The 72,089-nt window shown below is 34.4% G+C and overlaps 3 protein-coding genes across 4 annotated transcripts; 1 reads left to right on the forward strand and 2 right to left on the reverse strand.

The window, feature by feature from the left end:
• Positions 1–31,038: 31,038 nt before the first annotated feature.
• On the forward strand, positions 31,039–36,121 carry LOC111903653 (probable ion channel SYM8). Of its 2 annotated transcripts, none has more exons than XM_023899405.3 (12): positions 31,039–31,889; positions 32,152–32,220; positions 32,292–32,921; positions 33,000–33,182; positions 33,295–33,354; positions 33,433–33,636; positions 33,768–34,016; positions 34,668–34,766; positions 34,868–35,062; positions 35,128–35,220; positions 35,292–35,555; positions 35,624–36,121. In XM_023899405.3, exons 1-12 carry the CDS (start codon positions 31,227–31,229, stop codon positions 35,840–35,842), a joined length of 2,928 nt encoding a protein of 975 aa, XP_023755173.1. In that variant the 5' UTR covers positions 31,039–31,226; the 3' UTR covers positions 35,843–36,121. The 2 variants fall into 2 exon arrangements, with proteins under 2 accessions (XP_023755173.1, XP_023755174.1); XM_023899406.3 differs by having other exon boundaries at positions 31,749–31,889; positions 32,079–32,220.
• A 21,500-nt stretch (positions 36,122–57,621) lies between these two features.
• LOC111903663 (glyoxylase I 4) lies at positions 57,622–58,819 on the reverse strand. The gene is made up of 3 exons (XM_023899415.2): positions 58,553–58,819; positions 58,048–58,382; positions 57,622–57,929 (listed from the first exon to the last, which is right to left on the reverse strand). Exons 1-3 carry the CDS (start codon positions 58,765–58,767, stop codon positions 57,838–57,840), a joined length of 642 nt encoding a protein of 213 aa, XP_023755183.1. The 5' UTR covers positions 58,768–58,819; the 3' UTR covers positions 57,622–57,837.
• Positions 58,820–67,687: 8,868 nt separating this feature from the next.
• Positions 67,688–68,925, reverse strand: LOC111903652 (glyoxylase I 4). Its single transcript, XM_023899404.3, has 3 exons — positions 68,638–68,925; positions 68,123–68,457; positions 67,688–67,993 (listed from the first exon to the last, which is right to left on the reverse strand). The coding sequence occupies exons 1-3, from the start codon at positions 68,847–68,849 to the stop codon at positions 67,902–67,904; spliced, it is 639 nt and encodes a 212-aa protein (XP_023755172.1). The 5' UTR covers positions 68,850–68,925; the 3' UTR covers positions 67,688–67,901.
• Positions 68,926–72,089: the final 3,164 nt, after the last annotated feature.

The following is a 72,089-nucleotide window of genomic DNA, read 5'->3' on the forward strand; positions in this document are numbered from 1 at the left end:
CATAACTAGGAGGGTTAAATTCGGGGATAATTCGTGTGTAAAAATCAAGGGAAAAAGTGCTATACTCTTCCAAGGCAAAAGGGGTCAACAAAGGCTAATGACATAGATTTACTACATACTGGATCTCAAGAAAAATATTATTAGCCTCAGACAAGCAACCAAAGCCGGGTGTGATATTCGAATGAAAGACAACTACTTGACCATGCACAATGCTGATAAATGCTTATTAATGAAAGTACAAAGAACTCCAAACTGCCTTTATAAAATAGCATTACAAATTAGAAATCCTATTTTCCTTCATTCGATACTAAGTGAAGATACATGGAGATCGCATACAAGACTTGGGCACATCAATTTCGAGTCAATGAAAAGGATGTACAAGAAAGGTTTAGTCAAAGGGTTACCCAAATTTGATCATGAGAATCAATTGTGTGAGTTTTGCTTGGTGGGCAACCAAACAAGAAAGTCATTCCCGACTGTGACGACATACAAAGCAAAACGACCATTGGAATTGGTTCACGGTGATTTATGTGGTCCGATCACGCCAGCAACCAAGGGTGAAAATCGTATGTCTTCACACTAATTGATGGTTTTTCACGATTTATGTGGATTTATCTCATGAAAGAAAAGAGTGAGGCGTTTATACACTTCAAAAAATTCAAAGCTATGGTGGAGAATGAAATCGGAAAAGTCTTTGAAAGTGTTTAGAAGTGATCAAGAATGTGAGTTTACTTCTCTCGATTTTAATACATTTTGTGATCAAAACAGAGTCAAACGCAACTTTACCACTCCATACTCTCCACAACAAAACAAAATTGTGGAACGAAGGAACCGAACATTAATGGACATGACATGAAGTATAATGAAAGAAATGCATGTTCAAAATTACTTATGGGGAGAAGTGGTAAATCACTCTACAAATCTAATCAATCGTGTTTACACAAGAGTCCTTGGTGAGAGCATTTCTGTCACACCCCGCTAAAGCGGAAACACGAGGCGTGGCAGTATAAAGGGTTTCATAGCAAAAGTTAAAAGACAACACTAACCATAGTATTAAAAATCATTACAAATTTACATTGGGTTTGAACAAATTTTAAAAGAAATTACAATGTAAATTGAAATACAACACATGCGAATGCTCCTAAAAGTGAAGTGTCCCTAAGTGCCACTTACTCGATGATTCCTGAAAAAGCACGTAAAACAAGCGTAAACTATAAAAATATTTGGTTAGTTCACAAGTTAAAAATAATATTGGTTTCATGTGTAAATAAGTTTGTATAAACAAAGTTCATTGTCATCATGAGAAATAAAGTATGTTGCCCAAAAGAGATGCAACGTTCATATCCTCATGGGAAATAAAGTTTGTTACTAAAATGAGTAAACAAGTTTCATTGCTACAAGGAGCAAACAAGTTTGTTACTATAAGAAGCAACCAAGTTTGTTGCTAAAACAAGTAAATAAGTATTTAGTAACAAACGTTCGTTTTTATAATGAGATACAAAGTTTATTACTACAATAAGTAACAAGTTTGTATGTGTATGAGAAAACAATGAGTTCCCAACCAAGCCTATGACTAATGCCCTATCAAGATCTATGCTTATCGTTCCATAGATTATATGGTATCATGCACTCCAACAATTGGGCGAGTGAGGAGTTGTCAATTCCTAATAGCGCTATCCATAATGACCATTGGCTCAAAGAGTTAATGGTTGGAGAAAAGTGTAAGGGAAGGGACTTAAGACGATAAGGCCTCATGTTTCGTGTTGCATAGACATACATAAAGAAATATAACAATAAAATAGCAATCAAGTTTGATACAAATCAATTTAAATACACCGAACAAATAATAGTTTTTCGGACATGCTTTTCCATCCCAAAACATAAAAACTGAAAATAGGGGAGTGTGTGCATACTCACAATATGCAAAATATAGTAATCAAGTTTATACGAGTCAATTAAATACAACGAACATAAGTAGTTTAGGACATGATTTTCCACCCCAAAACATTTAAAAACCGAAAATAGGGGGAGTCATGAATACTCACAATATGTAAAATATAGTAATCAAGTTTATCCGAGTCAACTATATATAACGAACATAAATAGTTTAGGACATGCTTTTCCACCCCAAAACATAAAAACCGACAATAGGGGAGTGCGTGAATACTCACAATGCATTGAGATGATGCAAATGGTGCCTTGAACTATGCTCCACTCGTACCACTATCGATTCCTACAATAATGATATTCACTAGTGAGTCTCTAATCGAAATCTAACACTAGTATACTTACTACCACTATAGAATTATGCCAATATTGTGTCAAAATTTAATATTGATAAGTTACAAACATTTTTCTGAAATGGTGAAATTTTATAACTCATGTGATTACGACAATTTTGGATATTAATTTCTAGATTTTTGTAGTATTAATTGAGGGTATTTCAACACATTTAAATGTGTTTTAAGCTCTTAAAACTCTAAAATATTATCAAACAGTTTCCAAAAATTGTCAAACTTTGCATTTTCATTCTAAATACAGTAGAGGTCATCCATAAATTTTCCTTTGAATTTTTTATATGATTAACTATTTTTCCAAAATTTTAAGCCTTCATAACAATATAAATTCGTAAAAAATAGCATCCAAATGATAAAAATTCCCAAACTTTTTATAATACTACCATTGGACATAATTAAGTTGGGACAAATATAAAATCAGATTCCAGTAGATAAAAACCACCTTTGGTATTTTTCCCAGATTACTTACATTGTAAATGAAGTTTACAAAAATTTTGGTAATTTACTTTAACTATTTAATAATTATTCTTCAATTAATGATTATTTAAGAGGATAAAACAAAGAAAAATAGAAAGACGAATTGAAAAATATCTTTTATATTTTTCACAGCTTCTACATTTATATTAACAGTGTTACAAAAAGTTTGGGCAATTTTGGAAACAAATTTCTATTTATTTTAATTTTTATTAGAATAAATGAACAAAAATCATAAAATCGGGTTAAATAGTTTAGAAATCCATTTTTATATTTTTTCCAGCTTAAGAATGTTTAATAACAATAATACAAAAAGTTTGGAGAATTTTGGAAACTGTTTTCTTATTAGAATAAATGCACAAAAATCATAAAATTGGGTTAAACATGATACAACTCCATATGAAAGGTTGTATAAAAGAAAACCGAATTTAGAAAATGTTTGTATATTTGGGTGTCTAGCACATGCAAATGTTGAACCGATTAATCTAAAGAAGTTGGATGCAAGATCAAGACCACTAGTGCATGTTGGTTCCGAACCGGGTACAAAAGCTTATCGGTTATTAATGTTAGATTAGTGTCTAAGGTTGTAACTATATTTGGTAAGTACTTGACCCGGTTGTGCATGGTCCTTTTGGGTTGCCTTCACCATAGCAACTTGACAAGGTGATTTATATAGAGAGAAGAGATATTATTATTAATGTATTATAAGAATGATATGTTAAAGGAATAATAATATTATTTGATTGATATAAGTCATAAATTAATTAGGAATTAATTTGGTGACTTAAAGAGATTAATTGAATAAAGGGGCATAAACTGTCAAATGTGTGATAGTTGTGTTTAGGGCTATGAACCCTTATAGATATGGGAAGGGACGATTTTAAGGATATGTATATCTTAAAAATTGTCCAAGGCCTTATCGAGAAGGATCTTTGGATTGCTTTGAGGCTAAGTTATCCAATTAGGGTTTATGGTGAAACCCTAGGAGCTCATAGTATAAATAGACCCTTAGGGTTGGAGACATCGGCCAATCTATCTTTGAGGAAACCCTGGAGCCGATTTAACACCTCTCTCTTTCTCTCAAATCATCTTCTTGGTAGTTGGTGTTTGTAAGCCATTAGAGGAGTGACAATTGTGACTCTAAGCTCCAAGAAGAAGAAGTATCAAGCAAGTAATCCAATGTATTGTTCTAAATCCTAATTCATATGATTAGAATCAATTGTTTACATTAGATCCAGTATCGAAAGTCTTGGATACAATGCATGTTCAATTAGAGAAACCTAGATCCAAGCAATTAGGGTTTGCATGTGCACATAGGAAAGTTCTTATGGCTCAAACCCATCAGTGGTATCAGAGCTTTGATTGATTTCTATTGAATTGATGCATTGGTTGATTGCTTGTTGCTTGAAAAATTCGATTTTTGTGTTTCTGCCTGATGAACTCGGCGAGTTCCACTGTGGACTCGGCAAGTAGCTCCAACTCGGCGAGTCCATAGTGGGAACTCGGCGAGTTCAAGCGTCAGAAAGAGGTAGTTTCAGGATTTCTTGTTGTTTACTTGAGGAAACTTGCCTTAGCTGTTTTGGGTCATTAAAATCCGATTTTAAATATATATATATATATATATATATATATATATATATATATATATGAGTATATTCTTGACCAAACAAAAGATAATTACCAATTAGTTGAATAATAATTTCCTTATATAATAATAATTGATTATTTGAAATGAATTAGTAAATTGTCTTGCAAGTAATGTTGAATAAGATCAAATTGGAATAATCTTTTTAGTTGATTTATATTATTTGCTATTTGATCCTTATGTTTTGAAAAGTTTAAAACTTGTCCTCAAGTTTTGAAATTTAAGTTTTGTGATTAAAAGTTTAATTTGAATAATTTAAATTTCAAACCCTAAAATTTTACAAGTTTAAAATTCAACACTATACTAATATATTATTACAAGCTTAATATATATATATATATATATATATATATATATGTGTGTGTGTGTGTGTGTGTGTGTATGATTAAAGATGCTAGTCTTACCGTTAGTAGACCTCATTCACGAAGCCAGTCTATAAGGTGGGTATAAGGTTGCTGCCTATAAAATGGCACTTAATGGGTGTACACTCACACCCACCGCTTGCTTGATTGGTGGAGGGTCGTTAGTCGAACGGGTAGGATAGGGAAAACCTCTTCTCATTAATAAGTATAATAAATCTATTTAAAGTAACTAAACTGTTTTATAAAATTCCCGATCTTAGTTACTTTAGGAAAAGTGAATTGATGCAATCCCATGAAATTACACTTTGCACCCTTGTTTAGATGTTAGTGGAGTGTGTGTGGTTAACCGGCACACTAATTGGTTCTAAGCAAAGGTGGCAAAGGGTGATTCATTGTTTGTCATAGTTCGGTGGAGCGTGTGTGGTTTACCGGCACATCGAATAGGTGATTGTAACAATGAAGGCACCATGTAGATTTGCATGGTTATTCACACCCTCTTTGTGATCCTCAGTATCCCAGTCACAAACTAGAGGGGCATATCGAGATTTAAACATGCCATTGAAAAGTTCAATGAATCTCAAAGAATCTAGGAATTCTCAATGCATTTAAAACTTAAAGCTTATGTTTTTCATGGTGAAGAATTAGTGAATCGTCATTCACTTACCTCCAAATTATTTGCATGTTGGATCACGGTATCCCTTTTCTAATGTGTAAATAATGTTGTTGGGTCCTAGCCCTAAATTTCCATTTTGGGTGTTAATTAGGGACTTAACTCTAATCAACTTTGTTCCTTTCTATTTGTAGATGTCTAACACAAACAACGTTGCTGCTAGCTCATTCACGCTAATGAGCCTTTGTCAAAAAGTGACTTTCGATGGATCGAACTTTAGCGAATGGATAAGATACATTAACACGATCGCACGTTACGAGGACAAGGAGTATGTTCTCGATGAGAAGCTCGAGAAGATCAATCATGAAACTGCTACTCTCGAAGAAATGGCTGTGTTTGAGACACATGAGCGTGATGCAACAAAAGTCCATTGCATCATGATAGCCACAATGAACTCCGAATTCCAAAAGTCCTATGAGGACATGTATCCTTATGAGATGCATCTAGACTTGATGGAGAGATATCACCAAAGCGCGAGGCAAGAGCGCTATGAGATCGTAACTAATATGATCACTGCTAAAATGGGAAGTGGAGAGTCTCTAACCGTGCACTTGCAAAAGATGCAAAGGTATGTCGATCGTCTTTGCAAGTTGAATGTCAACTTTGGGGAAGATTTGGCTATCTACATTGTTCTTCGCTCCTTGCCCTCATGCTACAATCAATTTAGGATGACCTACCACATGAACAAGGAAGAGGTCACCCTAAGCAAACTCCAAGGGCTCCTAAGGACTTCTGAGAGCAACCTAAAGGACAAGTTTGTTGCACCAACTCCCAATCCATCCGTTGCTCCTGTTTTGGCTATTGGGCAGGGAAAGGGAAAGAAGAGGAAGGCTTCTTCAAAGAACCACCACAAGGGAAAGTCCCAAGATGGTTCCTCTTTTAGTGGGACCAAGGTTGATCCTGCTAAGCCCAACCCTAACCCAAAGTAGGCAGAGTGCCATCATTGCCAGAAAATAGGGCATTGGAAGAGAAGCTGCCCGGAATATCTACAAGCCATCAAGGATGGAAAGATCAAGCCATCTTTTGCAGGTATAAACACAATTAAATCTAATGATTCATCTCATGCTATGTCTTTGGTTCTTGACACAGGGTGTGGTTACCACATTTGTTCTCATTTTCAGGGACTAGGAAGAAATAGGGATGTGGAGCTTAGAAGAATAAATCTAATCATGGGGAACAGAAGATCGTCGCCTGTTACCAAGATTGGAGTGTATTCTTTAGTGCTTAGTAATGTATAGAATTTAGATTTAAATAATTGTTGCTACTCGCCAGATATGACAAGAAACATCATTTCTTTTCATGGTTTGTTTAGACAAGGATTTAGATATTCGTTTAATAATGAGAATGGTTCGATTTATGCTTATCCAAATGGTGTTTTATATTTTGAAGCAATGCCTTGTAATGGAATTTATGAAACTGTTATGGTTGTAGATGACCTAGGAAATGATGTGTTGTGTATAGATTCTTCCAATAGTATGGATAGAGCACTTTGTGGCATTGTCGTCTTGGACATGTCAACAAAAAGTGCATAGCCCAACTCCAAAACGATGGAGTGTTGGAGTCATTCGACCTTAGGGAAGATGACACGTGCGAATCTTGTTTACTTGGAAAGATGACCAAGTCACCCTTCAGTGGCACTTGTGAGAGGGGTGAGGGTTTAATGGATCTCATACATACCGACGTGTGTGGGCCCTTTAGATCCACCACAAAGGATGGGAACCGCTTCTACATGACTTTCACCGATGATTATAGTAGATATGGGTATATTTACTTAATCAAGCACAAGTCAGAAACGTTTGAAAAGTTCAAAGAATTCAAACATGAAGTGGAGAATTGACTGGGCAGGAAAATCAAGATGCTTCGATCCGATCGAGGAGGAGAGTACCTAAGTCTTGAATTCCATGACTATCTCAAGGAAAGCGGAATAGTTTCGCAATTGACGCCACCTAGGACACCGCAATTGAATGGTGTGGAAAAAAGGCGTAATCGAACCCTATTAGACATGGTTTGTTCTATGATGAGTCGTGCATCACTACCTATCTCATTCTAGGGGTATGCCTTAGAGACTGCCGCCCATATCCTTAACCGAGTCCCTATAAAGAAGGTTGCCAAAACACCTCACAAGATGTGGACAGGGAAAGCTCCCTCGTTGACACATATCAAGGTTTGGGGTTGTGAGGTTTTCGTAAGACGATAGACTCACGACAAACTCGAACCTCGTAGTGAGCGATGTATTTTCATCGGCTACGTGCAGAAATCCTTTGGATATCTCTTCTATAGACCGAGTGACAATGTTGTCTTCGTTGCGATGAGAGGGGTTTTCCGAGAGCGAGAACTCATAAGCCAAGGGGAAAGTCGGAGGCAAATTGATCTTGAAGAGATTCAAGAGTCGTGCGATGAAGGAACCTCTAACGCTGGCGCTCAACCCGAAGTGGAAACTCCGGTTGAACCGATTGATGTATCCTTACCTCTTAGACGTTCCAAAAGAGTTAGAGTTCAACCCCAGTGTTATGGTTTTCATATTACTACCGAAGGGGACACGTATATTAGTGATGGTACACTAATAAATATAGATGAACCTAATAGCTATAGGGAAGCCATGGCAGGCCCAGAGTCTGTAAAATGGAAAGAGGCGATGGACAGCGAGATTCAGTCCATGTATGACAACCAAGTTTGGAATTTGGTTGACAATGTGCCCGGACGTAAGACGGTTGGTTGCAAATGGATCTTCAAGAAGAAGACCGACATGGATGGGAATGTGCACACGTATAAGGCACGATTGGTGGCGAAGGGCTTTACTCAAACTCCCGGAGTTGACTATAATGAGACCTTTTCACCAGTTGCTAAGATAAAATCTATTAGGGTGATGCTAGCCATTGCTGCATTTCATAATTATGAGATATAGCAGATGGATGTCAAGACCTCTTTCCTTAATGGGAAGTTGGCTGAGGATGTTTACATGGCTCAGCCAGAGGGTTTCGTCGATCCGAAGCATCCCAATAGAGTGTGCAAGCTTGAGAAGTCCATTCATGGACTTAAGCAAGCGTCTCGCAGATGGAATCTTTGCTTCGATGAGAAGGTCAAAGATTTTGGATTTGTACGAAGTGAAGATGAATCATGTGTATATGTCAAGGCCAGTGGGAGTATAGTTAGCTTTCTCGTTTTGTATGTCGATGACATACTGCTCATAGGAAACGACGTTCCGACTTTGCAGGAGGTTAAGTCCTGGCTCGGGAAGTGCTTCGCTATGAAGGACCTCGGAGAGGCTTCCTATATTTTGGGAATAAGGATAGTGAGAGAACGAAGTAAGAGACTAATAGGACTTAGTCAGAATACTTACTTAGATAAAGTACTAAAACATTTTTAATGCACAACTCGAAGAAGGGAGAACTACCGATACAGAGTAATGCCAAATTGAGTAAGAATCAAAGTCCGAGTACAGAAGCCGAGATAGCTGAGATGAGCCGAGTACCCTAAGCTTCTGCAGTTGGCTCAATCATGTATGCTATGACTTGTACTCGCCCTGATGTAGCCTTTTCTTTGAGCATTGTCAGTAGATATCAAGGGAACCCGGGCAAAGCTCATTGGATTGCGGTCAAGAATATACTTAAGTACCTTCGGAGGACCAAGGAATGGTTATTAGTCCTCGGAGGGAGTGATGACTTAAAGGTGCGAGGGTATAGTGACGCCAGCTTCCAGACTGACAGGGACAACTACCGTTCGCAGTCGGGCTGGGTCTTTACCCTGAATGGAGGAGCAGTGACTTGGAAAAGTTCCAAACAAGAAACTGTAGCTGATTCAACGTGCGAATCAGAGTACATTGCGGCGAGCGAAGCGTCAAAGGAGGCGATGTGGTTGAAGAACTTCATTGGTGATCTTGGAGTTGTGCCTACCATAAAGGAGCCTATGGAAATTTTCTATGATAATGAAGGAGCGGTTGCCTTAACCAAGGAACCGAGGGATCATGGTAGATCTCGGCATATCGTCAAAAAATATCACTTTATTAGACATTGAGTAGAAGAAGGACACATCATAGTAAAGAGGGTATCGTCAGAGGATAACCCAGCAGATTCGCTTACAAAGGGACTGAGCAGGGTTAAGCATTTGCAGCACGTTAGGAGCATTGGGCTGAAAGACGATATTAGTTTAGATTAGATAGTTTTGGAAACATGTAATAGATAAATGTAATTGACATTTGAAGATTAAATAAAGGAGTATTTTTATAAGTAAAGCTACCGTCTTATGTTAATTGTTTAACTATTGTTTCACTTTGCATGTTTTGACTTCCTGAATAATTGAGTTATTAAGAATAATTGAATTATTCGAATGGTCCACAATCATTCATATGTTGGAAGTAGGTATGAATGAAGATTGTCATGAATTGGTATGCAGATTGTCTAAAAGGTATTAGACATAGCAAAGGTTTGTTGCAACGTTCATGAGTGCTTATGAACAAGTTTTGAGCATTGGAATAAATCCGTGCTTGCTGGAATCACTTTTTGGAATGAGACACAAGTGATCACAAGACGATAATATCATATGATCTTAAAACCAAGATATATGGTTTATTGTTTATTAATTGGTTGTGCATTGATAATGCGAAACTGCATCAGTAAATTGATGTCATAAAACGTATTGTTGTGTATGATTGATTAGTAAATAGTAAATGCATATAAGTCGAAGTTTATCTGTTACTTTTATCCTAAGAGGGTAAAAGCGATATCAGGGCCCCTCGATGATTTGATTTGACTTATGTGTCGGGCCCGGTCAGGATTGAATTGATGTGTTCAATTAAGTTCTATGTCAAATGAATCTGAGATCGAGAAACAAATTGTTGTACAATAAGTTCCATAAGATTGTCCGCATAATATCTAAACAGAGGACTGTATGATCCCTTATCTAAAGGACAGGATACTGATAAGATCAGAGTTTGACAGTGTCTTTTAGAGCTACGATTGCTAATCGGATTGTGTTTGCATATATAGTTACTAGACTTATCCAAGTGGGAGACTGTTGGATTAGTGTCTAAGGCTGTAACTATATTTGGTAAGTACTTGACCCGGTTGTGCATGGTCCTTTTGGGTTGCCTTCACCATAGCAACTTGACAAGGTGATTTATATACAGAGAAGAGATATTATTATTAATGTATTATAAGAATGATATGTTAAAGGAATAATAATATTATTTGATTGATATAAGTCATAAATTAATTAGGAATTAATTTGGTGACTAAAAGAGATTAATTGAATAAAGGGGCATAAACTGTCAAATGTGTGATAGTTGTGTTTAGGGCTATGAATCCTTATGGATATGGGAAGGGACGATTTTAAGGATATGGATATCTTAAAAATCATCCAAGGCCTTATCTAGAAGGATCTTTGGATTGCTTTGAGGCTAAGTTATCCAATTAGGGTTTAAGGTGAAACGCTAGGAGCTCATAGTATAAATAGACCCTTAGGGTTGGAGAAATCGGCCAATATATCTTTGAGGAAACCCTAGAGCCGATTTCTCACCTCTCTCTTTCTCTCAAATCATCTTCTTGCTAGTTGGTGTTTGTAAGCATTTAGAGGAGTGACAATTGTGACTCTAAGCTCCAAGAAGAAGAAGTATCAAGCAAGTAATCCTATGTATGGTTCTAGATCCTAATTCATATGATTAGAATCAATTGTTTACATTAGATCTAGTATTGAAAGTCTTGGATACAATGCATGTTCAATTAGAGAAACCTAGATCCAAGCAATTAGGGTTTGCATGTGCACATAGGAAAGTTCTTATGGATCAAACCCATCAATTTAACCCGGTGTGTAACATCCCGACTCTCACATATAGGATTTATGGCTTAAAAGACAAATTCTCCTTTGGAACTCATTGAGTTGATGGCCTCAGACTCGACGTGTTGAAAGCTCTCAACTCGACGAGTTGTTGAGTAAAACTCGAGGAGTTGACGGCTGCTTATGAAACCCTAATTTTTAGGGTTTTGCACCCTATTTAAAGACCTTATGACTCATTGTTGGCCTCCCTTGTCGTCCCCTCAGTCCATAGAAACCCTAATTCATGTCGCATCTGTCATTTTGAGTGTGTGTGTGTGAGCTTGGAGTGTGATTTTTGGTCCTCTTTTGGAAGGAACTTGAAGCTTGAAGAGGATTGATTCAGAGGAAGGCTTTAGATCTGTGATTTTCATTGTTGTTGCAGCCATTTTAAGGTATAAAGTCGATATATTAATCATCCCTTTACTAGATCTCTTCATTTGAAAGTTTATGGCCATTATTAGCCTATTTTGAGACCATTCTTGGATTTGAGCATGTTATGAAGCTATGACTTCAGATCTGGACATCTCATGGCCTCCATGGACTTAAAGTCGCCAAATTTATCAAGTATTGGCCCTCCTTCATGCTCTAAGTCCCTTAATAAGCATTGTTTGAGTGTTTTAGCCACTTGATGCCATGCATGGACGTAAAGTTATCAACCTCATGTGGTGTTTCAGTTCTAAGGGACCACATCTATGATTTGTGGCATTAGATTCACTTGGAATTGGATGGATGCTTTAAGACTAGGAGAACTCGACGAGATTCCTAGCCAACTCAGCGAGTTGAATCGGGTTTTCCTGTTTTCTGGATACTGTAGAAACTCAACGAGTTGTTCTAACAACTTGGTGAGTTGGTTCGGGTTTTTCTCGTTTTTCCAAGTACTAAAGGAACTCGACGAGTCGATAGATGCACTTGATGAGTTGGGTCAACATGGATTGTTGACCTTGGCTATTGACCTTGACTGTTGACTTTGACTTTGACCCTGGTTGACCAAGTTTGACCGTGAGGGTATTTTGGGTATTTCAGGATTTTGATGGAGTTAGTCACATGGTGGTTGTAGGCAGTTGAGTTCGGAGTTGTAGTTTGAGAGTTGAATCTTTTCAATTCAGCACTACTTGTGAGGTGAGACTTCCTCACTATACTTTTGGGTCGAAGGCACCAAGGCCAGCCCATTTGTTTGATAACCTGATATCGTTGATATGTTGAGTATGTTATAGTTAAGCATGCTAGTCTGGTAGATTTGTAGGACTACCTGTGAATTGCTTGTTTATCTGTTTACGGTACTACCTGTTATATGTCGACATGTTGTGTGGGTTGGGTTGAGGTTGTACTGCTTCGTGCTGTAGCCAACAAACCCTGAAATATGCCATATATGAGCTGAGGGCCAGGGAGGGCATGCCGGACTCATACTGAGAACTTATAAGCATTCCAGATACAAGCTGAGGATCAGACATGGCATGCCAGACTAGTACTGAGGGCTAATCATTTATATTCCAGTCTGAGGACTAAGGGAGCAAGACAGACATTAGTTGTGGGCCCGAAGGCAAGGAAGACTTATGTTTTGGGCTCGAGAGCAAGCCAGATATGTGCTGAGGGCCACGAAGGGCATGCCAGACTTATATTGTGGGCTCAGGAGTAATCCAGTCTGTAGAGTTGTGGACCCATTACATGCTGTTATTATGTGTATTATTTGTATGTATCGGTATTTTGGGGGAAACTCACTAAGCTTCGAGCTTACAGTTGTGGATTTTGTTTCAGGTACTTCGGATGATTGCAGGAAGGCAAAGGCTTGATTGTGCACCTCCTCATATTTTATGTCATGATTTATGGGATTACTCTGATGATAAACTATTTTGAAAATAATTTGTAATAAATAGTGTTTTTTGGATGTTTGAAAAAGTTTAAATTTTTATGGATTTTATGGGTGTCACACGGTTAAACAAAAAATAATCGTGAGTCGAGATGTTATTTTGGATGAAACCAAAGGGTGGGATTGGATTAAAGAAGCAGGAACCAACAATGAAGAACCAGACTCATTCATAATACGATGGGACTACCCAGAAGACGAGACGAGTAACAATCAAGGAAACGAGGTAAACAATGACCCAATGGAACCGATTGAATAGGATCATGAGGTTGGAGACGTAGCGGAAGAACAAGATAATGAACAACCCAGTCCATTCAATAATAATGTTCAACAAGAAGGTGCAAACCAAAGGCCCTCGAGAGTAAGAGTACCTCCAAGACGATTTCAAGATTATGAGCTTGATCTTGATAATCTCGAAGAACTTCTCCTAACAAAAAATGATGAGCCAGTATTGGTTGAAGAAGCGAAGAGTGAACCAAAGTGGGTCAATTCCACGGATGCGGAAATCAATTCGATAAACAAAAATAATACTTGGACTCTCGTGAACAAGCCTATGGGGGTGAAGCCAATTGGACTCAAGTCAGTGTTCAAATTGAAGAAAAATGCATACGACACCATTAATAAATACAATGCAAGGTTGGTTGCTAAAGGTTACGTGCAACAACCCGATATTGACTTTCAAGAAGTATTTGCTCCGGTAGCTCGAATCGAAACCATCCGGTTTCTTATAGCTTTAGCTGCTACAAATGGGTGGGAGCTTCATCACTTAGATGTTAAAACGGTGTTCTTACATGGAGAATTGAAGGAAACCATTTACGTATCACAACTGGAAGGCTATATAAAGAAAGACAACGAGCATAAAGTATATCGTCTTACGAAAGCACTATATGGTCTAAGACAAGCACCTCGAGCATGGAACACGAAGCTTGACGGGATTTTGAAGAGTATGAAATTTCAAAAGTGCATGAAAGAACCATCGGTGTACCGGAAAAAGTGAAGGATCTAACTTGCTAATTTTAGCAATTTATGTTGATGATTTATTTGTCACACGTACAAATTTGAGCATGATCAAGAGGTTCAAACTGACTATTTTCTTGTTTTTGGATAGCTTTCGGCCAGCGTGTTATATATAATACCATTAAAAAAAATTATGAGATTTTATGTTAAAAAAAATGATGATATGCATTTATTTTTTATCATAAGACCATCTGTTATATCCACCACTAACCACTAAAGGGGTGAGTGTCACATCATCACCACACTCCTTACCACTAACACGAATACCTACCATTAAACAGACTACTCCACCTTATTTTTTTAATTAAATATAAATAAAAAAATACATAAAAACCATATAAGTTTTTTAAATACTAGTTTGTCATTCAATTAAATAACCAAATTAAATTAAATAAAAACTACATTAATTAAAATAAAAAAAATAAAAATAACATTAAAAATAAAAATTGCATTAACTGAAATAAAAAAATAACATTAAAAATAAAAAAACCTAAAAATACTGTGAAAACCAGAAATTTCTATCTTGTACAACCATTCAACTCAGTCAAAGTCAGACTTGTTTCGGCTAACTTTTAGCACTGTTTAGAGTCTGTTTGAACATTCTAAGCCTAGTACATCTAAGGAATGAGTGTTAGGATGTGTCAACTAAAGTTCAAAACCAAAAATCAAGCCATAAACCCCCATAATAAGGAGTTTACGGCCAAGCCACATGAGTTTACGGTCGTAAACTCATGGCTGGCAGTAAACTCTTGGCTATATATATGTTTCTTGGCCACTTGTCAACCCTTTTACCACTTCCAAGCCAAGAACTCGGTTTTGCTCTCATCTATCATTAAGTATTCTTCACTTTTCTTCAAAATGCAAGTGATTCCTTCCATCTATGTGTTAATACATCTCTTATTCTTGAATCACCTTTGAATTCATCCATGAATTTCAACTTTTGAGTCTAGATCTTCAAGATCCTCAAGAACATCAAGAACACTCTTGTTCTTTGGGCCGAAAATTACCCTTTCTAGCTTCTACATTGTAAGTATCCTCTTATATACTTAATACCTTGTAAAGACCCTTGAATTACTCCTTGAAATCAAGCATTTCCCAAGAACATGAGGTGTTTAAGGCCAAGAGCATCTCCCTTGGCCGTAAACCCTAGTTAATGGTGCATTTGGACCATAACTTCTTCCTAAGGCTTGGATAGGAGACTAGAACACTTCCTTATGATTGTAAGACCTTTAATCCACTCTTTGGCACTAAAATTTATGAATTTATGGCCGTAAACTCATAGGGCCATAAACCCTATGGCCGTAAACTCACAAGAAGCATACCACTTGGCCGTAAACACTAATGTGTGACCATACACCCCTTAGATGCAACCCTTGGTACTTCTAGCACTTGAATCTTAGTGTTTTATATGTCCTAGGGTGTCTTTCCTTGCATGATTAGTTGTTTAAACACTAATTGTTTACGTATATGTGTCATTATATGCTAAATAGGATCCGTGTGTGTGCTCAAGTCTTCACTTGACACCTAGCATCCTATACCATTCTTTCATCCAAACCACTTATTGCAGGTGAGTTCATACCCCTTAATCTACCTTTTAAATGATTTTAAATGCTTTTATGGGGGGGGGGGGGGAATACAAGTTGAAACATTATAGTTATTATTGATGAGATTTGAGCAATACATCATTCCTATCGTGTATATGCAAACCCTAATAGCTTTTGGATCTAGTTTGTCTAATGAACATGTAATTGAGTATCCAAAGCTATAAATCTTAGATCTAACATATTATAAACTAAATTAGGGTTTAGAGAAATACCTTTGATTGTTATGTAGTAATAACAATCAATTCCTTGCTTTGATTGGCTTCAGAAAGCTTAGTGCCTCAAGTGTTGCACCTCTAATGGAGTCACAAACACTATAAAGCAATAAGGATGAAGAGGGAGGAGAGACGAGGCACCAAAACGGCTGGAAACCCTAAAGGAAGCATTCACCACGTTTTTGGGGCCATAAGGGTTCCTTATATATGTTGGCTATTAGGGTTTACAGGTAGGAAACCCTAATCTGACTGCTTAAGCCCTAAGCATCCCATGGACCCCTTTAGAATATCCCTTGGACGAATTCCTAATGGGCTTCCCATAAAATTCGTCCAACATATTGTTCTTAGGCGATACATTGCCCAATTGCAATTATCTTATAAATACAATTCCAGTCCCCTTAAGTTTAATTAACCTCTTTTAGCCACAAAATTAATTCTTAATTAATTATTGACTAATATTAATTAAACAATATGATTTCTCCTTTAATATATTATTCTCATAATATATTATTAAATCATAATTAATCATTTCTCTCCATAATTCATCCTATCAAGTTGCTTAGGTGAAGGCAACCCAAAAGGACCATGCACCATCGGGTCAAGTACATACCAAAATAGTTATGGACTTAGACACTAATCCAACAGTCCCCCACTTGGATAAGTCTAATAACTATTCTGCGTATGACTTCAGATCCTGATCCGCAATCGTAGCTTTCAAAAGCCACTGTCAACTCTGATCTTATCAGAAGCGTGACCTTTAGATAAGGGATCATATATTCCTCCATTCTAGATATCATATAGACATGAGACATGGATTGAAATCATTCTCTCAGTCTATGTGTTGTTTCCCGATTTCTGATTTATGATGACTGACAATAGACTACAATTGAACACATCAAATTAGTCTCGGCTTGGACAAGCGCTTAGGTGTCATCACTAAAGCATCGAGGGGCCCACAAATATCACTTTTATCCCACTTTAGGTAAAAGGAACGGATAAATTTTGACTCAATGCTTGCTTGCACTCACTCACTGAATCACACACAACAATACATTTTATAACACCAAGTTACTGGTGCGTTTACATATTATCAATGTGTAACCGACTCGCAAGATACAACTCACACATCTCGGTTTCAAGAATATAAGATATTATCGTCTCACCAATCACTCATGATAAAACCCATGAAGTGATCCAAATGGGCGTGGGTTTAATCCAATGCTCAAATCATATTCATAAGCACTCATGAACGTTGCAGCAAACATTTGCTTATGTCTAATACACTTTAGACAATCTACACACCAATTCAAGATAGTCTTCATTCATACCTACTTCCAACATATGAATGACTGTGGATCGTTCGAATAATTTGATTATTCTGAAATAATTTAATTATTCAAGAAGTCAAAACATGCAAAGTGAAACACAAGAATAATACTAATCCCATATGGCCCCAAACTTTGGGTATAAATAAAACATTTTATTTAATCACCATATTGATTACTCATTATTTGTTGTTTCGGGTAATCAACTTCTCACTTGAATTATAACAACAGTTGTCCCATGCTCTTAGCATGCACACTATGTTTACCTATGGTCCTTACTTTGTGAAATAGTATACTTGAATAACATTTTCAATCACACTCATTTCATAATTCCTAATCTATTAGTGTAAGAATACAAAATTCTCGCCACTACTAGAATATGTTAGATTCTAACATTTTATGCAACAGTCCTTTCGTAATGTCATGGCACAAAAGTCACCAAGACTCGGCCAACGAAATTACAAAATACTCTATTGAAGATTGTTACAAGACAATTTCATAGATATGAAGTCTCACATTCAAAATACATTCCTTTAAACATCCTTCTTGCATAGAAGTTTCTAATCTAGACATAAGTTTTTAACGTCCAACTCCCAACATGGAAACATTTTCATATTTTCATATGACAACTCATTTTAAATAGAATCTTATCTATTCATAATAATGTCAATATGGTCCATCCATGACTATACTTCCAACTGTCCACAAGCGACCAATCATTGGCAAACCTTAGATTGTCCTTGGCAGTTGTTTAATTATTATAGTCAAAACGGGTTCTATTTCCTTTTTCCCTCTAAATGTCGTAGGCATTTGGAAAATTTAAGAACGGTCGAATATTTTAGCATATGCAATAGATCCTATACCCGAAGCGTATGGGATGCAATTCATAATAAAAACATGATACTTTACCAGTTTCTTACTACAATATCATCATAATATTTCTCTTTGCCCTGTTCTCAAGATTCGAACTATGAAGAGGGATGTCGTAACCATAATCGAATTTGAGAATGCAATTTACATAATCGCTATCTCCTTAAAATCTCTCTTAGTGAAAGCGTTTCCTCACAATCATTTTCATGAAGGAGAGAAACCTTATGACACTTGGATTTTATGGTGTATGTGTTCCTATCCATGTGAATTTCCATTACCATAATCGAAAGATAATGTTTGTGACAAATTCAAACTCTTATGGATAGACTTGTTCATTCTTAATTTCTTGCCATCAAGGGTCCCACCACTGCTTCCAAGTTATCTAGCAGTTCACCTATGTCAGTCAATGTACTTTCATTGAATAAGGTGTTTGCCCTTATGCAACCTATTGAGAACTCGTAGAACTCATATGCATAATCACTCAACTGGATTGGCATAGAAATAAAATTTGTCAACGCGATAGGTTACAAATCCCAAGTCGTGTGCTAGTGTTTAATAATAGGTTTACTCTTGATTAGTTCTTGAAACTTTTCAAGATCATTTAGACTCCCATTGACCTCTTGACATATAAGATTCTCTTATTAAGAAACATTTATTCACAAAACAAATATACAAGAGTTAGTGTGTGTCTATATCAAAACATTACACACATTTGGTTTTAGTTGGTTTTTGTCTTCTCCAAGACATCACAACTTACCAATTTCAAACGTGCAAGAGTATGAAAAACAATTTTCTACTTCACATTTGATGAGTGTGTGTCACTCAATTCATAATCTTGGAGTACGATTCTAAGACTTGATTTTGGAACGGAGTATGACTCATCCTTTTGATTTAACCATTTCAACAATTTCTGATTCCTCTTCTTAGCCATACCCTTGCACTAAGATGTCGTTAGAGGATCAATTGTGATATGGTTCTTAATCATTAAGACGATCATAAAAACCGATACAAAAGTACTCTCCCTTCTTCTTAGATTGGAGAAACTTTTATTGTTCTGCCTAATGGATTCTTCTTATTCGTTCTGCCATTCATTGAAACTTTTTCAATGATTCAGAATTCTACTTAATCTTGTAAGCATAACCACATTTACTAGACTTTTAGTAATTTATGACGAATAGTTTTATTGTTATTTGTGGTGGAATTCACTAGTGCACAACATTGTATTCTATTCCTTTAGTCCTTTACTTGAATCACATACTTGTGTGATCAAGGAATTAGTCTTAATTTCCTAAGTATCAAGATTTCCATACATCATACAATACAAGTTGTATGATTCCAAGTTTCTGTCCAATTGAAACATGGGCGATGGGAATCTTTCCTTACTTAGAAAATTACGACACTACCATAAATAACATAACTATGAATCACATCCACTCAATATTGCTTATAATAGAAACATACAAACATCAATTTTTACAATTGCCATTGCAAGGAAATATAAATAAGACAAAATCAAAATTTATTTTATTGCGGAAAAATATATCCTTACAATGCAAATGAAAAATATGTTGTTACATATTCATAAGCAATCTATCATAACTCTAAGCAGCAGCTCAAAGTCCGATTATCGAATCCATGCGATCGTAATCCATTTCTTCGCGATCAGACTCAACTTGCTTCTTCCTTTAAGCTTCCTCTCTTTTCTTTGATCCTTCAAAACACCAAATGTAATCTTATCACATTATGTTATTTAGAGTCAATGAATAGGAACTTAATGGAGTTAGATAGTGGATTTTACCTAAAGTAGAGCCATACTTCTTGACTCTCCCATCTCTTAGATCTCTTAGGTAGTCAGGGCAGCTTCCTAACCAGTGCCCCTTCTTTTGGCAGTACATATGGATTCTTTTGGAATGGTACGCGAGTCTATCTCAGACTCATCCTTTCTCTTGCATACAAAGAACTTTTATGGACTTCCAATGTTGCCATTCCCCATAGAAGGTTGGGATATTGATTTATCAGACAACTTTGCTCGACCAATGTGCCAAATCATTTCTGATTTAGCAGCAATAAGCAAATAAGTCAAATCAATGAGGGTTACGTCGTGGTCCATCATATAGTACTCTCTAACGAACTTACTATATGATTTGGGAAATGATTGAAGAACCAAGTCAACAACCAACTTCCTTGAGACATCGACACCCAACATCCTTAATCGGTCAATGTGTGACTTCATCTTTAAGATGTGTGCACACACAGACTTTCCATCTTTGTGTCTTATTGCCAATAGGGCTTTGAGTGACCTTGAACTTTTCAAGTCTTCGAACTTGTGGGTTAGGGAGAACAGTAGGAGGAGGTGGAGGAAGTGAAGCATGATCTTGTGTTCCTCGATCGAATTGTGGAATATCATATTCATGTGGAAAGCTTGTTCCACGGGATTTCGAAAGACCATAGTTGTCATACTTTGACATCTACAAAACGGGAGAAACATTCAAGTTAGTTGATTGATTGAGTCCTTAATAAATCACCCAAATGAGATATTAAGGCTAGGACCCAACACAATATTCTACAATTTTGGAGAGGAATGTTGTAACCCAAATTGCAGAACATTTGAAGGTAAGTGAATGATGATTCACTAATTTTCCACCATGAAAAACGAAAAAGGAGATTAAGTTTTAAATGTATTGAAAACTCCTAGATCCTTTGAGATTCATTGAAATTTTCAATGGCATGTTTAAATCTCGATATGCCCCTTGATTTGTGACTGGGATGCTGAGGATCACAAAACAGGGTGTGAATAACCATGCAAACTTACATGGTGCCCCCAATGTTACAGTCACCTATTCAATGTGCCCGTTAACCACACACGCTCCACCGAACTATGACAAACATCGAGTCACCCTTTGCAACCTTTGCTTAGAACCATTTAGTGTGCCGGTTAACCACACATGCTCCACTAACGTCTTTGCAAGGGTTCAAAGTGTAATTTCATGGGATTGCATCAAATTCACTTTTTCCTAAAGTAACTAAGATTGGGAATTTTGTAAAAACATTTAGTTACTTTATACTTCATTATACTTTTAATGGAAAGGGTTTGCCCTATCCTACCCATTCGGCTAATGACCCTCCACCAATCAAGGAAGCGGTGGGTGAGAGTGGACACTCATTAAACGGCCATTTTATAGGCCATAACCTTATACCCCCTTATAGATTGACTTCGTGAATGAGGCCTACTAACGGTAAGACTAGCAGTTTAAGTTATACATATATAATATTAGACTTTTAATGTTATATATAGTATAAGGGTGTATTTTACACATTTAAAATACTAGGTGGTCTAATTTAATAAATTATACTTTTAATTTAATTAAATGTAAACCATATCACTATGGATTTATTAACTCTCTTTTAATTATACACTTAATTAATTTAATAAAACCATAAGGGTGCAATTTAAACTTTTGAAAATTAGGGTTTTAGAATTTAATATTTTAGAATTAAACTTTTAATAAAAATTTAAACTCCAAAACTTGAGGACAAGTTTTGAAACTTTTCAAAACATTAGGGTTTAGAATTTAAATACTTCAAAATTAAACTTTTAATCAAAATTTAAATTTCAAAACTTGAGGGCAAGTATTGAAACCTTTCAAAACTATATAAAGAACATTCTAGATCAAAAATTCAAATAAGGCAATTAACAATTAATTGGTGATTATCTAATTTTGACCTAGTCCAATTATTTGCAAGATAATACATCAAATAATTCAAATAATCAAATTTTATCATATAAGGAAGTAATTATTCAATTAATATGAAATTATCTTTTATTTTGGCAAGGATATTCACCAAATATCATAAAATCCAATTTTTATCAATAAAAAACGTTTTGGTAATCATCCCACAACAAAACAAGCACGAAATCTCGAAATCTTCTCCTTCAGACTCTCTAACTCGTAGAGTCAGGCTTGGACTCGTCGAGTTCACTATGGACTCGGCGAGTCAAGTCGAAAAACCTCAAAATTTTCGATTTTTAGCTAAAATTCGATCAAATAAACATCAAATTCACTAACAAACAACCCTAGGCTTTGATACCACTGATGGGATTTGAGCAATACATCATTCCTATGGTATACATGCAAACCCTAATAGCTTTTGGATCTAGTTTGTCTAACGAACATGTAATTGAGTATCCAAAGCTATAAACCCTAGATCTAACATATTATAAACTAAATTAGGGTTTAGAGAAATACCTTTGATTGTTATGTAGTAATAACAATCAATTCCTTGCTTTGATTGGCTTCAGAAAGCTTAGTGCCTCAAGTGTTGCACCTCTAATGGAGTCACAAACACTATAAAGCAATAAGGATGAAGAGGGAGGAGAGAGGAGGCACCAAAACGGCTGGAAACCCTAAAGGAAGCATTCACCACGTTTTTGGGGCTATAAGGGTTCCTTATATATGCTGGCTATTAGGGTTTACAGCTAGGAAACCCTAATCTGACTACTTAAGCCCTAAGCATCCCATGGACCCCTTTAGAATATCCCTTGGATGAATTCCTAATGGGCTTCCCATAGAATTCGTCCAACATATTATTCTTAGGCGATCCATAGCCCAATTGTAATTATCTTATAATTACAATTTCAGTCCCCTTAAGTTTAATTAACCTCTTTTAGCCACAAAATTAATTCTTAATTAATTATTGACTAATATTAATTAAACAATATGATTTATCCTTTAATATATTATCCTCATAATATATTAATAAATCATAATTAATCCTTTCTCTCCATAATTCATCCTATCAAGTTGCTTAGGTGAAGGCAACCTAAAAGGACCATGCACCATCGGGTCAAGTACATATCAAAATAGTTATGGACTTAGACACTAATCCAACAATTATATCAATCACATGTGATTAATAACTATCAAACAAACGGATTTACTGTACTTTTAACTTTTTTATCAAACAAACTACTTCAAAATGTTTATCAAACTCTTTTACATGCTAAACTCTTTATCAAACTTGTTCTTATATGCGAAACCTTTTATTTTAACTCTTTTAGACTTATATATTGTCAAAACCATGTCTAATGCATATATAGTTATATAAGTAAGGTTGGAAGGACTTAGGACTGATAACTCACTTTATTTCATGTTCCTTGTTTGGTTGTGGACTTAGAGTACCCTGTTGTTTGTCCGAGTGTCGTTTGATCCTTAGTTATATATTATGTATATATGTATAGACATAAAAACTTTTATCTCAGTTCAACACACTCAGTCATACAAACAACTCTACTAGTAAACTATAGTAGGTATAGTTTAGGAAGTCACTACTCACTATTTCTAGTACAACGAAACATACAAGAGTCAGTTCATTCATGAGTCAATACAAACTTACTATGATGAGAAACTAAGAGAACTTACTCTGATGAGAAACTAAGAGAACTTACTATTATGAGAAACGGAACAAATATACTATAATGAGAAACTAAGAGAACATACAATACACTACAATATACCAGAGAACCTACTATGATGAGAAACAAAGAGAACATACTACATACTAGACAGAGAGAACATACACTACACTAGTACATACAATACATATACAAGAATATTATAACATAAATGTGAGTCACTACTTCGGGGCATGGCATCACTGCCATAGCTCGTTTTGTAACCAGAATCTCCTGGAAGGAGAGCGTGAATTTGTGTATAGATCTGTACAGGACCGATCGTCCTACACCTTGCTGCTAGCTACAGTGGGACTTGCAGGTCTACGGGTGACGAATGTCATACCATTTCGACGTCTTCGAGCGTCGTGTTTTACTAGTCGATCAAGTATGGTTACAGTTATATCACATTATACCTTAATTAACAATCAGTTTAAGGTAGTTAGTACAACAGTAGTTACTATATACAACACTACAATACTTTATTATTTTCCCATTTGCATTCACATTGTGATCTTCTCACATAAACGGTAATGTAAAAACTATATTTTGTTAATGATAGTCACACTTGGGAAAAATATGCACTTTTACAAGAAACAAACGTACAGAACATTTGATGCTTTGGTAGAAGGCTACGTTTAGTAGAAAATATAGGATTTTCTAGGAGATACAAACATTTACTACAAACTTATACATCAAACCCTTACAAAAATTTTCATACAAACAATGACACTAAAATGCTTATGAACTCACCAGCTTTAAAGCTGATAAACTCTTTCAAAATAACTTGTATTCTCAGGTCATCAGTAGACAGATACCGAGGCCAGGCTTTGAGAAGACGGAGCATTCAAGACTCATCTCTTATTTTGATTCATATTTTTGGTGTCTTATAACTATACAGAACACACTTGTATTAAATTATATTATTAATGCAATGGATGATGTTGTTGCTTGTTTACTATTATGCTTTGTTGTGATACTATACATGAAGTCCTCCGCCCCGGAACGTTTCCGTCGTTCAGGTTTTGGGGTGTGACAAATACCAAGCATAACTAAAATAAACTATCCAATTCCTATGTCGGACTCGAACCGACTCTTTCATTGTGAGGAAAAGCTCCAAATCTTTTTAATCAAGGTCGTTCGCTTTCATTTTCAAGATTTCTATCGGTTTTTGTTTGAAGCGTCTCTTGTACCTCTTGAAATGACGTTTGTGCTTCAATCAATTTTTGTTCCATCTAAGTTATCATCTCCGCCTTTGTCTCTTGAACTTGCACATATCAATCAAATTTCTCTCCAAAATAATCCATAACACTAAAGCCCAAAGCCATTGAAGCCGTTTTTTTGCTTTATTTCTTCCAACGGGCCGATGAAGAGGTTGGTCGTATTCAATATCGAGTGGATCATCGTTGATGTTGATGTGTGTTCGCCCGTCCGATTGTTGGGAAGCTGTATCGGGGTTTCTTGAACGCTTTGAACCGGAAGATTGCAGATTCCTTCCGTTTTCTCTATCCATTTTGGAGGATCTTTCAACTTTAGCCACAGTTTCACATACAAAAAACTTTGCGGGTTGACATTATTTTTTCAAATTGGTCCAAAGCCACCATGAAGACATCGAAATCGTTTGACATGCTTTTTCGTATGTTTAGGAGGTAGTTGTAAATTCCTCAAAATTCGGTGCATTTTAGTCGAATATCACACCACTTCGAGCTAATTTGATTGGGATTTCGTTTTTCACTTCCCGTTATGTAACGCCCGTAGATCCAGGCTAGTCAATTTAGAGACGATAGGCGTCAAAAATGAATTTTTGATGAAAGATTATTTAGCATGAATAATCTTAACTAAGTTATAGTATATGTTACAAGGTTTCCGTGCATATAAAGAACGCCAAAATCCGAGTTATAACGAAGAAGTTATGACCTGTCGAAGTTTCGCGACAAAACCGGCACGACGCTGAATGACGTAAAAAGTGAATTTATGTTAGAGTGATATTTAGCCTTAGCGATCTAAACGAAAGTCGTAGAGTTCGTTAAACCATGAGCGTGCATAAAAAGAACGCCCAAATCTGACTTCGTATGAGGAAGTTATGATTTTTCGAAGTTTCGACTTAGCGGTATGCAGCCCGAATACTCGATTTGAGACCGAGCGGTTTTTAGCCGAAACAATCTAAATGAGAATCGAAGATCTCATTAATTGTAGTAAAACAATAAAAAGATAGGCGAAAACGGACGTCGGATGAAGAAGTTATGATTTTATAACGGAGTTTTCTTGTCCCGGCCTACTAAAAATAAAGTCAAAATTAGCCGACAGAGTCTAAACGAAAGTTGTAGAGCGTAGTCTCACCTACGTGGGGATATAAATAACGTCGAAAACGGAGTTTGTGTGAGGAAGATACGAATTTTTGAAATTTATTAAATATTTTCGATATTTAATTTTAATATAAATTCGATATTATCCGGAAGGGGCGGGGGGGGGGGGGGGGGGAGTCAGCGTTCTTATCCCCATTACGCCCAGCGTAATTCGAACTTCCAGCCCCTATAAAAGGAAGTCGAGGCTACCGAGTTTCTTTGCTCATTTCTTCCCTTCCTCTCGCGTTTTTGCATCGTTTTTCATGCAAGAATTATCCCGAAGCCCCGGTATCATTCCCAAGCCCCGAAGCAAGTCCCGAGGCCCCGAAGATCCCAAGAAGTGCGATTCCCGAGCCGAAGCTCTGCCCGCGAGGAGCCCGGTTTTTGTGAAGATCTTCCAGATCTACCGAAGAATACTACTTCTACAAGTCGTAGTGTTGTCCGATCATCTTCTGATCAAGTGAGTGTATAGTTACTTTCTTCTAACACATAAATATTAAGTATTTGCTATGAAATACGTGTTATGTATTTATATATAAAGTTGTTTATATGTGTGGGTGTATAGTCCCTTTCATAAACACGATAATAATACAAGTGTTGTTTGAATATATTAAGTATATTGTTGTTTATATGTGTGAGTGTGTGGTAACTTTCTTCTACCACATAGATATGGAGTATTTGCTATGAAATACGTGCTATGTGTTTATATGTTGTTGATTTACTTGAGATGGTGGTTGAATGATTGTTTTATACAAGTTTTTAAATGATCTAAACTGTATATGTATGTTATATCTACAAATATGTTGGGTAGAACATGGGTAGACGAATTAGTTGGTGTGTGATGACGGATGAGTTTGAGGATGAGACGAAAGACAAACCTTGGTAGCTATGGATTTAGTACCATATGGACAAACCTTGGAAGCTATGGATTTAGTACCATATAGACAAACCTTGGTAGCTATGGATTTAGTACCGTATAGATAAATCTTGGTAGCTATGGATTTAGTACCGTAGAGATGAACGCTGGTAGCTATGGATTTAGTACCCGATGAATGAACCATAGCAGCTATGAAATTAGTGCTTTACGAGGGAACCTTGGCAGTTATTGTCTTAGTGCCTAATATGGAGTAAACGAATAGATAACTCTTAGGGTAAACCCTTAAGAGTAAGGAAGATAATGGGGATGAGAAATTGAGTTGATTGTTTGATAATTAATTATAATTATTACATTATTGTGGGTTGAAAACCCTATATGCTCACCAGGCTCCCAAGCCTGACCCACTCAGTTTTCTTTGCATTACAGGTAATGACACAAGAGTATAAGTTGGTGGACTTGACGAGAGATTTCGGATTATAGATCAATAGTTATAAATAACTGTTGTAAGGTCTATTTTGTTCTGTTTATGCTTTTGGTCTGTATTAAACATGACATCCCGAGATTTTGTTATATAATGAAAATACATTTCTTTAAAGAAATGCTTTGATAATTTTTATCATATTTTGTTTTGGGAACAAATTCCGCAACTGCTTTCTTTAAAAGATAACTCTGATTTTAAAACAAAGCATAAACAAATCGGTCTTTTCTGGCCGTGAAATTGGGGATGTCACACGTTAAATCATAGAACATGGATCGAACTTTCTCCCAAAAACAACCGAAGGTTTGACTATCTCCTTCAATTGGGTCTTGGGAAGCAGAAATCCATGCCTCTGCTAGCTTTTCTTCTTCATCTTTTGTCCACGGGACCCTTTCTTGAGTGGTGGTGAGTTGGACCGATTTTTTTCTTTTTTGGTTGAGGTGGTGGTGGTGAAGGTTGAGTTTCCGAAACAAAATTCGGCTAATGATGGGTTTGTGATGGCTGTGATTGTTGGAGTTGTTGTTGTTGGAATTGTTGTTATTGGAAGGTTGGGAAAGGTTGATATGCTCATCACGAGCCATCTCATGGTATACGTGGACCACGACCACGACCGTGCACACCATCCCGGCCAGGCGTTGTGTGTTCCACGGAATCAAACGGAAAATCTATTAGTTAATGTTGGCAACGGTTAGTTTCTTTTGCAACGGATTTTTTTGTTTTTACCTTTCAAACATATTAAACTTCTTCTATAAATACTTATATTAAACATACTCACACAATTTCTTCTTTCTTTTCTCACAAAATCACACACTTCTTTTGCATTCTTCCAAAACCAATGGCTCCTAAAAGGTTGAATTGGTCAGAAAATGAAGAAGGGAACTTAGCACGAGCATGGGTAGCGGCTTTAGAAGACCCAGTAACGCCTCCTAATCTTTGGATAAAAGTTGGAAACGTTTTTAATGATTTAATTGGTTGCCAAAATCGTAGTGTTGATGAAATATGTTCGAAGTATCGCGATATGAGAGTTAAATGCCTTGAATTCAATGGTATTTATAACTTTGTTATAAACAACGTACACGAAGGCGACCCGTTTGCTGTGGCCATGAACCAATATGAATACACAAAACACACACCGTTTAAACACATCAAAGCTTGGCGAAAATTAAGAGAGTGCCTAAAATTTAGTGAGTAAAAATAAGGTTTAAAAAGTAGTTTTAAGTTGTTTATGGTTGCATTTTTAAGGTTTTTTATGTTTTTTTTGTTTTTTTTTTTTTTTTTTTTTTTTTTTAATGTTGTTTGTTTTAAATTAATATAATCTTGTTTCATTGAATAAAAAACTAGTTTAATAAAAAAAATATGTTTTATTGTGTTTCTGAATTAAATTTAATTAAAAAAATGTGTTATTGTGTTTTAATGTATTTTTGAATTAAATTTAAATAAAAAATGAAGTGGAGCGGTAAGTTAATGGTAGGTATCCCATGTTAGTGATAGCAGAATGTGGTGCTGATGTGACACCCACCACATATGTGGTATGTGGTGTGTATAACGGATGACCTAAAACCATCCGTTATACCCACCACATATGTGGTATGTGGTGAGTGCCATATCAACACCACATTCCTTACCACTAACCAACGGATACCTACCACTAAACACACCACTCCACCTTATCTCTTTATTTAAATTTAATTCAAAAATACATTAAAATCATTTTTTAATGCTAGTTTTCCATTAAATTAAAAGACCAAATTACATTAAATAAAAACTACATTAATTGAAATAAAAAAAATAAAAATAACAATAAAAATAAAAATTACATTACTTAAAATAAATAAAATAAAAAAAACTAAAAATTCCAACCATAAAAAATATAAACTACACCATACGCCTACGTCGGGCTCGAACCGACTCTTTCACCGCGAGGAAAAGTTCCAAGTCTTTGCCCTCGAGGTCGTTCGCTTTCATTTTTAAGATTTCCATATTGGTTTTTGTTTGGATCGTCACTTGTGCCTCTTGAAATGATGTTTATGCTTCAATCATTTTTTGCTCCATCCGAGCCATCACCCTGGCCTTCGTTTCTTGAAGTTGCACATATTGATCAAATTTATCGCCAAACATATCAATAACACTAGAATTCGAAAATGTTGAAGCTGTTTTTTTTTTTTTTTTTTTTTGCTTTATTCTTCCAACGCGCCGACGAAGAGGTTGGTCGTTTTCAAGATCTAGCGGATCGTCATTGATGTCGATGTGTGTTCGGCCGTCCGATTGTTGGGAAGTTGTATCGGGGTTTTTCGAACGCTTTGAACTGGAAGATTGCGAAGTTCCTTCCGTTTGCTCTTTCCATTTTGGGGCGTCTTTCAATTTTAGCCATGGTTTCATATACGGAAAAGTTTTGCGTGTTGGCTTTGTTTTTTCAAATTGCTCCATTGCCGCCTTGAAAACATCAAAATCGTTCGAGCCGCTTTTGCGTATGTTTAGGAGGTTGTTGTAGATTCCTCCAAACTCGGTGCATTTTAGTCGAATATCTCGCCATTTCAACGTAATTTGATCGGCTTTTCGAGTTTCACTTTCCATTAACTCGTAGAAAATGGCTCGGACTTTCTCCCAAAAACTTCCGTAAGGCTGACTATCTCCTACAATTGGATCTTCGGAAGCCGCCGCCCATGCCTCCGCTAACTTTTCTTCTTCTTTTGTCCATGAGACCCTTTCTTGGGCGGTAGTGGGTCGGGCCAATTTTTTTTCCTTTTTTCTTTTTTGGTTGAGGTGGTGGTGAAGATTGCGTTTCCGCAACAAAATCTGACGAAAGTGGTGGTTGTGAAATTGGTGGTGGTTGTTGTTGTGACGATTGTTGTTGAAGTTGTTGGAATTGTTGGTATTGTTGTGAAATTTGTTGTTGTTGGAAAGTCGAAAATGTTTATATTGTTGTTGGAACAGTGAGGTTTGTTGGATAGGAAAACCGGTTTGATGTAGATTGATAAAACCGCCTTGAGGTGACTCCAGTTTTTTTTCCTTTTTTCTTTTTTGGTTGAGGTGGTGGTGAAGGTTGCGTTTCCGCAACAAAATCTGACGAAAGTGGTGGTTGTTGTTGTGACGATTGTTGTTGAAGTTGTAAGAATTGTTGGTATTGTTGTGAAATTTGTTGTTGTTGGAAAGTCGAAAAAGGTTTATATTGTTGTTGGAACAGTGATGTTTGTTGGATAGGAGAACCGGTTTGAAGTAGATTGATAAAACCGCCTTGAGGTGATTCCATAGTCGGGAATTAACGATGTGTTGTATCTAACGCAAAAGTGTTATCGGGTTTGCGATTTCTGTAGTTTGGAGGGGTATTTTGGTTGGGATCCATGATTTTTGGTTGTGAAGTGTGTAGTTTGTGTATAGAGAAAGAAAAGAATGGTGTAAAAAATAAGGAGTAAAAATGTTGTATTTATAGGTAAATAAATTGTTTAATTTTTTTTTAAGAAACTAGCCGTTCAACAACTATAGAAATGTTCAAATGGAATGCTTCAAGTTGATTGGTCGTGCATTTCCGTTGTGCCGAGCATGAGAGACAACGACCACAAGCTACCACGAAACAACGGTGTAGTGTGCACACCCGTTGTTCGTGACCAGCTCAATCACAAACGTCATTGTGCTCGGTATACCACTTGGCGTAATGGCTAATGTGCACAGCACGAGATGGCTAGTGGTATACATAAAGGAAGGTCTAAAGATGCTCTAACACCATATATTGATGCATATATAACTTACTAAAGTTGTAAAGCCAGCGGAATCTTAGAAACACGGCGGCACGTGCGTACCTTTCGCAACGGTGAAAAACAAACTGTAACACACCACTGGACAATTGGCCGGTCGATAAAACCTCGCTACCACCGTGTGTGTCAGAAAAAAAGAGAGCCAATAGATTCCGGTGAAGATCCGGAAAAATTATGTCTAACATCAATGGAGATTCAATGGATTCCAAACGGAACCCCAACATTCCGCTACCAGAACGACGTCCTCTCCTGAAGAAATCAAGGACGATCGCTGATTCCAGCACTGCTCACTTCCCCGGTCCACTCTTCCCAGCCGTCCGCCGGCCCTCCTCCGATGAGTCAACTCCTCCTCTTCCACCATCTTCCTCCTCCTCCACCTGGTCCCCCCGACGATCATTCGACTCATCCGACAGCTCCAGCACTACCACCAGCGACACTTTCCCCGGTCAAACCTTCGGGTTTGCTGATCGTGATTACGTTTATCCATCATTTCTTGGACCTAACACGACTCGAAACCGGGTGACAGTTGTTAAATCTTCTGCGTCTAAGTCACTGAGGAAACAACCGCCTGTTTCGTCTCCTTCTCCTTCTCCGGTTCGAAGCGCTTCGATGCCTAAGAGTTTGACTACCACAGGGGGAAGCGAAATGCAATCAGCTTCTGCGAGTGCGAGTACGTCACATTCACCGGCGCCGGGGTCAGATTCTAAATCGGAGAGAATTGTTCCGCCAGTGCTTGCTCAAGTTCCAGTTTCTAATTTGACTTCTTCGTCTTCCCTGACTTCATCTTCTCCTGCTCGCAAAAACGCCACGATCAGGAGTTCGTTGATACGTAACCTGGTGAATTATTCCTCTCTACTAGAATTTATATGTATACAGTCATAATCTGAGCGGGTATATAAAAACTAAACTGTGTTCCATTTCCTAATTTTCCATTGAAAATCAAATTTGTCTGTGTGAGTTAAAAGTACTGAACTTATCACTTGAATCCTGTTTATAAGTCTGTAATGTCATGTTGTTATTCTGCAGGGAGCCCTCAGAGCATCTATCCCGCATTTTAATCTTTAGTGTCTGATGATGCCACGTTTATTTCTTAATGCAGCTTGCACTTTTATGTGTAGTGTTTGCATCTTATGCAATAACATTAAGGAATGAAGTCAAGAAGCTTCAGGTATCAAGTTCTTTGACTCTGTACTCTTGCAAACAGATGATTTTGTTAAAGCCTGTTTATTCTCCATACAGGAAGAGAATTATGATCTTCATAGAACTTGTTTGAATAAAGACATTCCTCATGATGAAAGCACAGACATTTTCAAACATGAAAGTGACAATTCATTTGTGTATATTGGCAACACTGACACCCGAAACATTGCTCTCTACACTGTTCTGTTTACTCTTGTGACACCTTTTGTATTATTCAAATATCTTGATGATCTTCCCAAACTCAAGAACCTCTCAAAACGTTCAAAGAACAACAAAGAAGAGGTTCCATTAAAGAAAAGAATCGCATACATGGTGGATGTGTGCTTCTCTATCTACCCTTACGCAAAACTACTTGCCCTTCTCTTTGCAACTATCTTTCTCATTGCATTTGGTGGTTTAGCACTTTATGCTGTAAGTGATGGTAGTCTTGCAGAAGCCCTTTGGCTTTCTTGGACATTTGTAGCAGATTCAGGGAATCATGCAGATAGAGTTGGCACTGGATCAAGAATTGTTTCAGTCTCTATAAGTTCAGGAGGGATGCTGATATTTGCAATGATGCTAGGGCTTGTTTCAGATGCTATCTCAGAGAAAGTAGATTCATTACGAAAAGGGAAAAGTGAAGTCATTGAAAGCAACCACATACTTGTTCTTGGATGGAGTGACAAATTGGTAATAACTAATAAGTCTTGGTATTTAATTACTTTATGCACAAAGGTCAAAAGACGATAATGTTTTGGTCAACTACAGGGTTCACTTTTGAAGCAACTGGCAATAGCAAACAAGAGCATTGGTGGTGGTGTGGTGGTTGTCCTGGCGGAAAGAGACAAGGAGGAGATGGAGATGGATATAGCAAAACTTGAGTTCAGCTTCATGGGCACTTCAGTTATTTGCAGAAGTGGTAGTCCTCTTATACTTGCTGACTTGAAAAAGGTAGTAGTATTTCTTGAAAATTGAAATCTTTTTTCTTTTATGATGTCAGATGTAAATGGGGCCCACAACATTCTTCAAATCTTTCTTGTTAACTTGTTTTGAATATGCTTAGGTTTCGGTTTCAAAAGCACGTGCTATAATAGTACTTGCAGCAGATGAAAATGCAGATCAAGTATGTCTCACTTCTTAAACATTTAACCATTTGACCATTTTACCCTTATTCAATTAACAAGATTCTTTATTTTTTTAGAGTGATGCACGAGCATTGAGGGTTGTGCTTAGTCTTACTGGAGTAAAAGAGGGGCTAAGAGGTCATGTGGTTGTAGAAATGAGTGATCTTGACAATGAACCCTTGGTGAAGCTTGTTGGAGGTGAACTCATTGAGACAGTTGTTGCACATGATGTGATTGGAAGGTTAATGATTCAATGTGCTCTTCAACCTGGTCTTGCACAGGTAGTTTAAACTTTAAATTAAATAAAATGAGTTTTCACTTTTCACTTTTCACAATCAGAATTATAAATTTATAATCTGTTTATAATGTTTTATATATGGTTGAATTAAGTGTGAAATTGTTTTTGTTGCAGATATGGGAAGATATATTGGGGTTTGAAAATGCAGAATTTTATATCAAAAGGTGGCCACAGTTAGATGGTTTAAGGTTTGAAGATGTACTTATTTCGTTTCCAGATGCGATCCCTTGTGGAGTAAAGGTTGCTTCAGAAAGAGGGAAGATAATAATAAATCCAAAAGATGAGTATATATTAAAAGAAGGTGATGAGATACTTGTGATAGCTGAAGATGATGACACATATACCCCTGGCCCTTTACCAGAGGTCAGACTTTCAATTATTATGTTTACAGCTTTCTTTTAAAGGGTATAATCACAAAAATGATCAAAATGGGTAAAACTCATTTAACAAATTCATCTTTGGGGAAGACTTTTTTAGTCTTTATATATTTTTCTTATTCAACTAAGTTCCAAAAAACCGACAATTGTATTCATTTTAACCCTTTTACCCGTTCGACAAATCATCCCACTTTCAAAAATTACACTTTTGGCCCAGATTTTAAATTTTATTACAAATTTGCCCAATATTTACACTTTTGGCCTAAATTTAGTTTTTTTTACATCTTCTTTTTCAAAATTTTGTTTCGAATATGTTTTTTTTTGCTTTATAAAATCATATTTATACAAAAAAAACATAATTTAAAATAAAAACCTTCTTTTTTTCTATGTAAAAGCTTTTTCTTTAAACATTTTATATACAAAATACTTGTATATGAGGCCAAAATATAAGGACTTTTAAAAAATGACCATCAATTTCGCATCAATATGATTGCGAACTTTCTTTATAAGTGGCCCCCACCACAATAGAACTTTTTAAAATTTAAAAATCGAAAAAAAAAAAAAATCTTTTTTGCAGCCTTTTTTCATTAAAAGTAATTTCACAATTGACCCATTATGTTTTTTTTTTCTGTTACAGGTACGAAGGGGTCTCTTTCCAAAAAAAGTCGACCCTCCAAAATTCCCAGAAAAGATATTATTTTGTGGTTGGCGACGTGATATTGATGATATGATTATGGTAATTGTAATTCACAGCTATTTATTAATCTCTAGATTTCAAGAATAATATAATAGTTAGTAAATAATAAATTCTATTTTTTTTTTTTTGAAATCTACCAGGTTCTAGAAGCATTCTTGGCTCCAGGGTCAGAGTTATGGATGTTTAACGAGGTATTGGAGAAAGAAAGAGAGAGAAAATTAGTGGATGGTGGACTTGATATTTCAGGACTTGTTAACATTAAACTCGTCCACCGTGTTGGAAACGCAGTTATTAAAAAACATCTAGAAACTCTCCCTTTAGAAACCTTTGATTCTGTAAGTCTCCTCAATCATATATACATACAAAAATCCATGATTAATTACTAACTCCAATACAACAGATTCTAATTCTTGCAGATGAATCTGTAGAAGACTCAATTGTCCATTCAGACTCACGTTCTCTAGCCACCCTCCTTCTCATCCGAGACATTCAGGTCAAATTTTAACGTTAAACAAAAATTAATTTATTATTATTATTATTTTATTATTGACTTAATGGATACAGTCAAAGCGGCTTCCATATAAAGAAGAAACTCACACAAGCTCAACAACCGCTTTCTCTCATAGTTCTTGGATACGTGAGATGCAACAAGCTTCTAATAAATCAATAATAATAAGTGAGATTTTGGATTCAAGAACTAGAAACCTTGTTTCTGTCACAAAAATTAGTGATTATGTTCTTTCAAATGAGCTTGTGAGCATGGCTTTAGCAATGGTGGCTGAAGATAAACAGATCAATCGTGTCCTTGAAGAACTTTTTGCAGAAGAGGTACTACCCAAACACTACTACTTACTTCCCAATTCAAACTTCCAAAACTAAAGTTAAAATTTTAACAGGGAAATGAGATGTGCATTAAACCAGGGGAATTCTATCTTTATGATCAAGAAGAACTCTGTTTTTACGACATCATGATAAGGGGTCGCGAAAGGCATGAAATTGTAATTGGCTATCGTTTAGCGACAGCTGAACGTGCAGTAATAAATCCTGTGGATAAAAATAAGCTTGTTAAGTGGTCGCTAGATGACGTTTTTGTTGTCGTTGCATTAGGCGAATGAGATTCACTTCACATAGTGTCGTAAATAACCCTTGATAAGTGTTGGAAAAGGCAAATAGATTAATGGCTCACTTTTAGTGCTGTATATTACTAAAGTGTCGCGAAAAAGTCTTTTACCTTAAGTTTATTGTTTGTATAGGTGACGAAGACGTCCCATTTAAACAAATTTTTTTTTTTTTTTTTTTTTGTTTATTTAAGGTCATGTGATTGTTTGAAGAGACAAATGTCGTATAAAATGCGCTACAAATTAATTCTTGAATAGTATCTGTGATTTTTGATATGGTTTGTGGGGTTCTATGTATTTGAATATACTTTCAGCTGCTTTTGATTTGTACCTTACATAGTTTAATTTACTTTTTACCGGTTTGAAGATGGATATATTTGATAAAAATAGCTCATGTCGAAAGCTAGAATTTTCATTTTTATTTGTGTTGAAATGTTTAATAGAAGTTTTGAAATTTAAATGTGTATAAAACTAAAACCTAAAAGCACATAAAGGTGGTTGTGAAAAAAACTATTTGAAGTAACTTTTAATTATAAAATAATAAAAGTTTTAGGTTGTAATTTCAAGTTAAACATTTTCTTAAATTCAAGAGTATTTTTAAAACTAAAAGTAGGGATGGGCAAAGGCCTAGACCCGGTTTGAATCGGACCACAAACCGGACTGTCATAGATTAAACCACTATGCCAAATTTCGGTTCCAAAACCGGGTTTTTACCCAAAATGATCTTCAAGCGGTCTGTTCTTTTTATTTATTTATTTATTTTTATTATTTTTATTTTTAATTTAACTAATTTATTTATTTTTCGTTTTTAACTATCTTTTGTTACCGTCTCATTATTTTTTTATTCTCGATTGACGAGATTTGTCCAGTTTGCCGTAAGGTATGTTTGGACATTTTTAGGGGATATGCGGTTAATTGTAGAGAGCTCCCTGGTTTCAAATACTGACATGATGTGGTTAGGGATGTTTTCTTTGATGCTTGTCAGCATGCTGATATTTCCGTGAAGAAAGAAACACCAGTGAATTTTCACTCAGACGAGCTGACATTTTGGTCTTTAGATAAGTATGAGGGAAACATGCTTGTGTGGATCTTATTGGGGTCTCTCATCTTGTCGGTTTAAGGAGCCGGGGTTTCACAACAGGACATGCAGTTTTGAAATCCGTTGCGTACAAAGTGGCAAAACATGAGAATGCATGCATAAAAAATAAATACGTGTTTATACCTTTTGCATTTGATACATTTGGTTTTTTTGCACCATAAGCGATGGAGCTCCTCAATAGAGTTTAACAGGTCATGCATTCAAATGTTATATCTCCTAGATCCATAAATGTTGTTTTTAAAATAATTAGTTTTGCCATCTAGAAAGAGCTAGCAACGCAACTTGTTGCCCGTTTGCGGTTTGCATTCCGTTGATATGTATTGACTTTTTTATCATCAATATTGATAAATAAATACCAATAGTTTCATATTAAAAAAAATCAATTACTGATTTTTAAATAAAAAATAAAATAGACACTTACATATTTCAAATGACAATGATCTCATGTTCACTGAAGTTTTCTTTGATTTTATATGATTTTTAGAATACAACAACTACCAATTTCAACAACAATGACATTTTCCAACCTTCTATCCAAACATATTTTTAACTATTTTATATTAAAAACTAGTTTCTGAATTTTAAATAAGAAATAAAGTAGACAATTAGGTGTTTAAAATACACCAACCTCATATTTATTTGGATTTTCTATGCATTTATACGATTTTTACGATACAATAGATACTGCATTTCAACAACAATAACATTTTTCAGCCTTTAATTCAAGTGATTTATTAACCATTTTACATTCAAAATTAGTTTCTAACCTCTAAATAAGAAATAAAGTAGTCTCTTATATCCTTCAAATAACACCGACATAATGTTTACTGGATTTTTCAATGATTTTATAGGATTTCTACAACACAACATATTACACAGTTTTATGTCCAATTCTAAACCCGATCAAGTGTTGTTTTTTCGGTGGAATTGATGAAACTAGAACCGGTGGAACTGGGAACTGGAAAACCCAAAATCTAGGAACCTTGAACCATCTTAGTTGCTGAAAAATCAATTCAAGTCCAAACGGTCAAAATACTGATACCAAGATAAAAGCTTTTAAAAGGTCTTAGGGAGGAGGGAGTCGTTCCCATTGAACCCACCGAACCTACTGAACCCACTGCCACATCAGCTTTTCTCTTTGATTTTTCTTCATTTTTCCGAACTCACAACACACAGAAATCCTATATTTCTCAACCCACTCAACCCACTCAATTAAAAAAAATATACAAAATAATCAAGGTAAAATCTTAATTAGCAATAGAGTTACCACCGGTACTACTCCCTCTTCGGTGGGTTGTTTAATTGGTTTCACGAACCCACTTCATCCTCTCTCTCTACTTTGTCTCTCGTATTTTCTCTTGTACCATATGTTTTAAGACTTGTACCTTAGTTGTTTAGTATTTTTTTTTTTAATTGAGTGGGTTGAGTGGGTTGAAAAAGATAGAATTTCCGTGTGTTGTGGGTTCGGAAAGATGAAGAAAAATCAAAGAGAAAAACTGATGTTGCAGTGGGTTCGGTGGGTTCAATGGGAACGACTCCCTCCTCCCTTATAAGTTTGTTGTCAAACACCCAAGTATAATTTAAATGGACCATGATGGTAAAAATAAAAAAAAAATCAATCCCTGATAAGATACATGTTTGAATAACACACATCTAAGTGTATAGTTTGGCCAATAGGTTTGCCATAGTAAATCAGGTTTTATCTATGAAATCATAATATTTATTGATGAGTTGATCACTTTATTAAGAATTAATGGACTTTTTTTAAAGAACCGAAATGTAATCCGAATTATTTATATTGGTTGCAAAATTGTCATGTATTTTGTATTTTGTAATGGTAGCTAAATAAACCACATAAAACGAAACCGTGAGGATGTCAGTCAACATTGGAACTAAAACTCTCATATCAGAACAATTGTGTAATTTTCCAGGGCAATTTAGTCTTTTTGGATTATATCGTAAGGATTAAGATGGAATTTACACAACCACATTTTTTTTATTAACAATTTTTCTCCATGATAGAACCTTCATCAAAGCCGCAAATAGTGAGACATGATGATCATTTTTCAACACTTCTTGTACCCATCGATTTTGACTTGGGCTATCAGACTCTTTCTTCAAAGATCCATAATTTTCCAAAACTAAATAAACAATATATTCCAAATAATAATCATTTAACCAATTTTAGGATTTAGAAGATCTAATATATATATATATATATATATATATATATATATATATATATATATATATATATATATATATATATATATATATATATATATATATATATATATATATATATATATATATATAAAGGATATAGATCCGGTAAAAAAATTTTTTTTTTAGGAAGGTAAGAAGTTTCTTTTGTACATATTTTTTTGACGAACAAAATAAATGAATCACTAGATGATTCATTTGTAAGATAATTCACAAGAAAAAAATTTCAAAAAAACATTTTCATGATTCATATTTAAGTAACTTAAGAAAATATTCATTTTTATGATAATTTTAGTGAATAACAACAAAATCATTGTATAAATGAATCATCAACATGTTTTTTTGAGAATTTTTTTCTTATTAATCATCTTACAAATGAATCATGTGATGATTCATTTTGTTTGTTTGTTAAAAAATATGTAGAAAAAAAACTTCTTATCTTCCTACCAAAATTTTCCTTCTTATTTGATCTTGACTCTATATATATATATATATATATATATATATATATATATATATATATATATATATATATATATATATATATATATATATATATATATATATATATATATAGGGTTAGGTTATTTTGTTTTGACTATCTATTGTGTGCATGTATGATTGATTCTTGACCAATCATTTTAGTTATTTTAAGAAAGTAATTAATGCATATTACATGTTGAAGATATAATGGGTATTAATTACATCTTCAGCATTTAATATGCATTAATTACTTTCTTAAAATAACTAAAATGATTGGTCCAGATTTAATCATACATGCACACGATAGATAGTGAAAACATTTGAACCTAAGTCTCTCTCTCTCTCTCTCTCTCTCTCTCTATATATATATATATATATATATATATATATATATATATATATATATATATATTATTGAGTTTTATTTCAAAAATAGGTTCATAAACTAGAGAAATTGGCAAACAGAATACTTGATTTTCGAAAATAACATAAACTAATTTATACCCACCAAGGATCATCTTGCATGTTGTAGAGAGATTTAAACACCAACGAAAGAAGAGATGAAGAAATGATAACCTTTGTAGTTCTTTGGGTTCTCGTGGGAGGTTTGAAAGTTGATGAAAAATGATGAACTTTAGAGGCACCAATAATGACTTAACTTGATATAGAATGCTAGTTCTTTTGTATAAAACTCTTAAGACTCTTAAGCTTTATGTTCTTATCAAAATAAGCACTTAAAGAGAGTATCAAGAAGCAAGTAAACTCTTCATAAGATTAAGAAATGAAGTCATTATCTTGATCATCCTTTTATTAGATCTCTTCTCTTTAAAGTTTATGGCCATTATTAGCTTATTTTGGGGGTTAATCTTGGATTTGAGCATGTCATGAAGCTAAGACTTCAGATCTGGACATCTCATGGCCTCCATAGACTTAAAGTTGCCAACTTTATCAAGTCTTGGCCCTCCTTCATGCCCTAGGTTCCTTGATAAGCCTTATTTGAGTGTTTTATCCCCTTTGATGCCATGAATGGACATTAAGTTAGCAAATTTACATGGTATCTTACCTCTAGGGGACCAGATCTGTAGTTTGGAGCATTTATAGCCGCTTGGAAGCGTCTGAATACATAAAAGCTAGGAAGAACCCGACGAGTTACTCTTCCAACTCGACGGGTTGGATCGAGTTTTCTCATCTTCTGGATGCTGAACGAACTCAACGAGTTGATGAAATAACTAGTCGAGTTGGCTAGGGTTTCTCCCAGTTTTTTGAACACTGAAGGAACTCAACGAGTTTCTAGATGCACTCGACGAGTTGGGTCAACATGGACTGTTGACCTTGACTGTTGACTGTTGACTTTGACCATGGTTGACCAAGTTTGACTTAAAGGCGGTATTTTAGGTGTTTCGGGATTTTTATGAAGTAGTTATTGGTGATTGTAGGTTGTTGAGTTCGGAGCTGTGATTCGAGAGTTGGATCTTGTCAGTCAGTGCTTATTGTGAGGTGAGTTTTCCTCACTATACTCAAGGGTCGAAGGCACCAAGGCCGACCCTTTGGATTGTTATCCTGCTTTATTACTGTTGTGATCTTTTAGATCGGTATCCTGGTAGATAGCATGTTTCTATGTGGATATGATCTGTTAGATCGGTATCCTGGTAGATAAGATGTTGCTATGCTTAGTGGTTTGTAGATCGGTTTGATTGTCTGTGGACTGTTATGTGATTATCTGATATATATATATGCATATGTTTGATTGGTGGTTGAGGTTTTTCTGCTTTGTGCATGAGCCAACAGATCGGGGCATTCCAACCCGATGGTCGTGGGCCGAGAGTATTGCATCCCAAGGATGATTGGACTCATAGTATGTCGGAATTTCAACTCGATGGTTGTGGGCCGAGAGTATTCCATCCTAAGGACGATTGGACTCATAATATATGGGCATTCTAACCATATGCTTGTGGGCCGAGGGTATACCATCCCGAGGATGATTGGACCCGTAGTATGTTGGTATTCCAACCCAATGGTTGAGGGCCTGGGGCATTCCAACCCGATGGTTGATTGGGCCCATAGTATGCTATTATTATGTGTGTGTTATTGTCGTGTGAGTATTTTGGGGGAACTCACTAAGCTTCGCGCTTACAGTTTCGGTTTATGGTTTCAAGTACTTTAGATGATCGCAGGAAGGCGAAGGCTTGATCGTGCACCTCCTCACATTTTATGTTATTATTTCTGGGATTCTCTGATGTGATACTATTTTGAAAACAATTTGTAAACAATGAATGGTTTTTGTGATGTGTAAAAAGTTTAATTTTTTTAATGAATTTTATGGATGTTACAGGATCTACAACCTTCCTCTCAATCAAACCTCATCAAACTCAAAGCTCCTTCAAAAGATCACCAAAAACTCACTCCTCAAGCTTACACACACACACACACAAAGGGAGTGAATGCACGAATTAGGGTTTCTTTGGACAGAGGGGCGAAAAAAGAGGCCATCCAAAGGCGATAAGGTCTTTAAATAGGGTGAAACACCCTAAAAATTAGGTTTCATAAACACCCGCCAACTCGTTGTGTTTTCCTTAACAACTCGTCGAGTTGGTCCAAAAACAAGTGCATCCCAAGAGCTTTCAACACGTAGAGTTGAGACTATCAAATCGACGAGTTCAAAAGGACAAGTTGTCATTTAAGCCATAAATCTCATACCTGAGAGTCGGGATGTTACATAAATGCTGAAAATTATGCTTGTTTGGAGTAAAATAGTGCAAAAATGTGGTGAAAAACTAAAAATGGTCTTGGCTTGGTGATGGATTGTTATGATCCAAAGTCAATTTGTTTCTTATTGAGACGTGAGTTAAAATCATAGAATTTTGGCTTAGTTATTTTATTACTTCATCAATTTTTTATCAGTTCTATGAACTTGATTTATGTATTCAGCTGTTAGTTAGACATTTTGAATAGTGTTGTATTTGACAATCGAAATATTTATTTTTTCTTTTTAAAAACATCAATAAGCCCCATTTTTATTTGACAAAAAATCATGTTGTTTAAAACTTAAAGAGTTATTAAGAATGTTCGCATTTTGATTAGAAGAACTAACCTTAACCATTTTCAACACACCATTAGAGATTTTCTCTCTAACAAACTGAAGATCTATTTCAAAATGTTTAGTGTGTTCATGAAAAATTGGATTAAGAACCAATTTAATCATTGAATCATTGTCACAGAAAACAACAGATACAAGAGTAAGATTGTTTTTACCCAATTCAAACAAAATTTTAGAATCTAAATTATTTCACAAATAACGGAACCAAGGGTTCTATACAATGATTCAGTAGAAGAATTAGAAACATTAGACTATTTCTTACTCTTCCATGAAACCAATAGATTACTAAGGTAAATCATATAACCAATTATTGACCTCCTTGGGGGTAAACACTTAGTCCAATCTACAACCTCAAAACCTTTTAACTTAAACCCATCAGACATAGACAAAGCAATCTCTTTTCCTAAACTGTTTTTCAAATGTCTTAACAGTCTGAAAACAATTTTCAAATTTGACTTTCTAGGTTTGTGCATATATTGACTAAGAACCTTAATAGCATAAGAAATATCGGGTCTAGTAATAGTGAGATATATTAACTTTCCAGTAAGTTTTTGAAATTCACTTTTATTTATCAATAACTCATCATTTTTAACAAAATCACAAGAAATAAGAACTAGATTAGTTTCTAAAGGTGTGATAACATGTCTGCACCCTAGAATACCATACTCATGAAGAAGCTCAAGACAATATTTCCTATGATTTAAACACAACCGATTATCGAAACTAACAACCTTAATTCCTAAAAAAAATATTTAAGAATACCAAGTCTTTTTCTCAAAAATTGAGCTTTCATAAAATCTTTGACCTTTTGTAAGTTAGTCTCATGGCTTCCAGTCAGTATTATATTATCCACATATACTAATAAATTAGTAATAGAATCTTCAAAATTTCTAATAAACAAAGAATAATCACTAACACTTTGTTGGAAACAAAACATGAACAAAGAAGCATATAATTTTTCATTCCATTTCCTAGGAGATTTTTTAAAACATCCATAGGTTTGACAAGTTTACAAACCCTAGAGTCATTATTAGAATAATATCCGCGTGGAAGAGTCATATATACATCTTTTGAAAGGTCTCCATAAAGAAATGCATTATTTATATCCAATTGATATAAAGACCATGAATTATGAATAGACAAGGAAATAACAATGTGAATAATAATAATTTTTGCTACTAGAGAAAAGTTTCTTCAAAATCGTACATTTCCTCTGATTATACCTTTTAGCAAATAAACGTTCCCTATACCTTTCTACTTCACCATTTGACTTATACTTAATTTTGTACACCCATTTACATCTAATGGATTTTCTATTCTTAGTTAAGCTTGTTATACCCAAGTGTGATTTCGAAGAAGAGCTTCCATCTCTTCATTCAACGCCATGATCCAATTGGGATCAGAAGAATCCTCATTATAATCTTTAGGTTCAACAATCTTATTAAGATTGGAGACAAAACATCTAGTTTCAGTATTAAGACATGAATAGTTAATACTTCTCTCTATACTATACTTATATTTTCCCTTTACTACATATGACATTCATATGTGACTCATGTCTAGATCTAGAGGACCCAATAAACTGATAAATTGAAGGATAAGTATGCAACCGACTACATTCCTTAGAGACAATTGAGGAAGAAGGAAAAAAATCCACTAGTATGAGGCACAATTGCCTTGCCACTTTGGTTGCTAGCCTCACTAGTGCTGGCCTCATCCAGGTTGGTGGCTGCATCAACACCATCCCACAGAGGTTCTACTCTCAGCTCATCAAGATTAATAGAATCATTAGAATATTCATTAGTGTCAAAAACATCATAGGAAAAAGGATCATAAGGGTCATTTTTATTGGAAAATTGATCAACATAAGTTGACCTTAACTTGTATGGAAAGACGGATTCGTAAAATTTAACATCCCTAGATACAAAAGATAAATTAGTGGCAAGACTAAGAAGTTTATAAGCCTTTTTATCAGATGAATAACCAAGTAAAATACATTTCTCAGCTCGTTCAGAAAAATTATAAAATATATTTTGTTTAACGGCAAAACATAAGCAACCAAAAACTCTTTAATGATCGAAACTTGGAGTTCTTTTAAAAACAAGTTCAGAGGGAGATAATCCATTTTAAACAGAAGTTAGCATTCTACTGATTCAAAAAAAAGTCAAAACAACATCTCCCCAATATTTAATAGGAACTCCTGATTGGAAAAGAAGAGAACATGCTACATTGAGAATATGTTTGTGCTTCATTTCCACAACTCCATTCTGTTGTGGAGTGTAAGCACAATATGTTTGATGAACAGCACCATTTTCAAAACAAAAATAATGCATCTGATTATGAATAAATTTAATTCCATTATCCGAATGAACCACTTTAATTTTAACACTAAATTGTTTTTTAAAGAATATTGACAAAAGACCTATAACAATCAAAAGGTTCACTTTTAGATTTTAAAAGAAAAACCCAAGTGGCCCTTGTAAAATTATCAACAATATTCAAAAAAAGCTTAAAACCTTCAGTTCAAGCAACCCTACAACGTCGCCAAACATCTAGGTGAATTAGCCCGCCTAATTCAGTTGTGTTATGTTGACTTTAAGGAAAAGACTCCCTAGTTTGTTTTGTCTTATGGCAAACATCTCATGGAGGTAGGGACTCTTACCAAATTTTAGGTTTCCTTTTAAAGAACTCAAACCTTGGTCAGCAGGATGACCAAGTCTACTATCCCACTTAAGTTTAGAGACACAATATTTAGAACTAGTCATATTAGCATGAATACCTAAGGAGAAACAATCAAGATAATACATCCCCCCAGATTCTCTACCGTTCTCCACCATCTCCTTTGACAGTAAGTCCTAGATTTTACAAGTATGTTCAAAAAATGCAACTTCACAACCACTATCTTTACAAAGCTTAAGTACATACAAATGATTAACATTGAAGTCTGGAACATCAAAACATCAAATAAGGTGAGCTGTGAAGACAACTGAAGATTTCGAATCTTATTTATTTGAGTAGAGGAACCATTTGGATGTTTGACAAGAAGATTAAGTCTAGATACATCCATTTTATCACTAATTTGGGACTCAGGAGCAAATCAAACTAATTTGGGACTCAGAAGCTATGATATGTTGATTTGCTCCTGAGTCAACAATCCACTCTCTGAGCGGACTTAGAACTAATAACAGAAGTACAACACCGAAACAAAGAAGTACCTACCATATTAGCAGTAGTAGTCACATCCTCATTAACAAATTTCTCATTAATGAGATGAAGAAACTTATTGTATTGTTCACTTATGAGATAGTAAGCATCCCTTCCATTAACAGACTTAGAAGTAATAGACAAGCTGTTGCCAAAATTAATAGAAGAATAATTCACAAAAAAGGATTTACTTTAACTATTTTGATTATTAAACTCATTCCTGGGTTTAAAATCTTTGGGATAGCCAATCGACTTATAACACTTTTCTATTAGATGACGTTTAAGACCATAATGTTTGTATTGTAGTCTTGATTCCTAAACCTATTTTGATTTTTCCCCATTTAAAATCATTAACTTTACTATTAAATGACGAGGCCTGGGTCTTAGAAGTACCAATAGAAAATGGAGAACCATTCTTTAGACGTGACTCTTCTCTAGAAAGATAGAGAAAGAACTTTTAACATTGGGTAAGCTAGGGTTCTAACAAAATAATATGAATTTTAACTTGATTATAGACATCATCAATACCACTAAGAAACTGCATTAGTTTCATTAGTTTAGAATGATCATTAAGCTTAGTAGCAGCATCACAAACATACTTAGTTAAACTAGCTATGTTTCCACAAGGAATCAAGTTTCACTACTAGAAAACAACCCTTTAATGATACGCAAATAATGACATGCATGGATTACGATACACATTTTTTGCGTGTCCTAAAAATAATGTCAGCTTTCTAAAATTTGAGGGATAGAGGACACGCATTTGTGTATGCCCTAAAATTAGTGTCTCGCCACAAAAAAGCACAGAGGCTGCTTATCTTAAACGCGTGTCCTCTACAAATGTCGTTTTATAATTACTCAAACTTGCATAGGATCTTATAAAAAATTGCAAGGACCATTAATTCTAGGGATTTTTTTTGAAGAGCATTCAAAACACTCATGCTCTCTACAATCCGTTTGGCGACCTTGCCCACCTCTCACTGTCGGCAACCTCAACCTCACTTCTCCTCCGTCGACCTCAGGCTCATTTCTCTTTATCGAGGACCTTGAGACACCTGGCCTCATTGGAGTGGTGACGACTACTCAAATTTACAACCTCTAGGTCTGATTAAGGCATGTTTTGTTTCTTCTCTTTTCCCAATGTGCGTAACTTCAGGTTTTTTCCTCTATCCGTCAATTTTGAGCAATCAAAAATTCAAGAAAATCTCACATAGCTCTAAAGTGAAATTAAATTAGCTACAAAATTTTCCTATATCACTTTTAATCTAAGTCTTGTGCATATTCTTGTTGATGTTATTCTTGAGGTAAAGTAGTCATCATAGACTTAGTTTACAAGATTACTATTGGTTTCATTCTCTTACACTTCTACCTGGGAACCATAGCCCTCGTAAGTCAAAAGTGGTTCCAAATTTAACCCTAATTTCATATTTAATAGAACTCATTTGCATCTTTCTTTTACCAATTTATCCAAATTTAACCCCAATTTAGCCATTTGAAATAGAAGATTCAAATGTAGAGAACAAGCATGGTTTCTTCTTCTTCTTCTCTGCGTGATACCTGTATTGCAGTTGGAGGTGGGTAAGCATAATAGTTTATTATTATTATTATTATTATTATTATTATTATTATTATTATTATTATCATCATCAACCAGAGAAGAAAAACGTTGCATGAATGGGGTTGAATATGCATAACTATTAGCAGAATTAAAGAAAACTTTTTCTTTAATTTTTCCATTGAATAGCCTCCTAGAAATTTTAGCAATCTTTGGAATTATTTCAGACACTTCAGCAACTGAAAACCAAAAACACTAGTATTTAGATTGAATTAAACATAGTTTGACCAAAAATATATCAAACACACCAATTCAAGACACCCAAACATTATTCGACTTGGTTAACTATTTTAAACACAAAAGTCATTTAAAAACTAAAATTAAGGGCTAAAATAGGTATTTAAGAAAATTTAGAAATAAAGGGACCAACTATTATTTCTTGTCTTTGATACAATGCATAAAAACATTTTTGTTGTTGTTCCAACTTACTCCCATTAATGTATTGTATCAACCCTTCTATCTTTGCTTACATTATATTGAAACTACTTGTAATATTTACTTAAATTCTAATGTTCAAAGTATGTTTAGTCTATTCATGTTGCTGATGTTGGTTTTTAGCATACAAGCTTCATAGTCAATGAGAGATTTGACGTGCTTGACCGTCCTTTGGTTTCACGTGAAGATGTTTAGTGAATAATTAAGGAATACAATGATGAATGATGATACCACCGTTCTTATTAGACTAATTTAACATCTTAGCACAGGTTGCTAGTTGGGGTGCTTATGTGATGATGAGAAATGTTTTAGCCATGCTATTTGCACCATGGACAATCATGAAGCACAAGTTTAATTTGCTTTAGATCATGGTAAATTTGTGAATCAATGCCTCGAGTATGTAATAGTTTACCATTTATAGCATTATAATTTCTAATTGTTTATTAACATTAATTATGTCTTTGACAATACATGCATATAGTGTCTGATGTGAATGAAAACCTATATCTTAAATTTAAGCTTCTTTTGTTAAAATGCAAGAAATGACAATATACTTTAATTGATTTGACTTGAAAAAAATATAATTTACTCTTTTTACTACATAATTCATTTTATGTCCCCTCGTGCAGGAAACTTGTTGAAAAAGAGTCAACACTGGTTGAGTTGATGCATATTCAAGTGGTGAAGTTGTAAGGCTTAAAGCTGCCATTGAGACTATCAATGGAGAACTTACTCACGAGTTCATTTTAATGTTGTGCTTTGTTTTTCTATAATAAATATTATGCAATATTAGAAATTCATTACCTTTTGTTACCATTAACGATTATTTGTAGTTGACATATTATATTTTGTGTAATGAATTATATTTCTTGTGTATGGTATTTTATTTTTTATTATGAGACTTTAAATGTAACATCCTAAGATTTGGTAGGTATTCCCAAACCCTCTTTTATCTTTACCTTGTCATTTATAGTCCTTAGGGTTGGAAGTGAAGAGCCAAGATAATTTTAAGGGCCAAGTTTGCAAACTTGGGCCAAGAGGGAGTATGTTGCACGTACATAAGAGTACGCTAAGTGTACTAATGTCCGCCTTAATACACTGCGCGTACACTTATGTACACTGGGCGTACTAACGTCAGGGTGAAAACCCTAATATTTAAGGTTTGGGGCCTATATAAGCAACATGTTGTGCATCAAGCCTCCCTTACCTCAGCCTCCACATATTACATTCGTCCTCCCCAAACCCTAGCCTTTCCTTTGTGTGTTTAAGCTTATTTGGTGTGTTCTTGAGTGCTTTAAGAGGAAGGTATTGCATCAAAGTGTTGGAGAAGAAGATCAAGCTTGTAGATCTGAAGTTAACTTGTGCTCAAGAAGCTCCAAAAGGTATAAAGTTCCAAACTTTATGCATATATGCATAGATCTCATCATTTTACTTTATTAGAAGCATTTCTAGTCCCAAAAGCCATAAGGTGGTGCATGTTGTGTTTTGGACGAAAAGGGATGTCCTTCTAGACTCTTAGAGGGACCTTGAGTGATAAAATGTGGTCCCATTTGTTGTATGTGTCCCATTCATGAAGAAATAAGGTCTTAATGGATTAATACAAAGCATTAAGAACTTTATGGACATCCAAAGTGATAAAGTTCACGACTTTATGGATCCTAGTCATGTTAGGTCTCTGGATTTGAAGTTTGGGCTTAGGTGCTTAAGCCATTAAGCACTTAATAAGGTTTTGGCAAACCGTTGAGTACACCCAGCGTAAATCCAGTACGCCCAGCGTACTGGGTCAACCACCCCAACGGTGGTCAACATCTGGTCGAGTACGCCCCGCGTACCAGAGGAGTACTCCTTGCGTACATCCTATGTTGGGCCTTTGTCAAGTGGGCTTCGGATGTTGGGTTGTTTATGGACTAAATGGAATTGGGCCTTTGCTGGACTTTGTAAATAAGATATTTTGGTCCCGGTAGTGATAGTGGATCATGGGGTGAGGCCCAATTAGGAAGTTGGGCCTAATTTCGTAAATTAGGCCAATAATGGGCTTTTATGTGGACTTTCAAGTCAAGGACTGAGTATTTAGGCCTTGGCCCAATAAAGGGAATGGACTTAATGAATGGTGTGGACATTTAGTCAAGAAGTTTATTTTGGGTATGTTTTTTGTGTTTATTGTGTAATAGTTTGGGATCCCCGGCGAGACAACAGTCAAAGATTTACAATATTTCAGCACTACTAGTTAGGGGTGTTCGTTTGGATGGATCGGTTTGATCCGATCCAATCAAGTGAATCCAAATTGATTTCGGTTTTCAAATCATGAATCCGAATAGTCCAAACTAAATTTAAATCCAATCCGATCCGACCCGATTACAATTCGGTTGGATTGATTTTTATAATTCGGTTTTCAAAAATCGAAACATTTTAAAACGACAAATAATTATAATATTATTAAAAGTTACACAAGAAGCAAAAAAAATTACTTAGTTGTGATTTAAAATTTATAAACAACTAATAAAAAGATATATTATAGTTAAATGTTTTATAGATAGAAAACTTTTGATTGAAAATGCATATTAATGTTTTTTTATCGGGTGAAACGTTCCTATTTGACAAAATAAATTACAAAATTAATAAAAAACTATATATATATATATATATATATATATATATATATATATATATATATATATATTATAAATAGATAAATAATAAATGTTTATTCGATTTTTTTGGACTATTTGGTTCTTATTTTATAAACGAAAACCAATCCGAAATTGAAAATAATAATTCGGTTTTGTTGAAAACCAATCCAAAAATCCGAATATCCGAACTAAATAGTCCAATCCAAATTGTCCAATTGGATAATTCAGTTTTATCCGAATAGTGAACAGTTCTACTACTAGTGACATGAGTTATCCTCACTATATCAACAGGGCCTAAGGCACCAAGGCCGACCCTTAATGAATTGTATCTGGTTATGGCATGATATGTTTATTGGTTTGCATCCTGGTAGTTAGGATAAGGTTATGTTTATGCTTAGTGACCTGGTTAGGTCAGTGTCCTGGTTATAGAGTGGTATTATGTGATATGTTAGATTGGTATCCTGATAGATAGGATTGTATTATGTGTTATGTGGTATGACCTGTTTTGATCAGTTCTTTTTCTAAAGACTGTTATGTGATTATCTGTTATATGTGCACATGTTTGTTTGGTGGTTGAGGCTTATCTGCTTTGTGCGAAAGCCAATAGACTTGGGCATTCCAACCTGTTGGTTGTGGGTCGTGAGTATTCCATCCCAAGGATGATTGGACTCATAATATGTGGGCATTCCAACCTGTTGGTTGTGGGCCTGGGGGTATTCCATCTCGAGGATGATTGGACCCATAGTATGTTGGCATTCCAAACGATTGGTTTAGGGCCTGGGGTATTCCAACCCGATGGTTGACTGGGCCTATAGTATGCTCTTTATGATTATATGTGTATTGTCGTGGGTATGAGTATTTTGGGGGAACTCACTAAGCTTTCGAGATTACAGTTTCAATTTGTTGTTTCAGGTACTTCTGGAGATCGCTGGAAGGCGAAGGCATGGTTGTACTGCTCCTCCTGTTGTTATGATTTTATGATTTGATACTGGGATACTCTGATATTTATTATTTTGAAAACAAACTATTTAATGTTAAATTGTTTTATGTGTTTTGAAAAAGTTAAATTTGATATGATTTTATGGGTGTTACATTAAATGTGTTATTTAATTTTAAAATTAGTAAATCTATCAATATATATATATATATATATATATATATATATATATATATATATATATATATATATATATATAGGGGATAGTTCAAATAAAAACAGTTAATAGTGTGAGAACGTTAAAACACTTTTTTATGTTAGTATTCTGCAATGAATTTTGTATCGACGCCTTTATGTCATTATTCAGTAAAGAATAAATGAATAGTTAAAGGTTAAAATTAAAATTAGAATTTACTAAAAAAATGTGCATACATAAGTTTATAATAGAATAATAACATTATAATGAATATATGACTTGTCTAAAGTTAATATTTATATTAAAATTACTACAACAATACACATATACAAAATTCATTACAGAATAATAACATAAAAATAATATTTTTATGTTCTCACGCTATTTACTGTTTTTATTTTAACTTACTTCTATATATATATATATATATATATATATATATATATATATATATATATATATATATATATATATATATATATATATATATATATATATAAAACATTTAAAATTATGACACAGAAAAATGTGTGCCGTGTTTCTTTATGACATGGGCTTTAATGATACATATTGTGTGTTGTAAATGCATGTCGTAAGCTTACCACATACAAATGCATGTTGTCTTCCTTTGTCACAGGGGCTTGCTTGACACGCATTTACGTGTCATCTGACCCTTTTATGACACGCAATGCGTGTCATTAAAGGGTGTTATTGAAATATTCAGAAAGGAAGGTGCCATTTTGTTTTAAATTATTAATTTGTTGATGAATATTGAAAATAACTTACCCATCAGCCTTATTATATGTTTTAAACAACTCATTCCAAATATCCTCATTTATCAGAATACATAAGAATAGAATATATAGACTCAGAAATTGACCCTAAGATCCAAGTACACACAACAACATTAGCACGTTCCCATTTAGAGGTTTTAGATGATTCAGTTTTATCAAGAGTAAGAGTACAATCTACAAACCCTTGCTTATTTTGAGCTTTAAGACATCTTAACATAGCACTACGTCATAATCAATAATTTTTATTTCCAGATAACTTTTAGTGATAATATAAGTTATAGCATTATCAGATAGATGAATATACAGGGAATCATCAAAATCTATATGATTATCTTTACCACCACCACTACGAGTTTCACTAGTCATGATGAAAGAAAGCACACAACAGACACAACAAACAAATACACCGAGAAAACAGACAATTATGATAACTTAACGTCTAGATGGTTACTACGGTATGTTAGGGCCCAAGATAATCAACACAGAGTCAAGAAAACAATGTAAACAATAATTGGTGTACTCGACAACCAGGATCTCCCACATCTACAACTAAAGAAAAAGAGAAGTGAACAAGAAAACCCTTGTGGTGTAATTTTTATTTCCAGATAAATTTTAGTGATAATAGAAGTTATAGCATTATAAGATAGATGAATATACAGAGAATCATCAAAATCTATAGGATTATCTTTACCACTACCACTACGAGTTTCACTAGTTATGAAGAAAGAAAGCACACAACAGACACAACAAACAAATACACCGAGAAAACAGATAATTATGATAACTTAACGTCAAGATGGTTACTACGGTATGTTAGGGCCCAAGATAATCAACACAAAGTCGAGAAAACAATGTAAACAATAACCGGTGTACTCGACAACCAGGATCTCCCACATCTACAACTAAAGAAAAAGATAAGTGAACAAGAAAACCCTCGTGGTGTAAATATGCAGAGACAACCAATAATCGACTCCTTGTATCCATTCTCCACAAGATTTTATTGGTGACGAAATCCAACCTGTAGAGAGTTATTTCAAATTTTAGGGATTAATCGATTGAGTTTAGAAAGAAGAAAATGTTACAGATGGCGATACACCACCACAGGTTACGAGTCAGTAGATCTGCAAGATCAAATAAACTACTCGCGGTACTAGAATCTTAAACAATAAAGCGATGTCGTTTCGATTTAGGAAAATAAAGCGAAAACCATAGATCAAAAAACGAAGAACCCTAGATTTTCACATATTAAGTCACAGATGTAGGGATTATAACTTAAATTTAGTTTGGACATAAAACTGTGAAGATCTACAAGGATCTATGAAAGAGCGAACGATACCTTTCAAAAACGATGAAACATCGAAAGAGACATGTTGGAACACCGTCGGTCATCAGAAACAAGAATCGGAGAGCCATAATGCTCTGATACCATGTTAAAAAATGATAAACCAAAATTTCCCAATATCAACATTTTTATATCATTTGAGGATTAAGAAACAGAAGGTTTTCAAGTTACTTACAAGTGAAACCTCACTACAAAACCCTAATCTACTCTCAAAAGGAAACACTCAACCTACACTACAATGATCAAGAAAAAAATGATGATCAAAATTTCAAAATATTACAAATGTGAAACCGTAACGAGAGAGAGAGAGAGCTTTGAATATTGGGAGCAAAAAATGATCTGAATTATGACAAAACCCTTCATCTCTCAACAATATATACTTCGGGTCATGGATACTATCCATGGATCAATAGCTTTTTTTTGGAATCGGCAAATAATTATATAAAAGAAAGCAACAACTCCATCAAGGTGCTAGGAGGGAGAGAGTACAATGCATGAAAGAAAAATAAATTACATAATGGTAAAAGGACTAACACACTAATCTATCCAACTAATGTTGCATCGGTCTCTCCTATACTTAATCCATGTAAACACGATGAATTTCACCGAATCTACTAGTCTGGGTGGCGATGTTCTTTGTTTTTTTAAAGATCCAATCACACCTAGCTTTCCAAATACTCCATGCAGTCCCATAACATATGCTAGTTAGGGTTTTTCTTTTCTTTGAACATGTACCCCATTGTGGTACATATTTCACGATTTCCTCAGCATTATGAAATTGGAGATGAGGAATGTTGCACCATTGACCTACATATTCCCATACCTTTGAGGTCAATGGACACCGGAATAGCGCATGTGCTGTATCCTCCTCTTCCAACTCACAGTATGGACATAAGGTGGACATGAGATGGATTCCCCTGGTAGTTAGCGCACGTGCCGTTGGGAGTCGATCAAGCTTTGCCCTCCATATGAAACAGTTGACCTTCAAAAGGACTTCATGAGCCCACTTTATCGATACTTCCCCTGGCATCATGTTTCTCCAGTCAATCTGTGTTCTAAGAATATTAACGTGGAATACTCTGTCACTCGACAGATTACACACCCATCTATCACTTTGAGCCACTGACTGAAACATATTGACTCCATTAGTGAGCATATGATACTCACAAAGTTGCTCCATAGTTGTTGGTGTTTCTTTCCAATTCCAATTACATCGCCCGTCATTTAACCGATCACTAATCTTGCAATGTTTATGACGTTCCAGTTTATACATCTCAGGGAAGGATGTTTTTAAGGTGTTGTCTCCAGTCCATCGATCAAGCCAGAACATAGTATCATCACCGGATCCAATCTTCTTCGATATTACGTCATTTAAATCAATTCCAATTTTTTCCAGCTCTCCTCTTACTCCAGCGATATTGCTCCATACTCCAGGTATGGTTTTTTTTGGAAATATGGTATGCAGGTTTATTATATAGATTATGTATTCCTTTTATGACCTTGCTCCATAGACTTGAGCCATCCGTTTTCAATCTCCATAGCCATTTTACAATTAGTGATAAATTGAGTGCCTTTAAAGAACCCAAACCAAGACCATCTGCTTCTCTAGGCGCTGTCACCTTTTCCCACGATACCCAATTGATTTTTTTTTCTATCAATCGATCCCCCCATAGAAATCTCCTTCTTGTTCTTTCCAGCTTCTTAATGACACCTACAGGGGCAACAAATAATGAAAAATAAAAGGTGGGGAGGCTGCCAAGGACAACCTTTGTTAGCGTTAATCTTCCCCCAAAGGAAAGAGTTTTCGACTTCCATATGTTTAGTCTTGATTGGAATTTTTCAATAACAGGAGTCCAGTGGCATTTTAGTTTCATATTTGCCCCTACCGGGACACCAAGATAGGAAAACGGCAGTCGGGAGGGTTCACAGCCAAGTGGCTCAGCCAAAGATATCACTTCTTGATGTTCAACACCGATTCCAAGTACTCTCGACTTTTTGAAATTTACTCTTAAGCCTGATGCTACATGAAAGCATCGAAGAATTCTTGCGAGATTTTTTATGTTTTCCTCACTCTATTCCCCCACGAAGAGTGTGTCATCTGCATAAAACAGATGAGAGACATACAAATCATTGTTTGGGAATTTTTTCCTTTAAAGATACCTTTATCGCAAGCCTCCTTCATCGCGATGTTCAACCCCTCCATCGCGATTATGAACAAAAGTGGCGATAAGGGATCACCTTGTCTTAATCCCCGCCTCATTTCAAACTCACTTGTTGGAGACCCATTACAAGGACTGATAACGTCGAGGATTTCAAACAAGTTTTTATCCAGCCCCTCCATCGTTCCCCAAAGCCTAGCTGCATTTGGATATGATCTAGATATTCCCAATTCACCGTGTCGAAAGCTTTGTTGAAATCTACTTTAAAGAGTAACATCTTGTCCTTTGTCTTCTTGACCTAAGAGCACATTTCATTGATTATTAGAGGCCCCTCCAAGATATTTCTCCCCTCGATGAAGGCTGCTTGAACTTCACCTATGCATTCCCCAATGACCTTTTTTAATCTGATGGACATCACCTTTGCAATTACCTTGTACATACAACCAATAAGACTTATTGGTCGGTAATCACTGATAGTAAGCGAGTCTTTTATCTTGGGAATAAGAGTGATAAAGGATGCATTACAACCTCTACCAATGTTCCCAGAGTTTTCAAAGTGTTTCAAAGCATTCATGATGTCATTTTTTATGATATCCCAGTATCTTTTAATAAATTTGAATGAAAAACCATCGGGACCAGGGCTTTTTTCGTTTCCACAGGACCAGATGGTGTTTTTGACCTCTTCCAATGTGAACGGGGCTTCAAGACTTGCGCTTGTTTCGGTGTCAAGGGGTGAGAACTACATGCTGGAGAATTTTGGTCTACATGGCCACTTTTCTTGGAATTTCTTCCTATAGAAGTTGAGTATCTCGTCTTTTATGGGTTCTGGTTTGATGCCATGGATCAGTAGCTATCAGGAATAACCCCTTATAACAAATTTATTTCATTGATAAGAGAAACCAAAAATTATAATATTAACACAAAACACCCAGGCTCTATAATTAATAAATATAAGATTGAATATTGAAAACACTTGTTATTTTCAACATCAACATCAACGACGATTGTATTATATAGAAACAATAATCTCTCAAACCTAACAATTAATATTGTAATTAAATAGTAACCAAAACAAATAATTTTTGGATGAGGGACTACATGACCAACGAATATCCTCCATAATAAATGAAAATAATTTTATCAGATGTCACTCTTTCATTAAATTGGACACATGTCATTTTTTGGTATTTTTGAATAAATGTTTTTTTTTTCCATTTGTCAATTTCTTATGTTTTTATTTTTTCTTAATTAACACGTTATATTTATATCTCAATTAATAATTGTCTTAATTGAAAATAGACATTAAATTACAATATTACTACTCATATAGTATTTGATATGTTTCCTTTTAAATTCAAATTTTAAATTTTAAATTTTAAATTTAAATAAATTTTCGTTTAAATCTTGATATTTATTTTTTTGTTTTATCCAACCCATATAACATACGAGTTTCACAATATATACTTCACCAAAAAAAAAGGTTGACATAGCATATCCAAATCAATGATTTAAATAGCCGATGAAAAAAAAAGCTCACAAATTGTGAATCATAATTTCAGCTGTATAAAAAATCGATAATTACATCAACATTTACTTACGTATTGGATTCGAAGAAACAAATGCAATTTTTACATATGATTTTTCTTTCTTCTTCCACTAGTATTACACAATTACGTACACAAAGATTAATAACTCTCTAAAGAAACATTTAGCAAACGATACAAAAAATCATGCTCAATCCAGCTCACTCTATTTAATTTTCTTTTCTTTGATCTTAATTAAAAGGAGATATCCATCATGTCAATTAAAAAACTGTCCATCATCAACACTTCATCTTCTCCACAATAGTAATTCTTGGAGCTCATTTTCTCTGCATTATCAACAATATGCCCAATTCCAATTAGATATATACAAACTATGATTTTCGTATAAACAAATTGTATATCAAATCATAAAAGAAGTGTTTATGGTGAGCTTTTTGAACCTACCGTACAAGGAGGATTCGCCATTGTTGATATTTAAAGCTGCTGGGAGCTTTTTCAGGGAGCATGAGGTGATCGGAAGCACAGGAAGAACATGACAATTGCAGATCTCAATCATATAACCATCTGGATCATGGAAGAATAACTGGTTCACCTCCATGCCACCTTCTTTCACCATCGCTGTCACATACTTGATACCCAATCCCTCAAGTTTCTTGATTATGAGATCCATATCTGTACACTGAAACGAAATGTGGTTGTCTTTTGGATTGATAGCTCTTGTTTTTGTAGGAGTCGTGTCCACTTCTAGCAAATGTATGCCAATCCCATCGTTGAACAACCTTTATCAAATCATCAACATTATTTCAGCATTCAAACTACGAATTATCATTTGATTTGATCTAATTGTCCACTTAAATGTATCAGAAACTTATACCATTATTGGAAAAATGCATTATGCATGAAATGAACTAAAAACACGAATCATATTCAGGGAAGAGATCACACTCACCAAGCACCTTCGAAGTCGAAGGAGGTGGGACGTCTAATAAGAACGAATCCCAGGACGTCACTGTAAAACTTGACGGATCTACTAACGGATTTGCAGATGAAGGAGACGTGATTTAGAGATAAGAGAGGCATATTTTGCAATGAAGATGATGAAGTGATTAATGCATTCTCCTCCTCAATGATCTCTTTTCCGCCATTAACAATATGTTTCGTCATTAATGTCGACACTGAACCGAAAAGCAAAATGGTTTTGATTTTGGGAGTGGCAGTGTAGTTATTGTAGTTTGGGTTTGTTGAAAAAGCTCAGTGATTTATAGAAGGAGCTAGAGAGAGGAGAGCTGTCCACTATAGATAGAGATCAGATGTGTACGTTCAGATCCTACGTGTCACACGTCATCCGTTTATATGATTTTTTTGTTGTAATTACAAACCCACGTTGATTTCATGTTCGAGACCCGAAAATATTTTAGGTCGCGGAAAATGAGGATGAGTTTGGTATGATTAGTAAACCATCTTCTCAATTTTTATTTTATTATTGTTCATACGTTTCCACGTTTCATTTCTTATAAGACTAGGTGTAAGACCCTGTATTACACGGGTTTATTAAAAATAAAATTTTAATATTAATATATAAATATAAAATATTTTATAATGTAATACTTTACATAAAATGATGTAATTTTCTGAAAATTTGCAAAAGAATCTAAATCGTTTGAGGTATTTATAAGAATTTATTACCAAATTAATAGGATGATTTTATTTCCTTATAGAATCTATCACAATTTTATGGAATTTTATTTTATAAAAATGAAAATCCCTAAAAATGACAAGTGGAAAATAATATTTGTAAAATTCTCACAAAATGACAAGTGTCACAATTAAGGAGAAGATGACATGTGGCAAAAAAAAACCTTCATTTATTAAAGAGGATTAAACATGATATCGTCTATTTGATATATTACTAGGTATAAGACCCGTGTATTACATGGGTTTATTAAAAATAAAATTTTAATATTAATATATAAATATAAAATATTTTATAATGTAATCTCCCTACCTAATAAAAAAGTAGCACATTTGCCATATGTCAATCAATTAGAGCTTCACATTAATTATTTGCCACTTGTCATTCTAAGGTTTTTCCTCATTAATTAAATTTCCACTAATTCACTTCTCCATTTTACACATATCAAACACGTCAACAAAAAAATTATTTATAATATCTATTGCCTAATTTTTTTTTGTTTTTATCATAGCTCAATAATTACATTATAGTTTAATTAAAATTATTTTTACCTTTCTAATCCGTGGTGCCCACGGGTTATAAACTAGTACTTTACATAAAGTGATGTAATCTTCTGAAAATTTGCAAAAGAATCTAAATCGTTTGAGTTATTTATGAGAATTTATTACCAAATTAATATGATGATTTTATTTCCTTATATAATCCATCACAATATTATGGAATTTTATTTTATAAAAATGAAAATCCCTAAAAATGACAAGTGGAAAATAATATTTGTAAAATTCTCACAAAATGACAAGTGTCACAATTAAGGAGAAAATGACATGTGACAAAAAAACCTTCATTTATTAAAGAGGATATGAATTATTGGATTTATCTCATTTCTTATAACTTATAAGATATGAATTATTGGATTTATCTATCTAATACATTTTAGGTAGGATGATCTTAATTACATATCATATCATGAACTTCATGATTTTTATAACTTATGATGTTCAATGTTTCCTTGGTCTATTATGTTAGAAAACCAGGGTATATAATTGTTTGGATCAATAAGATTAGTGAAACATTTTTAGATTAAAGTATTTCGAGATACACTCGAAAACCTTTAATTGGATAAAACTCACTGTTTGCAAGAAAAGAGAATGTAGAAGATGTTATGAAAAATCTACACCCAAATGATTTCGAAATTGATCATATAACTGGAAACATATTTCCTGTTTTAAAACTGTCATATGGTAGTTGTAGGCAACGCAACTTTCTGTCCAAAAAACTATCACATAACCTGTCATAAACCAACTTAAAAACAGGTATAGAACCAGGATCCCAAAACCGTTTATTCCGAAAAAGCGGATTTTTAACGCATTTTTTTATATAACAACTTAACACGGCCAGAGGCTCTGCCCCTTGGACCCCGCGAAGGTAAGCTCGACCTCAGCTAGAGGCTCTGTCCCTTCGACCTCTCCAGGGGTTGCTGCCCCTTCGATCCTGCTCCAAAGAGCGTTGTCCCGGGACCCCATTCAGTTCAAAGGTTTTGCCTCTAAATAGCAGTATACTTTCAACACAGAAAAAAATTAAATAAATATACACTCCTCATCATCCTAATTTGTTCAATAATTATCAAAGAGATATTGATCATCAAATTAAATTTCATTACATTTAAATAATATTAATGATATAAATATCACCAACATATTTAATTTACTCAAAAGGTGTCATTTCAGCTCCTTAAGAATATATTTGAAATGTTTGTCCAGATTTTATTGCGTTTGTCTATACAACATGGGTTTTTAGGTCATGTGTTGTAGTTGAAGCTTAACTATTTTTTTTTTTTTTTTTGTTTTTGTTTCTGTGAATTTCATCTCTTGTGAGAGAAAGAATGTGTCACTACTATAATTTGAGGTATTTGTGACGAAATTTCCTTCAGAAATGCGTTGTACGCAAAAATCCAACAACATATTAGCTACGGAAACTGGCTGACGAAAAAACCTTTGTCGTTGAATGCTAGCGACACATTAGGGATGAAATTAGCGATAAGTTAGCGTTAGATTAGCTTAACGCAAACTGGTTTATTCCATCGCAATTCCGTCAATAGCATATCTAGCCACAATATATTAGATGTCCACTACAAGAAAAAAAGGGTATTAGTGGCGACAAAAGTCGCCGCTATTGCTCACCCAAGTCGCTGCTAATAGCTTTACCGGCGACAACTCGCCGCTATTGAGTCGCCGCTACTGCCTCATCGCTATTGCTCAAAAAGTCGACGGTAATGCTACGTGTCGCCGCTAATGATAATGTCGCCGCTAATGCTACGTGTCGCCGTTAATGCTCCAGTCGCCGCTAATGCCCTATGTCGCTGCTAATAGTGTTGCCGGTATTGCCGTTTTTTATTTTTTTTAAAAGCAGCCAATCTCGGCTGTCCGAAAACCGATACAAAATGACGTTAAATGCAGAAAAACCGATACATTAAATGCAGAAACACGATTACATAACATCCAAGTTTTATAATATCATACATACACCAAAATAAATAACAAAATTCTTATAAATTTATGTCATACTACAAATGCTAATAAAAGATAAAACTAATATGACGTGTCATCATCCCCGCCACCGTAATTCCATCCTATAAGCTCCACAGTTGACTCCGGATTGTTGGACATTGATTGAAGATTCTCCAACTACGTAATAAATAACAACTTATAAACTTGTAAGTTAACCTATTAACTTTAACCAAACTAAAAATTACCAAATGACATTGTAGCATCCTACTTGTTTTTTGTTTCTTTTTTTCCATTATGACATTGTAGTTTTCATATTTCACACAAAATACAAATACACACATACATACAATATACACATATATACATACTTTTGATACACATAAAACAACCATGAACACAATCCAAATTGCATACAAATACATACATACATTAATCACATATACACATATTTTTTTATACACACATATATGAAATACACACAATTTTCACACACATATATATGAAATACACACACATATAACATATTTCACACACATATGAAATACACACATATATACAAAATACACACACAAATGCACACATATACACAAAATACCCACAGATATACAAAATACCCAGTCACAATAAATAGAAGTAATAGAACCTATGGTGGCGTATGGTGGCGTGTGGTGGCGTGTGGTGGTCCAGTGGTGGCGGTAGTGGCGGGTGGTGGTCGGGAACACAATCAACAAAACTGAAATTGTAATTTTTTTACAATTAACCACTCCAATAAGCTTAAAATCAATGTTACAAGAGAAAATGGACTGGAAATTTACCTGGAAAAGCTTGGTTTCGCCGGAAAATCCTTGGTCTCGCCGGAAAAAGCTTGGTCCTCACCGGAAAATCCTTGCCCACCAATGGTATCTTCACCCAAAATTGCTAACTGTGACAATATCTCACTCTAATCGACGAAAGTGCTGAAGGAAGCGATGCAGACGAGAGAAAGAAACGAGATTTGCAGTGAAACAGAAGAGAAAATGGGAAAAGATCGACGTTTTTGGGGTTAAGTGCGTCGACCTTTAGCGGCAGCGCCTTTACCAGCGACAATTTTGGCTTTAGCGGCGATTTCCTTCAATACCGACGACACTTAGGAGGGAAACATTACCGCGCGATTTTTTTCGACAATTAGCGGCGACTCGGTTAGGTCTTTAGCGGCGACTTTTGTCGCCGGTATTGCTTTTATGTATTCTTCAATTATCCTCGTCGTTGGATTAGAAACACGATCGAACGGTCTTAATTTACCAGAACGTGAAAACGTGGATCCGTGTCTATAGTCATTAGCGGCGACGCCAATAGCGGCGACACCTACTTTTAGCGGCGACAATTTGATGTGTCGCCGCTAAAAGTAGTTGTCGCCGCTATTGACGTCGCCGCTAATGACTGTATTTCTTGTAGTGGTCATATATGTCCATAGTCCATAACCAAATTAATTCACAAAATGAAAATCAATTTTTATACCCCAAAATCTAACACTAAAATTTAAAACTCAATTAACAAGATAAATATTAATATTGGACTAGCAAAATAAATAGTCATATTTGATTTCAAAGTACCCAAATCAACTCACAAAAATCAAGTGTCAAAGTTTAATTTGATTTCAGTGTATCTAAACTAAATCACAAAATCAAGTGTCAAAATCTAATTCCATTTCAATGTATCAAAACTAAATCATAAAAATCAAGGGTCAAACTCTAACTAAATGAGTAAGTTATTTTTTTGGGTGAGCTTTAATTAGGATTTAGTTATAGATCCTTGTGATACCTTTTTTTTGGCTTGATTTCTTCTCACCCGCTTAAGCTCTTTCTTCATTATGTCATGAATAAGATCAACAATAACCAAGTTTACAATGAATTAAATGTCAAATCATTTTCATTCAAATAGAAACATACTTTCAACTTGAACAAATAACAAGAAACAAATAATAGCAAAATACTATCAACTTAAATAAAAAAACTTGCAAAAATTTATAGCAACTTACTTCCAACTTGAAAAAAATGAACCATAAAAATTTCATAGCAACATATTATCAATGACGTGAAAAAACAACTATAAACAGTTAAAAAAACAGCTATTACCAAGTTTACATCTATTTAAACATCAAGTCATATCATTTAGTGAACAACAACATACTTCCAATCAACAATTAACATGCTATCAACTAAAAAAAATTATAAACAATTAAAAACAAAAATAACCAAATTTATACCTAATTAAACATCAAGAAATATCATTCAATTAAAAACAACATACTTTCAACTTAAAAATAAACTAGAAACAATCCATGGCAAAGAACTTCAAGTTAAATAAAAAAATTAGAAACAATCAATGGCAACAATTAATAATAATATATTGTCAACTTGAAAAAAGAAGTATAAACAATTAATAGCAACGTATTTTCAACTTAAAAACTAGATATAATTAAAAGGAACAATTACCAAGTTTACACCTATTTAGACATCAAGCCATATCATTCGATTAATAAGGATATGCTTCCAACTTGAAAAAAATCTATTAATATATAATAACAACTTATTTTCAACTAGAAAAAAAAAATTCTTAAAACACCTAAAAGCAACAATAACCAAGTTTAAACCTGATTAAACATAAAACCATATGATTCTAATAGCAATGTACTTTCAACTTGAATTCCAACAACTGGGTTATAGTTTTCACAAAGATGTAACAAAGTGAGTACGACATGTATAGTAGATAGATGGTGAAAAAGTAAAAAGAAACCTCTAAACTTTATGGACTTGTACTTCGGGTTACTTGTAGGAGGCACCAAATTTTTTTATGAATCAAACACAAAACTAAATCCAAGAACTCTTTCTTTCTTGATCCTTCTAATTTTTTTAGAAGCAACCAACATTGTATTAAAAAACTCTAGCAACAAGCTAAAAAGAACAAAAAAAAATACAAGGAATTCAAAGGACATTGAAGCCAACAAGTCCATGTAAAAGAACAATTGTTATTTCTATTTGTCAACCATAAAAAGGAAAACTCTTAAATAATGTCTAAAATATCACCTCTTTTCAGCTTATCGCCATCAAAAACCTTATCATTTCTAAACCTCCAAATATACCACAAGGTAGTACCCACAACTGCATCAATAACATTCTTATCCTTCTATTAATTTCAAGTCATAATTCATGATCATATGGAGGTTGGCTATTACTATCATCTCCATATATCTTCACCATATCATTCTTGTATGCATCCTATTTTATCATAAAACGATTAACACCAATGTTCTAAAAAGCTCGACATAGCTTGTCATGGCTTCAAAGCTTGTATTTGCCACCAATCTTTGACAAAATTTCGCCTTAAGTCACATATGTATAAAAAATGAATAACATTAGAAAAAAATATAAAATTATTAATTATATAAAAAATTACTGTCTTAATTCACGCTTTAGAAACGATGTGATTCGTCATGGTTTAAAAAAGCTTGAAGCTTGACATTGCCGTTAAATCATGCCTTACATTATTTAGAACCGTGATTAATACTAATTCAAAATGAATATATACAACATTATCTACTCTAATAAATGAATTTTTTTTGTCACATATTATACTCTCATTAATTTGGCCACATGTCATTTTGTGGTTATTTTCAATTAAATTTTTTCCACATGACATTTCTTAATTTTTTCCATTTTATTAAATTCTACATAATTTTTAAATTTATTAATCTACTCTAATAAATGAAATTTTTTTTGCCACATGTCACACTGTTATTGATTTGGCCACATGTTATTTTGTGGTTATTTTCAATTAAATTTTTTCCACATGACATTTCTTAATTTTTTCCATTTTATTAAATTCTACATAATGTTTAAATTTAATAATCGGAATAAAGGTAATAATAAATGCATATCAATTTCAATAATTGATTTTCCTTCTATTTTGAACATTTCTAAACTAAAACTTCATTAGTTTTATTTGTTTATTTATAATCTAAATTATTTATATAAATTTAAAAAAAAATTACTTTAATTTTAATAATTTAATATTTTTCTAATTTTTTTTATAATCTCAAACTTTTTTAAATGTTTGGAATTTTAATATTTTTTTTAAATGAACTCATGTAATACATGAGTCTTATGCTAGTACTTTAATTATTTATTAAGGAGTCAAAAATACCACAATTATCGTAGCTTTGGGTTTAACATAGCCAATGTTTGAAGTTCCTTGCGATTTTTAAGTTTGATGTTTTTTTTTTTCAAAATGTTCAACGTGAGTAGGTGAGCGCTTTTTATTCCTACAAAATTTGCAAGAAATGACATATAGTACAAAACGCTATGATGAGAAATCGAAAGTAAATCGCAACCAACCAACAAAACCCTACGACAGGAAATTGGAATAGAAACCCAATGGTGTCTAGAAATTGAGACATTTTCCACTTGCTTCTGTTTTGCTTTCCAGACTCTGATTTATGTTTCCGTTTGTCTGTGTTACAAATTTTTACGGAATGCAGTTATGATACTTTAGTTAATTTTTTATGAAAACCAAAATGTACGTCCACTATAATGAATCCATGCATATTTGTATGTGACATACTAATATAAAAACATTCAAAATGTTAGAGTTAGCAATCTACTAATAGCATACATTAATTAAAAAACGAGTTAATAATCTACTAAAAAGCATAAACTTACCACTACTAATCATCATTAATTTTGAGGGATTTTTAATTATGATTCTATTTTGGTTTTATGCTTTGGAATATAATTTAACCAAAAAACCCAACTGGAACTGAAACCGATTAGTGGTATTCAGTCTGGTTTCTTACACAAATTCATCATCTTCGATTCTTCTGTTTCCAGCCCAGTTCCATTACCGTACACATTCTTAGATAATAACAACCTAGTAGAGCCGAATTGGAACCAGTTATTGGTATTTGGCTCGATTGTCGGTTCTTTGTTCCTTAACCGGTTTTCAATTCTTCCAGTTCCGGTCCGGTTCAGGCCGGTTTACATCCCTAGACTTTGGAGAGATGGGACTTTTTATGGTTGAAGGTTAAGAACAAAATCGATGGAAGCTGAAGGGTTTAAGGGTAATTAATCATATGTTTTTCATATTAACTAAAAAAAACATATGAATCTCTATCGTTTCTAACACATGTATGAAACTATATCGTTTATAACACATGCCATATAGGTGCTGTGTGAAGGCATGGCAACTGGGAATACGGTGAGGGGGAACCATAAAACAAAATGAGAAACTTCATTTAGTACCTAAATGCATGCATAATAGTTAGTTGCTGAAACTAGGTGTAACCAAACCCGAATGCATTGGTTTTGCTATCGGCTTGGGTTCGGTTTTAAGCCAAAACCAACCATGCATACCCCTAGAATGCGTAAACCCTATTTTCAAAGATACTGACAAGTCTATTCATACATTGCTAGAAGTAATATTTTAAAATTTTTAACATTTTCGAAAAAAAAAATAGCTAATCTATAAAAAATAAAAAACGGAAGAGACGACAGAAGTTTTTTAAGATTATCATAAACCAACACAATATTCCCCACCAGGAGCCATATTTCTATTCAACGTACACTCAATCGTCAACACTGTTTGTCTTCTTGTTAGTTCTGAAATGTATCTTTCATTTATTAGAGTGGTTATGATATCATTTAATATTGTAATAATCAAAACAAATAATTAATGGATGGGGGACTACATGATCTATGATGATTGTATAATATAGAAACAATAATCGATCGCTCAAACCTAACGATTAATCAAATGTATATAATATAGTTCACCAAAGGAGAAAAACAAGTCCAACAGGCATAGCATATTTATATCAATGACTTAAATAGGTATGATAAAAAAAAATATATACATTAACATTTACTTACGTATTTGATTCGAAGAAAACAAATGCAATTTTTACAGAAGGGTTTGTCTTTCTTCTTCCACCATATATATTACACAATTACATACACAAATATTAAATTGATAACTCTCAATTTCTAAAGAAACATTCGGCAAACGATACAAAATTTCTTCCTCAAATCCAACTCACCCTTTAATTAATTTGATTTGGTTTGATCTTACAAGGAGATACCCATCATGTCTATTAAAAAATTGTCCATCATCAACACTTCATCTTCTTCACAATTGTAATTCTTGGAGCTAGTTTTCTCTGCATTTTTAATAATATGCCGAATTCAAATTAGATTATATATATATGCATATACAAACTAGGTTTTACGTGTATAAACAAATATATCAAATAATAAAGAAGTGTTTATTGTGAGGTTTTTGAAAGTACCATAGAAGGAGGATTCGCCATTTTTGATCTTTGAAGCTGCTGGGAGCTTCTTGAGGGGGCATGAGGTGATGGGAAGTACAGGAAGAACATGGCAGTTGCAGATCTCAATCATGTAACCATCTGGATCATGGAAGAATAACTGGTTCACCTCCACACCACCTTCTTTCACCACCGCTGTCACATACTTGATACCCAATCCCTCAAGTTTCTTGATTATGATATCCATATCTGTGCACTGAAACGAAATGTGGTTGTCTTTTGGATTGATCGCTGTTATTTTTGTAGGAGTCGTCTCCACTTCTAACAAATGTATTCCAATCCCATCGTTGAACAACCTTAATCACATCATCAACATTATTTGAGCATTCAAGGGTTTTTATAAAGATTTACATTTCAAACTATGACTTATCATGCATTTCAATTGATCCACTTAAATGTATCAGAAACTTCTACTAGATCCATGCATGAAATGAGCTAAAAACAGGAATCATATTTACGGAAGAGATAATACTCACCAAGCACCTTCGAAGTCAAAGGAGGAAGGACGTCTAATAAGAACGAAACCCAGGACGTCACTGTAAAACTTGACGGATTTACGAACGGATTTGCAGATGAAGGAGACGTGATTTAGAGATAAAAGAGGCATCTTCTGCAATGAAGATGATGAAGCAAATAATGCGTCCTCCTCAATTATCTCTTTTCCACCATTAACAATATGTTTCGCCATTAGTGTTGACACTGACCCAAAAAGCAAATTGGTTTTGATTTTCGGAGTTGTAGTAGTTGTTGTCGTTGGGCTTGTTGAGAAAGCTCAGCGATTTATAGAAGAAATGTAAGTGGAGTGAACTGTCTACTATGGATAAAGATAAGATCTGTACGGTCAAATCCTACGTGTCGACACGTCATCCGTTTCTATGATTTTATATGACGTAATTACAAACCCACGTTGATTTCATGTTCAAATGCCGAGAGTATTGATGTTCATGGAAAATGAGGATGCGTTTGGTATGATTAGTAAATCAGCTTATCAACTTTTACTTTTTTATTGTTCATACGTTTCCACGTTTAATTTTTTATAATGAAGTTTTCTGGATTTTCTTATTTGTTGCTCAAGCGAGCACATTGCTCGTCCACTTACATTAAAAAATTAAATATTTTCTACTTTTATTTCTACAAATCCTTTTATCCAATTAAATGATGATATGTGTAATTTTAATAAATTAAAATATCATTAAATACACATTAAATTTGACACATGTCATCATTTAATTTGGTAGCAAGATTTGTAGGAACAAAAAATACGAAAATATTTAATTTCTCTTAAATATATGATTAGATATGAATTGTTAGATTTATCTATCTAATACCTCTTAGGTAAGATGAAAGTTCATTTATTGGATGATCTTAATTAGATATCATATAATATGAACTTCAGGATTTTTAGAACTTATGACGTTCAATGTCGTCTTGATCTATTCGATTTACTCAAAAGGTTTATTTCATCTCTTTTAAAATATATTCCAATTCTTTGTCTGGATTTTGTATTATATTTTTAGTAGTTTGTAAAATTGATTGCATTAGATAGAGAAATCCAACGTGTGGCAAAAACAAAAATAATAATGTATTTTCTTTATTTGATATACATACACAACCATAAACACATGACAAAGTCACATATAGCCACACAAACACACACACCAACAACATACAACATCACACATACATACTTAATAGACACACAAACACACATACCCACAACAACATACATACTTAATTATAACATTATATTTTGGAAATCCACAGTTTTTTCATGAGATATATTGTTTTAATTAAGCCGATTCATTCCATTGGGAATGTTTGCAATAATCTAGTATCATTCAGCTTGAACCGTCGATTGGTGGTGCACAAGAAGAGGAGCACCGGAGAAGTACAGAAGATCCTAAGAAGGCGACCCCGACCTTTTATGTTTCAAAATTCCCAGACAATCGGGATGGCAAAGCTTATGGAAAGCGTTTGAGATATACGAGCACAAAGTGGACGTGTTTATTTATTTATTTATTTTGCCAAAAGGAGAAGTAAGAACGGAAGGAGATTTAGGTGTCGTTTGTTATTCGATGTGAAAATGTCCGAAGTCTGCGGACCATCTTTTCAACCTTCTGTAACAGAAGAGGGGGACCAGTCAGCTGCAACAATTTTGTTTGTTTTTTAACCTCTGTAAACTGCTGCAATAAGTTAAAGTAAGGCGTGAAAATGTTTGAAGTAGAGGGTCAAGTGCTGCGCCACGCAGCACACGTGCAACAGTTTTTAAGTCAGAAGTCTTCTAAAAAACAAACAACTACGAAGGACCAAGTGTTGCGTCTGTGCTGCACGGCGCAACAATAAGTGGTTAGAAGAAGTTTTTTTAAAAAACAAACAACATCTTGATTTTTCCTAGTTCATCAGAGTCATGGATGGGCAAAGTTTTGCAAAAAGACTATCTTCCATCACAATTAGTGTTAAAAGTTTGTTTGTTTCCATAGTTAAATTTGGAAGAATAAAAATGTCACACCCACGAACCCGGACGACAGAAATGTCTGGGACGGATGATGTCATTGTATAGTATCATAATAATTGAATATAAATGAAACATAACAACCAAACAACATACATTTAGATTTCAAACTTACATAGTTTACATAATTTGTTTGTTCATAAGTCACGCAAAAATGACAAAAAGGTAATTCCATAATGCTGCATCACTTGATCTCAAAAGTGTTGAATTACCTGTTACTGATTCCCTGAGTATACAAGTCGTTTTGAAAATCGTCAACAATGAATGTTTGTGATTTCATAAACATTTTTGTATGTAAAACAGTTTGTATCTGTTTTGGTTAAAAAGTTTTGTATGATTCTAGAAAATCTGATATTTTCTATAAAAGTGAGTTGTAAGTCTTACACCAAAGACTAGTAATGTATGTATGCATGACCTTTGTTTCCCTTACTTGTAATTGTAAATGCATGTTCCCAAAAAATCCAATATTTTATGACATATGAAAGACTGTAGTCTTAAAAGCCCTAAGACCAGAAATGTAAGCCATAGTGTACTGAAAAATAGTATGTAGTTTTATTTTTAATAAAACAGGTGAATTGTAAGCTTCACGTAAACCAAGATAGTATTGTTAATCCCTATGTGAGTTATTATAACCATGTTTGATGTGACTGTTCTGCCTGTACGACGTTCTTCAGGCATCGAAATAGGTAAGATATTTGTCATCCTAGACCGGCCCCGTCACTTGTAGCGAACAACTTAGGTATGGGGTTGTCAATCCCCGTATAGATCTATACACAACTATCTCGCTCTCCCTCCAAAAGACTCTAGTTATAATACATGACTTAAAATGTATGCTCGGTAGGTACGATGAAGTGAATGTGCACTAGAGCATTAACCGATTTATGCGAACTACGAATCCCTTTTTGTTGTATAACAAAATGATTTCATTATTTGAAATTTATGACAGTTATTTTATGACACGTGTTTTATGAGTTTCATGACATACGTTTTATCACATGTTTCTTATGGCACGCGAGCTAAACTGTCTCAATTTGTTTTGTATACCATTTTGTGTAAACTATTTATAAAGCTTTATATAAATAGTCAATAATAAATATGCCTAGTAGTAACATATGTTGTGAAAATAACATAATATCCTTGGGCTTTAAACCATCAAAAATAGCGACAACATAGTTATGACTATTTTTACTAGAAAAGTTTATTTTCGATAATAAAATCTCCAAAAATGTTGTGGTTTTGCATATCTCATATTTTTCTGGTTGAACTTTGCAAGTACAAAATTATTTACTTTGACCTACATTAATTAGTCACGATTTTTATGAAAAACATATGATGACTTTAAAATTTTTACAATTATACAACTTTCATTTGTAATAGTAAAACATGTAAATACTCAATGAACACAACATTATGAAC

This window comes from Lactuca sativa, chromosome 7 (assembly GCF_002870075.4).
Source record: "Lactuca sativa cultivar Salinas chromosome 7, Lsat_Salinas_v11, whole genome shotgun sequence".
Lineage (NCBI taxonomy): Eukaryota > Viridiplantae > Streptophyta > Magnoliopsida > Asterales > Asteraceae > Lactuca > Lactuca sativa.

Bases quoted from the DNA above. Each gene is read 5' to 3' on its own strand.
- LOC111903653 (XM_023899405.3), top strand. From the start codon at position 31,227: ATGTCTAACATCAATGGAGATTCAATGGATTCCAAACGGAACCCCAAC. The intron at 32,221-32,291 runs GTATCAAGTTCT...TTCTCCATACAG, and splicing joins ATGAAGTCAAGAAGCTTCAG to GAAGAGAATTATGATCTTCA. The intron at 33,355-33,432 runs GTATGTCTCACT...TTATTTTTTTAG, and splicing joins CAGATGAAAATGCAGATCAA to AGTGATGCACGAGCATTGAG.
- LOC111903652 (XM_023899404.3), bottom strand. From the start codon at position 68,849: ATGGCGAAACATATTGTTAATGGTGGAAAAGAGATAATTGAGGAGGAC. The intron at 68,458-68,637 runs GTGAGTATTATC...GATGTGATTAAG, and splicing joins TTTGACTTCGAAGGTGCTTG to GTTGTTCAACGATGGGATTG. The intron at 67,994-68,122 runs GTACTTTCAAAA...TTAAAAATGCAG, and splicing joins TGGCGAATCCTCCTTCTATG to AGAAAACTAGCTCCAAGAAT.
- LOC111903663 (XM_023899415.2), bottom strand. From the start codon at position 58,767: ATGACGAAACATATTGTTAATGGCGGAAAAGAGATCATTGAGGAGGAG. The intron at 58,383-58,552 runs GTGAGTGTGATC...GATTTGATAAAG, and splicing joins TTCGACTTCGAAGGTGCTTG to GTTGTTCAACGATGGGATTG. The intron at 57,930-58,047 runs GTAGGTTCAAAA...TTGATAATGCAG, and splicing joins TGGCGAATCCTCCTTGTACG to AGAAAATGAGCTCCAAGAAT.